Source organism: Lolium perenne, chromosome 7 (assembly GCF_019359855.2).
Source record: "Lolium perenne isolate Kyuss_39 chromosome 7, Kyuss_2.0, whole genome shotgun sequence".
Taxonomy (NCBI): domain Eukaryota; kingdom Viridiplantae; phylum Streptophyta; class Magnoliopsida; order Poales; family Poaceae; genus Lolium; species Lolium perenne.
This window is the reverse complement of record NC_067250.2, coordinates 244433110-244505198: the sequence shown is the minus strand read 5'-3', so window position 1 is coordinate 244505198 and position 72089 is coordinate 244433110. Positions and strand designations below refer to the sequence as shown.

General features: G+C 43.5%; 2 protein-coding genes across 2 annotated transcripts; both read right to left on the bottom strand.

The window, feature by feature from the left end:
• Positions 1–36966: 36966 nt before the first annotated feature.
• On the bottom strand, positions 36967–37386 carry LOC127315330 (uncharacterized). The gene is made up of 2 exons (XM_051345828.1): positions 37223–37386; positions 36967–37165 (listed from the first exon to the last, which is right to left on the bottom strand). Exons 1-2 carry the CDS (start codon positions 37384–37386, stop codon positions 36967–36969), a joined length of 363 nt encoding a protein of 120 aa, XP_051201788.1.
• Positions 37387–58502: 21116 nt separating this feature from the next.
• On the bottom strand, positions 58503–60605 carry LOC139833890 (uncharacterized). The gene is made up of 2 exons (XM_071824259.1): positions 60209–60605; positions 58503–58561 (listed from the first exon to the last, which is right to left on the bottom strand). Exons 1-2 carry the CDS (start codon positions 60603–60605, stop codon positions 58503–58505), a joined length of 456 nt encoding a protein of 151 aa, XP_071680360.1.
• Positions 60606–72089: the final 11484 nt, after the last annotated feature.

Here is a 72089-nt window from a genome sequence, read left to right as displayed (position 1 = left end):
TACTTTTATGTTGAGTCAGTTTACCCATTTCCTTCTATCTTAGAAGCAAACACTTGTGTTAACTGTGCATTGATTCTTACATACTTGCATATTTGCATTCATCATATTACTTTGCATTGACAACTATCCATGAGATATATATGTTACAAGTTGAAAGCAACCGCAGAAATTTAATCTTCCTTTGTGGTGCTTCAATGTCTTTACTATGAATTTATTGCTTTATTGTCTTTACTATGCAAGACTTATTGATGCTTGTCTTGAAAGTACTATTCATGAAAAGTCTTTGCTATATGATTCAGGTGTTTACTCATTGTCTTTACCATTGCTTCGAATTGCTGCATTCATTACATGTGCTTACAATAGTATTGATCAAGATTATGGTAGCATGTCACTTCAGAAATTATCTTTGTTATCGTTTACCTACTCGGGACGAGTAGGAACTAAGCTTGGGGATGCTGATATGTCGCCAACGTATCAATAATTTCTTATGTTCCATGCTTGTTTTATGACAATACCTACATGTTTTATACATACTTTATGTCGTATTTATGCATTTTCCGGCACTAACCTATTAACAAGATGCCGAAGAGCCAGTTGCTGTTTTCTGCTGTTTTTGGTTTCAGAAATCCTAGTAAGGAAATATTCTCGGAATTGGACGAAATCAACGCCCAGGGGCTTATTTTTCCACGAAGCTTCCAGAACACCGAAAGGGAAACGAAGTGGGGCGAGGAGGCGCCGCCACACTAGGGCGGCGCGGCCCAAGGGGGGCCCGCGCGGCCCTAGCGTGTGGCCCCCTCGTCAGCCCTCCGACTCCGCCCTTCCGCCTACTTAAAGTCTTCGTCGCAAATACCCCATTACCGAGAGCCACAATACGGAAAACCTTCCAGAGACGCCGCCGCCGCCAATCCCATCTTGGGGGATTCAGGAGATCGCCTCCGGCACCCTGCCGGAGAGGGGAATCATCTCCCGGAGGAATCTTCACCACCATGGTCGCCTCCGGAGTGATGTGTGAGTAGTTCGCCCCTGGACTATGGGTCCATAGAAGTAGCTAGATGGTCGTCTTCTCCTAATTGTGCTATCATTGTTGGATCTTGTGAGCTGCCTAACATGATCAAGATCATATATTTGTAATGCTACATGTTGCGTTTGTTGGGATCCAAAGAATATTGAATGCTATCTTATGTTGATTATCAATCTATCATCTATGTGTTGTTTATGATCTTGCATGCTCCCCGTTATTAGTAGAGGCTCTGGCCAAGTCGTTACTTGTAACTCCAAGAGGGAGTATTTATGCTCGATAGTGGGTTCATGCCTCCATTAAATCTGGGACAATGACAGAAAGTTCTAAGGTTGTGGATGTGTTGTTGCCACTAGGGATAAAACATCAATGCTATGTCTAAGGATGTATTTGTTGATTACATTACGCACCATACTTAATGCAATTGTCTGTTGTTTGCAACTTAATACTGGAAGGGGTTCGGATGATAACCTGAAGGTGGACTTTTTAGGCATAGATGCATGCTGGATAGCGGTCTATGTACTTTGTCGTAATGCCCAATTGAATTTCACACTACTCATCATAACATGTATGTGCATTGCCATGCCATCTTTATTTGTCAATTGCCCAACTGTAATTTGTTCACCCAACATGCTATTTCTTATGGGAGAGACACCACTAGTGAACTATGGACCCCGGTCCATTCTTTTACATCGAATACAATCTACTGCAATACTCGTTCTACTGTTTTCTGCAAACATCATCATCCACACTATACATCTAATCCTTTGTTACAGCAAGCCGGTGAGATTGACAACCTCACTGTTAAGTTGGGGCAAAGTACTTTGGTTGTGTTGTGTGATTGCCTTGTTACGCGTACAACACGCGTCCGTTGGGAACCCCAAGAGGAAGGTGTGATGCGTACAGCAGCAAGTTTCCCTCAGTAAGAAACCAAGGTTTATCGAACCAGTAGGAGCCAAGAAGCACGTTGAAGGTTGATGGCGGAGGAGTGTAGTGCGGCGCAACACCAGGGATTCCGGCGCCAACGTGGAACCTGCACAACACAACCAAATTACTTTGCCCCAACGTGACACTGAGGTTGTCAATCTCACCGGCTTGCTGTAACAAAGGATTAGATGTATAGTGTGGATAATGATGTTTGCAGAGAACAGTAGAACAAGTATTGCAGTAGATTGTATTCGATGTAAAGAATGGACCGGGGTCCACAGTTCACTAGTGATGTCTCTCCGATAAGAATAAGCATGTTGGGTGAACAAATTACAGTTGGGCAATTGACAAATAAAGAGGGCATGACCATGCACATACATGTTATGATGAGTAGTGTGAGATTTAATTGGGCATTACGACAAAGTACATAGACCGCTATCCAGCATGCATCTATGCCTAAAAAGTCCACCTTCAGGTTATCATCCGAACCCCTCCAAGATTAAGTTGCAAACAACAGACAATTGCATTAAGTATGGTGCGTAATGTAATCAACAAATACATCCTTAGACATAGCATTGATGTTTTATCCCTAGTGGCAACAAAGACATCCACAACCTTAGAACTTTCTCACCGTCCTGCATTTAATGGAGGCATGAACCCACTATCGAGCATAAATACTCCCTCTTGGAGTTACAAGTAAAAACTTGGCCAGAGCCTCTACTAGCAACGGAGAGCATGCAAGATCATAAACAACACATAGATGATAGATTGATAATCAACATAACATAGCATTCATTATTCATCGGATCCCAACAAACGCAACATGTAGCATAACAGATAGATGATCTTGATCATGTTAGGCAGCTCACAAGATCCAACAATGATAGCACAATTAGGAGAAGACGACCATCTAGCTACTGCTATGGACCCATAGTCCAGGGGTGAACTACTCAAACATCACTCCGGAGGCGACCATGGCGGTGAAGAGTCCTCCGGGAGATGATTCCCCTCTCCGGCAGGGTGCCGGAGGCGATCTCCTGAATCCCCCAAGATGGGATTGGCGGCGGCGGCGTCTCTGGAAGGTTTTCCGTATCGTGGCTCTCGGATCGGAACTATTATCGACGAAGGCTTAAGTAGGCGGAAGGGTAGGTCAGGGGGCGCCACGAGGGCCCCACACGCCAGGGCCGCGCGGCCAGCACCTGGGCCGCGCCGCCCTGTTGTGTGGGCGCCTCGTCGCCCCACTTCGTATCTCCTCCGGACTTCTGGAAGCTTCGTGGAAAAATAAGATCCTGGGCGTTGATTTCGTCCAATTCCGAGAATATTTCCTTACTAGAATTTCTGAAACCGAAAACAGCAGAAAACAACAACTGGCTCTTCGGCATCTTGTTAATAGGTTAGTGCCGAAAAATGCATAAATATGACATAAAGTATGTATAAAACATGTAGGTATTGTCATAAAACAAGCATGGAACATAAGAAATTATCGATACGTTGGAGACGTATCAGCATCCCCAAGCTTAGTTCCTACTCGTCCCGAGTAGGTAAACGATAACAAAGATAATTTCTGAAGTGACATGCCATTATAATCTTGATCAATACTATTGTAAGCACATGTAATGAATGCAGCGATCCAAAGCAATGGTAAAGACAATGAGTAAACAACTGAATCATATAGCAAAGACTTTTCATGAATAGTACTTTCAAGACAAGCATCAATAAGTCTTGCATAAGAGTTAACTCATAAAGCAATAAATTCATAGTAAAGGCATTGAAGCAACAAAAAGGAAGATTAAGTTTCAGCGGTTGCTTTCAACTTGTAACATATATATCTCATGGATAGTTGTCAATGCAAAGTAATATGATGAATGCAAATATGCAAGTATGTAAGAATCAATGCACAGTTAACACAAGTGTTTGCTTCTTGAGATGGGAGGAAATAGGTAAACTGACTCAACATAAAAGTAAAAGAAAGGCCCTTCGACGAGGGAAGCATCGATTGCTATATTTGTGCTAGAGCTTTTATTTTGAAAACAAGAAACAATTTTGTCAATGGTAGTAATAAAGCATATGTGTTATGTAATATCCTACAAGTTGCAAGCCTCATGCATAGATTACCAATAGTGCCCGCACCTTGTCCTAATTAGCTCGGATTACCTGGATTATCACCGCAATACATATGTTTTAACCAAGTATCACAAAGGGGTACCTCTATGCCGCCTGTACAAAGGTCTAAGGAGAAAGCTCGCATTGGATTTCTCGCTTTTGATTATTCTCAACTTAGACATCCATACCGGGACAACATAGACAACAGATAATGGACTCCTCTTTAATGCTTAAGCATTCAACAACAAATAATATTCTCATAAGAGATTGAGGATTGTTGTCCAAAACTGAAACTTCCACCATGGATCATGGCTTTAGTTAGCGGCCCAATGTTCTTCTCTAACAATATGCATGCTCAAACCATTCAACTCATGGTAAATTGCCCTTACTTCAGACAAGACGAACATGCATAGCAACTCACATGATATTCAACAAAGGGTAGTTGATGGCGTCCCCAGGAACATGGTTATCGCACAACAAGCAACTTAATAAGAAATAAGATACATAAGTACATATTCAATACCACAATAGTTTTTAGGCTATTTGTCCCATGAGCTATATATTGCAAAGATAAAGGATAGAAATTTAAAGATAGCACTCAAGCAATTTACTTTGGAATGGCGGAGAAATACCATGTAGTAGGTAGGTATAGTGGACATAAATGGCATAGTTATTGGCTCAAGGGTTTGGATGCACGAGAAGTAATCCCTCTCAATACAAGGCTTAGGCTAGCAAGGTTATTTGAAGCAAACACAAGTATGAACCGGTACAGCAAAACTTACATAAAAACATATTGCAAGCATTATAAGACTCTACACTGTCATCCTTGTTCCTCAAACCCTTACTAGAAAATATCTAGACTTTAGAGAGACCAATCATGCAAACCAAATTTCAACAAGCTCTATGTATTTCTTCATTAATAGGTGCAAAGTATATGATGCAAGAGCTTAAACATGATCCTTATGAGCACAACAATTGCCAAGTATCAAATTATTCAAGACATTCTACAAATTACCACATGTAGCATTTCCCGTTTCCAACCATATAACAATTAACGAAGCAGTTTTAACCTTCGCCATGAACATTATGAGTAAAGCCTAAGGACATATTTGTCCATATGCAACAGCGGAGCGTGTCTCTCTCCAACACAGTGAATGCTAGGATCCAACTTTATTCAAACAAAACAAAAACAAAAACAAACAGACGCTCCAAGTAAAGCACATAAGATGTGACGGAATAAAAATATAGTTTCACTAGAGGAACCTGATAATGTTGTCGATGAAGAAGGGGATGCCTTGGGCATCCCCAAGCTTAGATGCTTGAGTCTTCTTGAAATATGCAGGGATGAACCACCGGGGCATCCCCAAGCTTAGAGCTTTCACTCTCCTTGATCATATTGTATCATCCTCCTCTCTTGATCCTTGAAAACTTCCTCCACACCAAACTCAAAACAACTCATTAGAGGGTTAGTGCATAATCAAAATTCACATGTTCAGAGGTGACATAATAATTCTTAACACTTCTGGACATTGCACAAAGCTACTGAAAGTTAATGGAATAAAGAAATCCATCAAACATAGCAAAACAGGCAATGTGAAATAAAAGGCAGAATCTGTCAAAACAGAACAGTCCGTAAAGACGAATTTTTTAGGTGCACCAGACTTGCTCAAATGAAAATGCTCAAATTGAATGAAAGTTGCGTACATATCTGAGGATCACTCACGTAAATTGGCAGAATTTTCTGAGTTACTGATACGTCTCCGACGTATCGATAATTTCTTATGTTCCATGCCACATTATTGATGTTATCTACATGTTTTATGCACACTTTATGTCATATTCGTGCATTTTCTGGAACTAACCTATTAACAAGATGCCGAAGTGCCAGTTGCTGTTTTCTGCTATTTTTGGTTTCAGAAATCCTAGTAAGGAAATATTCTCGGAATTGGACGAAATCAACGCCCAGGGGCCTATTTTTCCACGAAGCTTCCAGAAGTCCGAAGACGAAACGAAGTGGGGCCACAGGGTGCCCAAACCCTAGGGCGGCGCGGCCCCCCCCTGGCCGCGCCGGCCTATGGTGTGGGGCCCCTGTGCCCCCTCCTGACTTGCCCTTCCGCCTACTTAAAGCCTCCGTGACGAAACCCCCAGTACCGACAGCCCCGATACGGAAAACCTTCCAGAGACGCCGCCAACGCCGATCCCATCTCGGGGGATCCAGGAGATCGCCTCCGGCACCCTGCCGGAGAGGGGAATCATCTCCCGGAGGACTCTACGCCGCCATGGTCGCCTCCGGTGTGATGTGTGAGTAGTCAACCCCTGGACTATGGGTCCATAGCAGTAGCTAGATGGTTGTCTTCTCCCCATTGTGCTATCATTGTCGGATCTTGTGAGCTGCCTAACATGATCAAGATCATCTATCTGTAATTCTATATGTTGCGTTTGTTGGGATCCGATGAATAGAGAATACTTGTTATGTTGATTATCAAAGCTATGTCTATGTGTTGTTTATGATCTTGCATGCTCTCCGTTATTAGTAGATGCTCTGGCCAAGTTGATGCTAGTAACTCCAAGAGGGAGTATTTATGCTCGATAATGGGTTCATGTCTCCGTGAATCTGGAGGAGTGACAAGAACCACTAAGATTACGGATGTGCTGTTGCCACTAGGGATAAAACATTGGTGCTATGTTCAAGGATGTAGTCACTAGTTACATTACGCGCAATACTTAATGCAATTGTCTGTTGTTAGCAACTTAATACTGGAGGGGGTTCGGATGATAACCTGAAGGTGGACTTTTTAGGCATAGATGCATGCTGGATGGCGGTCTATGTACTTTGTCGTAATGCCCAATTAAATCTCACTATACTCATCATGATATGTATGTGCATGGTCATGCTCTCTTTATTTGTCAATTGCCCAACTGTAATTTGTTCACCCAACATGCTGTTTATCTTATGGGAGAGACACCTCTAGTGAACTGTGGACCCCGGTCCAATTCTCTATACTGAAATACAATCTACTGCAATACTGTTTTACTGTCTTCTGCAAACAATCATCTTCCACACAATACGGTTAATCCTTTGTTACAGCAAGCCGGTGAGATTGACAACCTCACTGTTTCGTTGGGGCAAAGTACTTTGGTTGTGTTGTGCAGGTTCCACGTTGGCGCCGGAATCCCTGGTGTTGCGCCACACTACATCCCGCCGCCATCAACCTTCAACGTGCTTCTTGGCTCCTCCTGGTTCGATAAACCTTGGTTTCTTTCTGAGGGAAAACTTGCTGCTGTGCGCATCATACCTTCCTCTTGGGGTTCCCAACGAACGTGTGAGTTACACGCCATCAAGCTCTTTTTCTGGTGCCGTTGCCGGGGAGACCAAGACACGCTGCAAGGGGAGTCTCCACTTCTCAATCTCTTTACTTTGTTTTTGTCTTGCTTAGTTTTATTTACTACCTTGTTTGCTGCACTAAATCAAAATACAAAAAAATTAGTTGCTAGTTTTACTTTATTTGCTATCTTGTTTGCTATATCAAAAACACAAAAAAATTAGTTTACTTGCATTTACTTTATCTAGTTTGCTTTATTTACTGTTGCTAAAATGGCCAACCCTGAAAATACTAAGTTGTGTGACTTCACAACCACAAATAATAATGATTTCTTATGCACACCTATTGCTCCACCTGCTACTACAGCAGAATTCTTTGAAATTAAACCTGCTTTACTGAATCTTGTTATGAGAGAGCAATTTTCTGGTGTTAGTTCTGATGATGCTGCTGCCCATCTTAATAATTTTGTTGAACTATGTGAAATGCAAAAATATAAAGATGTAGATGGTGACATTATTAATCTAAAATTGTTCCCTTTCTCATTAAGAGGAAGAGCTAAAGATTGGTTGCTATCTCTGCCTAAGAATAGTATTGATTCATGGACTAAATGCAAGGATGCTTTTATTGGTAGATATTATCCCCCTGCTAAAATTATATCTTTGAGGAGTAGCATAATGAATTTTAAACAATTAGATACTGAACATGTTGCTCAAGCTTGGGAAAGAATGAAATCTCTGGTTAAAAATTGCCCAACCCATGGACTGACTACTTGGATGATCATCCAAACCTTCTATGCAGGACTAAATTTTTCTTCGCAGAATTTATTGGATTCAGCTGCTGGAGGTACCTTTATGTCCATCACTCTTGGTGAAGCAACAAAGCTTCTTGATAATATGATGATCAATTACTCTGAATGGCACACGGAAAGAGCTCCACAAGGTAAGAAGGTAAATTAATGAAGAAACCTCTTCCTTGAGTGATAAGATTGATGCTATTATGTCTATGCTTGTGAATGATAGGACTAATATTGATCCTAATAATGTTCCATTAGCTTCATTGGTTGCACAAGAAGAACATGTTGATGTAAACTTCATTAAAAATAATAATTTCAACAACAATGCTTACCGGAACAATTCTAGTAACAACTATAGGCCATATCCTTATAATAATGGCAACGGCTATGGTAATTCTTATGGGAATTCTTACAACAATAATAGGAGTTCACCCCCTGGACTTGAAGCCATGCTTAAAGAATTTATTAGTACACAAACTGCTTTTAACAAATCTGTTGAAGAAAAGCTTGGGAAAATTGATATGCTTGCTTCTAAAGTCGATAGTCTTGCTGCTGATGTTGATCTTTTGAAATCAAAAGTTATGCCTAATGAAAATCATCATAATAAAATTGTTACTACAGCAAATGCCATTCAAGTTAGAATTAATGAGAATATAAGATTAATGGCTGAACTGCGTGCTAGGTGGGATAGAGAAGAAAAAGAAAAACTAGCTAAAGAGAAGAATGTAGCTAAAGTTTGGACTATTACCACCACTAGTAATGCTAATGCTACACATGTTGCTGCACCCCCTACTAATAATAATAAAAGAATTGGTGTTAGCAATGTTTCCACTTCTAATGCAAAGCGCGAGAAACTCGCTCAAATCGCTAAAGCTGAAACTGCCTGTGATAAAGCTGCTGAAATTTTTTCCAACATTGGGGATGATGATCCCATTGCTTTAGATTATAATGGTTTGAATTTTGATGATTTCCACATCTCTGAAGTTATAAAGTTCTTGCAAAACTTGCTAAAAGTCCTAATGCTAGTGCTATAAATTTGGCTTTCACGCATCATATTACAAATGCTCTCATAAAAGCTAGAGAAGAGAAACTAGAGCGCGAAGGCTCTATTCCTAAAAAGCTAGAGGATGGTTGGGAGCCCATCATTAAGATGAAGGTTAAAGATTTTGATTGTAATGCTTTATGTGATCTTGGTGCAAGTATTTCTGTTATGCCTAAGAAAATTTATAATATGCTTGACTTGCCACCGCTGAAAAATTGTTATTTGGATGTTAATCTTGCTGATCATTCTACAAAGAAACCTTTGGGGAAAGTTGATAATGTTCGCATTACCGTTAACAATAACCTTGTCCCCGTTGATTTTGTTGTCTTGGATATTGAATGCAATGCATCTTGTCCCATTATATTGGGAAGACCTTTTCTTCGAACTATTGGTGCTATTATTGATATGAAGGAAGGTAATATAAAATATCAATTTCCTCTCAAGAAAGGTATGGAACACTTCCCTAGAAAGAGAATAAAGTTACATTTTGATTCTATTATGAGAACAAATTATGATGTTGACACTTCGTCTCTTGATAATACTTGATACACACTTTCTGCGCCTAGCTGAAAGGCGTTAAAGAAAAGCGCTTATGGGAGACAACCCATGTTTTTACCTACAGTACTTTGTTTTTATTTTGTGTCTTGGAAGTTGTTTACTACTGTAGCAACCTCTCCTTATCTTAGTTTAGTGTTTTGTTGTGCCAAGTTAAGCCGTTGATAGAAAAGTAAGTACTAGATTTGGATTACTGCACAGTTCCAGATTTCTTTGCTGTCACGAATCTGGGTCTACCTCCCTGTAGGTAGCTCAGAAAATTAAGCCAATTTACGTGCATGATCCTCAGATATGTACGCAACTTTCATTCAATTTGAGCATTTTCATTTGAGCAAGTCTGCTGCCATTTTAAAATTCGTCAATACGAACTGTTCTGTTTTGACAGATTCTGCCTTTTATTTCGCATTGCCTCTTTTGCTATGTTGGATGAATTTCTTTGATCCACTAATGTCCAGTAGCATTATGCAATGTCCAGAAGTGTTAAGAATGATGGTGTCACCTCTGAATATGTTAATTTTTGTTGTGCACTAACCCTCTAATGAGTTGTTTCGAGTTTGGTGTGGAGGAAGTTTTCAAGGATCAAGAGAGGAGTATGATGCAACATGATCAAGGAGAGTGAAAGCTCTAAGCTTGGGGATGCCCCGGTGGTTCACCCCTGCATATATTAAGAAGACTCAAGTGTCTAAGCTTGGGGATGCCTACATTATCAGGTTCCTCCCCTGAAACTATATTTTTATTCCATCACATCTTATGTGCTTTGCTTGGAGCGTCGGTTTGTTTTTGTTTTTGTTTTGTTTGAATAAAATGGATCCTAGCATTCACTTTATGGGAGAGAGACACGCTCCGCTGTAGCATATGGACAAGTATGTCCTTGGTTTCTACTCATAGTATTCATGGCGAAGTTTCTCCTTCGTTAAATTGTTATATGGTTGGAATTGGAAAATGATACATGTAGTAATTGCTATTAATGTCTTGGGTAATGTGATACTTGGCAATTGTTGTGCTCATGATTAAGCTCTTGCATCATATGCTTTGCACCCATTAATGAAGAAATACATAGAGCATGCTAAAATTTGGTTTCTCTAAGGTCTAGATAATTTCTAGTATTGAGTTTGAACAACAAGGAAGACGGTGTAGAGTCTTATAATGTTTTCAATATGTCTTTTATGTGAGTTTTGCTGCACCGGTTCATCCTTGTGTTTGTTTCAAATAAGCCTTGCTAGCCTAAACCTTGTATCGAGAGCGAATACTTCTCATGCATCCAAAATACTTGAGCCAACCACTATGCCATTTGTGTCCACCATACCTACCTACTACATGGTATTTTCCGCCATTCCAAAGTAAATTGCTTGAGTGCTACCTTTAAAATTCCATCATTCACCTTTGCAATATATAGCTCATGGGACAAATAGTTTAAAAACTATTGTGGTATTGAATATGTAATTATGCAATTTATCTCTTATTAAGTTGCTTGTTGTGCGATAACCATGTTCACTGGGGACGCCATCAACTATTCATTGTTGAATTTCATGTGAGTTGCTATGCATGTCCGTCTTGTCTGAAGTAAGAGAGATCTACCACCTTATGGTTAAGCATGCATATTGTTAGAGAAGAACATTGGGCCGCTAACTAAAGCCATGATCCATGGTGGAAGTTTCAGTTTTGGACAAATATCCTCAATCTCAAATGAGAAAATTATTAATTGTTGTTACATGCTTATGCATAAAAGAGGAGTCCATTATCTGTTGTCTATGTTGTCCCGGTATGGATGTCTAAGTTGAGAATAATCAATAGCGAGAAATCCAAATGCGAGCTTTCTCCTTAGACCTTTGTACAGGCGGCATAGAGGTACCCCTTTGTGACACTTGGTAAAAACATGTGCATTGTGATGATCCGGTAGTCCAAGCTAATTAGGACAAGGTGCGGGCACTATTAGTACACTATGCATGAGGCTTGCAACTTATAAGATATAATTTACATGATACATATGCTTTATTACTACTGTTGACAAAATTGTTTCATGTTTTCAAAATCAAAGCTCTAGCACAAATATAGCAATCGATGCTTTTCCTCTATGGAGGACCATTCTTTTACTTTCAATGTTGAGTCAGTTCACCTATTTCTCTCCACCTCAAGAAGCAAACACTTGTGTGAACTGTGCATTGATTCCTACATACTTGCTTATTGCACTTATTATATTACTCTATGTTGACAATATCCATGAGATATACATGTTACAAGTTGAAAGCAACCGCTGAAACTTAATCTTCTTTTGTGTTGCTTCAATGCCTTTACTTTGAATTATTGCTTTATGAGTTAACTCTTATGCAAGACTTATTGATGCTTGTCTTGAAGTGCTATTCATGAAAAGTCTTTGCTTTATGATTCACTTGTTTACTCATGTCAAATACATTGTTTTGATCGCTGCATTCACTACATATGCTTTACAAATAGTATGATCAAGATTATGATGGCATGTCACTCCAGAAATTATACGTGTTATCGTTTTACCTGCTCGGGACGAGCAGAACTAAGCTTGGGGATGCTGATACGTCTCCGACGTATCGATAATTTCTTATGTTCCATGCCACATTATTGATGTTATCTACATGTTTTATGCACACTTTATGTCATATTCGTGCATTTTCTGGAACTAACCTATTAACAAGATGCCGAAGTGCCAGTTGCTGTTTTCTACTGTTTTTGGTTTCAGAAATCCTAGTAAGGAAATATTCTCGGAATTGGACGAAATCAACGCCCAGGGGCCTATTTTTCCACGAAGCTTCCAGAAGTCCGAAGACGAAACGAAGTGGGGCCAGGGGTGCCCAAACCCTAGGGCGGCGTGGCCCCCCGGCCGCGCCGGCCTATGGTGTGGGGCCCTGTGCCCCCTCTGACTTGCCCTTCCGCCTACTTAAAGCCTCCGTGACGAAACCCCCGGTGCATCGAGAGCCACGATACGGAAAACCTTCCGGAGACGCCGCCAACGCCGATCCCATCTCGGGGATCCAGGAGATCGCCTCTCCGGCACCTGCCGGAGAGGGGAATCATCTCCGGAGGACTCTACGCCGCGATGGTCGCCTCATGTGTGATGTGTGAGTAGTCAACCCCTGGACTATGGGTCCATAGCAGTAGCTAGATGGTTGTCTTCTCCCCATTGTGCTATCATTGTCGGATCTTGTGAGCTGCCTAACATGATCAAGATCATCTATCTGTAATTCTATATGTTGCGTTTGTTGGGATCCGATGAATAGAGAATACTTGTTATGTTGATTATCAAAGCTATGTCTATGTGTTGTTTATGATCTTGCATGCTCTCCGTTATTAGTAGATGCTCTGGCCAAGTTGATGCTAGTAACTCCAAGAGGGAGTATTTATGCTCGATAGTGGGTTCATGTCTCCGTGAATCTGGAGGAGTGACAAGAACCACTAAGATTACGGATGTGCTGTTGCCACTAGGGATAAAACATTGGTGCTATGTTCAAGGATGTAGTCACTAGTTACATTACGCGCAATACTTAATGCAATTGTCTGTTGTTAGCAACTTAATACTGGAGGGGGTTCGGATGATAACCTGAAGGTGGACTTTTTAGGCATAGATGCATGCTGGATGGCGGTCTGTGTACTTTGTCGTAATGCCCAATTAAATCTCACTATACTCATCATGATATGTATGTGCATGGTCATGCTCTCTTTATTTGTCAATTGCCCAACTGTAATTTGTTCACCCAACATGCTGTTTATCTTATGGGAGAGACACCTCTAGTGAACTGTGGACACCGGTCCAATTCTCTATACAGAAATACAATCTCTGCAATCTTTTTTCTTGTCTTCGCAAACAATCATCTTCCACACAATACGGTTAATCCTTTGTTACAGCAAGCCGGTGAGATTGACAACCTCACTGTTTCGTTGGGGCAAAGTACTTTGGTTGTGTTGTGCAGGTTCCACGTTGGCGCCGGAATCCCTGGTGTTGCGCCGCACTACATCCCGCCGCCATCAACCTTCAACGTGCTTCTTGGCTCCTCCTGGTTCGATAAACCTTGGTTTCTTTCTGAGGGAAAACTTGCTGCTGTGCGCATCATACCTTCCTCTTGGGGTTCCCAATGAACGTGTGAGTTACACGCCATCAGTTACCTACAGAGCCTACTGCTCAAATTCGTGACAGCAAGAAATCTGTTTCTGCGCAGAAATCCAAATCTAGTATGAACCTTACTATCAAAGACTTTACTTGGCACAACAATGCAACAAAATTAAGATAAGGAGAGGTTGCTACAGTAGTAACAACTTCCAAGACTCAAATATAAAACAAAAGTGCTGTAGTAAAATCATGGGTTGTCTCCCATAAGCGCTTTTCTTTAACGCCTTTCAGCTAGGCGCAGAAAGTGTGAATCAAGTATTATCAAGAGACGAAGCATCAACATCATAATTTTCACAATTTGTCACATTAGGTATCTTAGATGCTCCCTTATCTATAGTGGTACTAAGAGCTTTATCTATTTTAGGCCTATAATAATTTTTTGGTTTAGGCACCTTAGAGACATACATGAACTTTTGCTCCTTACCCACATAAGCTTTCTCTCTAAACTTAGTAGACGAAAAAGTTGAACCCAAGGTTCCCATAGCTTCTTCAAGTTCACTAATCCTTTGGGTTTGATTATCATGAGTAGCACAAGCTTGTAGGATGGCGATTCTCTCATTAATTCCACCTAGAGATTTGTCAATTTTATCAGTGCTATTAAGTAATTCTCCCAGTTTAGTCTCAATACTTGGAAGGTTTTGCTCTATGGTTTCCAACTTTTTCATGACATCTTCAAGAGAGATTTCAATTTTAACTTCATTAACAGGTGGTATTCCAAATAGACTCTCAATAATGCAACTAGCTTCTAAAGCAGGAGTGCCTAGGAAGTTGCCTCCCGCGAGACAATCAAGAACATACCTATTCCAGCTAGAGATACCAACATAGAAATTCCTGAGTAGGATAGTGGTGGAGTGTTTCTTAGTGCACCTATTATGAGCATCACTAATTCTATACCAAGCATCTTTTAAACATTCTTCCCCTTGTTGCTTAAACGAACGAACTTCAACTTCAGGATTACTCATTTTAGCAATAGTAAATAAAGCAAACTAGATAAAGTAAATGCAAGTAACTAATTTTTTTGTGTTTTTAATATGGAGAACGCAAACAAGACAGTAAATAAAGTAAAGCTAGCAACTAATTTTTTTTTGTGTTTTGATATAATGCAGCAAACAAAGTAGTAAATAAAATAAAGCAAGACAAAAACAAAGTAAAGAGATTGGAAGTGGAGACTTGATACGTCTCCGACGTATCGATAATTTCTTATGTTCCATGCCACATTATTGATGATATCTACATGTTTTATGCATACTTTATGTCATATTTATGCATTTTCTGGAACTAACCTATTGACGAGATGCCGAAGTGCCAGTTGCTGTTTTCTGCTGTTTTTGGTTTCAAAAATCCTAGTAAGGAAATATTCTCGGAATCGGACGAAATCAACGCCCAGCATCTTAGAATCCCCGGAAGCATCCAGAACACCCGAGAGTCGCCAGAGGGGGGCCACAGGCCCACCAGATGGTAGGCCGGCGCGGCCTGGGGGTGGCCCGTGCCCCCCTAGCGTGTCGTCGCCTCGTTCACCTTCTGCCGCCGCCTCTTCGCCTATAAGAAGCCCCTCGACCTAAATCTTCGATACGGAAAAGCCACGGTACGCCGCCGCCATCCAGAGCCGCCGCCATCGCGAAGCCAAGATCTGGGGGACAGGACTCTCTGTTCCGGCATGCCGCCAGGACGGGGAAGTGCCCCCGGAAGGCTTCTCCATCGACACCGCTGCCATCTCCACCGCCATCTTCATCACCCTGCTGTCTCCCATGAGGAGGGAGTAGTTCTCCATCGAGGCTCGGGGCTGTACCGGTAGCTATGTGGTTAATCTCTCTTCTATGTACTTCAATACAATGATCTCATGAGCTGCTTTACATGATTGAGATTCATATGAGTTTTGTATCACTATTCATCTATGTGCTACTCTAGTGATGTTATTAAAGTAGTCTATTCCTCCTGCACGGTGTAATGTGGACAGTGTGTGCATCGTGTAGTACTTGGCGTATGCTATGATCGTGATCTCTTGTAGATTGTGAAGTTAACTATTACTATGATGGTATTGATGCGATCTATTCCTCCTTTCATAGTGTGATGGTAGAAGTGTGCATGCTATGTTAGTACTTGGTTTGGTTGTGTTGATCTATCTTGCACTCTAAGGTTATTTAAATATGAACATTGAATATTGTGGAGCTTGTTAACTCCGGCATTGAGGGTTCGTGTAATCCTACGCAATGGTGTTCATCATCCAACAAGAGAGTGTAGAGTATGCATTTATCTATTCTGTTATGTGATCAAAGTTGAGAGTGTCCACTAGTGAAAGTATAATCCCTAGGCCTTTTTCCTAATTACTGTTATCGCTGCTAGTTTACTGTTCTACTGTTTTACTACTACCTGCAATATTACCACCATCAACCACACGCCAGTCCTGGACAACAAAGCACTTTTCTGGTGCCGTTGCTACTGCTCATATTTATTCATACCACCTGTATTTCACTATCTCTTCGCCGAACTAGTGCACCTATTAGGTGTGTTGGGGACACAAGAGACTTCTTGCTTTGTGGTTGCAGGGTTGCATGAGAGGGATATCTTTGACCTCTTCCTCCCTAAGATCGATAAACCTTGGGTGATCCACTTAAGGGAAACTTGCTGCTGTTCTACAAACCTCTGCTCTTGGAGGCCCAACACTGTCTACAAGAATAGAAGCTCCCGTAGACATCAAGCACTTTTCTGGCGCCGTTGCCGGGGAGGAAAGGTAAAAGGCACTCATACTCCGGTTCCAGGCAACAGTACTTTTCTGGCGCCATTGTGTTTGTGCTCGAAGCTATTTCCTTTAGATCCTGCAATTGCATCTTTTTGTTTCTTGTTTACACTAGTTAGGCATAATGGAAAACAACAAAAATATGAGAGATCTTTATGAACTTTATCTTGAATTAGGACATGATGTGTTTGAAGAGAGAATTAAAAAACCCATGGAACTTTATATGCATGCTAATGGGAATGTTATTAATATGAATACTTTGAACACTATTGTTGCTAATGCTATGGAAAATTCTAAGCTTGGGGAGGTCGGTTTTGATGAAAATGATCTCTTTAGCGCTCCGGGTATTGAGGAGAAAGTTTATGTTGATTATGATATGCCTCCCATATATGATGATTATAATGATAGTGGTCTTTTGGTGCCGCCTGTTATGGAGGATAAAGTTGATTATGATTACAATATGCCTCCTATATTTGATGATGAAAATAATAATGATAGCTACTTTGTTGAATTTGCTCCCACTATTACTAATAAAATTGATTATGCTTATGTTGGGAGTAGTAATAATTTTATGCATGAGACTCATGATAAGAATGTTTCATTTGATAGTTATATTGTTGAGTATGCTCATGATGCTACTGGACATTATTATGAGAGAGGAAAATATGGTTGTAGAAATTTTCATGTTACTAAAACACCTCTCTATGTGCTGAAATTTTTGAAGCTACACTTGTTCTATCTTCTTATGCTTGTTACTTTGTTCTTCATGAACTTGTTTATTTACAAGATTCCTTTCCATAGGAAGCATGTTAGACTTAAATGTGTTTTGAATTTGCTTCTTGATGCTCCCTTTTGCTATTTCTTGCAAGTGCATCATTAAAACTGCTGAGCCCATCTTAATGGCTATAAAGAAAGAACTTCTTGGGAGATAACCCATGTGTTTATTTTACTACAGTACTTTGTTTTATATTTGAGTCTTGGAAGTTGTTACTACTGTAGCAACATCTCCTTATCTTAGTTTTGTGTTTTGTTGTGCCAAGTAAAGTCTTTGATAGCAAGGTTGATACTAGATTTGGATTACTGCGCAGAAACAGATTTCTTTGCTGTCACGAATCTGGGCAAAATTCTCTGTAGGTAACTCAGAAAATTATGCCAATTTACGTGAGTGATCCTCAGATATGTACGCAACTTTCATTCAATTTGAGCATTTTCATTTGAGCAAGTCTGGTGCCTCAATAAAATTCGTCTTTACGGACTGTTCAGTTTTGACAGATTCTGCCTTTTATTTCGCATTGCCTCTTTTGCTATGTGGGATGGATTTCTTTGTTCCATTAACTTCCAGTAGCTTTAAGCAATGTCCAGAAGTGTTAAGAATGATTGTGTCACTTCTGAACATGTGAGTTTTTGATTATGCACTAACCCTCTAATGAGTTTGTTTCGAGTTTGGTGTGAAGGAAGTTTTCAAGGGTCAAGAGAGGAGGATGATACAATGTGATCAAGAAGAGTGAAAGCTCTAAGCTTGGGGATGCCCTGGTGGTTCACCCCTGCATATTTCAAGAAGACTCAAGCATCTAAGCTTGGGGATGCCCAAGGCATCCCCTTCTTCATCGACAAATTATCAGGTTCCTTCTCTTGAAACTATATTTTTATTCGGTCACATCTTATGTACTTTACTTGGAGCGTCTGTTTGTTTTTGTTTTTGTTTTTGTTTTTGTTTGAATAAATGCTTGTGTGGGAGAGAGACACGCTCCGCTGGTTCATATGAACACATGTGTTCTTAGCTTTTAATTTTCATGGCGAAGGTTGAAACTGCTTCGTTAAATTGTTATATGGTTGGAAACGGAAAATGATACATGTAGTAATTGGTAAAATGTCTTGGTTAATGTGATACTTGGCAATTGTTGTGCTCATGTTTAAGCTCTTGCATCATATACTTTGCACCTATTAATGAAGAAATACACAGAGCTTGCTAAAATTTGGTTTGCATAATTGGTCTCTCTAAGGTCTAGATAATTTCTAGTATTGAGTTTGAACAACAAGGACGACGGTGTAGAGTCTTATAATGTTTACAATATGTATTTTATGTAAGTTTTGCTGCACCGCTTCATACTTGTGTTTGTTTCAAATAACCTTGCTAGCCTAAGCCTTGTATCGAGAGGGAATACTTCTCATGCATCCAAATCCTTGAGCCAACCACTATGCCATTTGTGTCCACCATACCTACCTACTACATGGTATTTCTCCGCCATTCCAAAGTAAATTGCTTGAGTGCTACCTTTAAATTTCTATCCTTCACCTTTGCAATATATAGCTCATGGGACAAATAGCCTAAAAACTATTGTGGTATTGAATATGTACTTATGCACTTTATCTCTTATTAAGTTGCTTGTTGTGCGATAACCATGTTCCTGGGGACGCCATCAACTACTCTTTGTTGAATATCATGTGAGTTGCTATGCATGTTCGTCTTGTCTGAAGTAAGGGAGATTTACCGCTAGAATGGTTAGAGCATGCATAATGTTAGAGAAGAACATTGGGCCGCTAACTAAAGCCATGATCCATGGTGGAAGTTTCAGTTTTGGACAAATATCCTCAATCTCATATGAGAAAATTAATTGTTGCTACATGCTTATGCATAAAAGAGGAGTCCATTATCTGTTGTCTATGTTGTCCCGGTATGGATGTCTAAGTTGAGAATAATCAATAGCGAGAAATCCGATGCGAGCTTTCTCCTTAGACCTTTGTACAGGCGGCATAGAGGTACCCCTTTGTGACACTTGGTTAAAACATGTGCATTGCGATGATAATCCAGGTAATCCGAGCTAATTAGGATAAGGTGCGGGCACTATTAGTATACTATGCATGAGGCTTGTAACTTGTAAGATATAATTTACATAACACATATGCTTTATTACTACCGTTGACAAAATTGTTTCTTGTTTTCAAAATCAAAGCTCTAGCACAAATATAGCAATCAATGCTTTCCTCTTTGAAGGACCTTTCTTTTACTTTTGTTGTTGAGTCAGTTCACCTATTTCTCTCCATCTCAAGAAGCAAACACTTGTGTGAACTGTGTATTGATTCCTACATACTTGCATATTGCACTTGTTATACTACTTTGCATTGACAACTATCCATGAGATATACATGTTACAAGTTGAAAGCAACCGCTGAAACTTCATCTTCCTTTGTGTTGCTTCAATACCTTTACTTTGAATTATTGCTTTATGAGTTAACTCTTATGCAAGACGTATTGATGCTTGTCTTGAAGTACTATTCATGAAAAGTCTTTGCTATATGATTCATTTGTTTACTCATGTCATTTACCATTGTTTGGATCGCTGCATTCATTACATATGCTTACAATAGTATGATCAAGGTTATGATGGCATGTCACTCCAGAAATTATCTTTGTTATCGTTTACCTGCTCGGGACGAGCAGAAACTAAGCTTGGGGATGCTGATACGTCTCCGACGTATCGATAATTTCTTATGTTCCATGCCACATTATTGATGATATCTACATGTTTTATGCATACTTTATGTCATATTTATGCATTTTCCGGAACTAACCTATTGACGAGATGCCGAAGTGCCAGTTGCTGTTTTCTGCTATTTTTGGTTTCAGAAATCCTAGTAAGGAAATATTCTCGGAATCGGACGAAATCAACGCCCAGCATCTTAGAATCCCCGGAAGCATCCAGAACACCCGAGAGTCGCCAGAGGGGGGCCACAGGCCCACCAGATGGTAGGCCAGCGCGGCCTAGGGGTGGCCCGCGCCCCCCTAGCGTGTCGTCGCCTCGTTGACCTTCTGACGCCGCCTCTTCGCCTATAAGAAGCCCCTCGACCTAAATCTTCGATACGGAAAAGCCACGGTACGAGAAACCATCCAGAGCCGCCGCCATCGCGAAGCCAAGATCTGGGGGACAGGACTCTCTGTTCCGGCACGCCGCTGGGACGGGGAAGTGCCCCCGGAAGGCTTCTCCATCGACACCGCTGCCATCTCCACCGCCATCTTCATCACCGCTGCTGTCTCCCATGAGGAGGGAGTAGTTCTCCATCGAGGCTCGGGGCTGTACCGGTAGCTATGTGGTTAATCTCTCTTCTATGTACTTCAATACAATGATCTCATGAGCTGCTTTACATGATTGAGATTCATATGAGTTTTGTATCACTATTCATCTATGTGCTACTCTAGTGATGTTATTAAAGTAGTCTATTCCTCATGCACGGTGTAATGTGGACAGTGTGTGCATCGTGTAGTACTTGGCGTATGCTATGATCGTGATCTCTTGTAGATTGTGAAGTTAACTATTACTATGATGGTATTGATGCGATCTATTCCTCCTTTCATAGTGTGATGGTAGAAGTGTGCATGCTATGTTAGTACTTGGTTTGGTTGTGTTGATCTATCTTGCACTCTAAGGTTATTTAAATATGAACATTGAATATTGTGGAGCTTGTTAACTCCGGCATTGAGGGTTCGTGTAATCCTATGCAATGGTGTTCATCATCCAACAAGAGAGTGTAGAGTATGCATTTATCTATTCTGTTATGTGATCAAAGTTGAGAGTGTCCACTAGTGAAAGTATAATCCCTAGGCCTTGTTCCTAATTACTGTTATCGCTGCTAGTTTACTGTTCTACTGTTTTACTACTACCTGCAATATTACCACCATCAACCACACGCCAGTCCTGGACAGCAAAGCACTTTTCTGGTGCCGTTGCTACTGCTCATATTTATTCATACCACCTGTATTTCACTATCTCTTCGCCGAACTAGTGCACCTATTAGGTGTGTTGGGGACACAAGAGACTTCTTGCTTTGTGGTTGCAGGGTTGCATGAGAGGGATATCTTTGACCTCTTCCTCCCTGAGATCGATAAACCTTGGGTGATCCACTTAAGGGAAACTTGCTGTTGTTCTACAAACCTCTGCTCTTGGAGGCCCAACACTGTCTACAAGAATAGAAGCTCCCGTAGACATCAAGACTCCCCTTGCAGCGTGTCTTGATCTCCCCGGCAACGACGCCAGAAATCTTGATTGCCTTGTTACGCGTACAGCACGCGTCCGTTGGGAACCCCAAGAGGAAGGTGTGATGCGTACAGCAGCAAGTTTCCCTCAGTAAGAAACCAAGGTTTATCGAACCAGTAGGAGCCAAGAAGCACGTTGAATGTTGATGGCGGAGGAGTGTAGTGCGGCGCAACACTAGGGATTCCGGCGCCAATGTGGAACTTGCACAACACAACCAAATTACTTTGCCCCAACGTGACAGTGAGGTTGTCAATCTCACCGGCTTGCTGTAACAAAGGATTAGATGTATAGTATGGATGATGATGTTTGCAGAGAACAGTAGAACAAGTATTGCAGTAGATTGTATTCGATGTAAAGAATGGACCGGGGTCCACAGTTCACTAGTGGTGTCTCTCCGATAAGAATAAGCATGTTGGGTGAACAAATTACAGTTGGGCAATTGACAAATAAAGAGGGCATGACCATGCACATACATGTTATGATGAGTAGTGTGAGATTTAATTGGGCATTACGACAAAGTACATAGACCGCTATCCAGCATGCATCTATGCCTAAAAAGTCCACCTTCAGGTTATCATCCGAACCCCCTCCAGTATTAAGTTGCAAACAACAGACAATTGCATTAAGTATGGTGCGTAATGTAATCAACAAATACATCCTTAGACATAGAATTGATGTTTTATCCCTAGTGGCAACATCACATCCACAACCTTAGAACTTTCTGTCATCGTCCTGCATTTAATGGAGGCATGAACCCACTATCGAGCATAAATACTCCCTCTTGGAGTTACAAGTAAAAACTTGGCCAGAGCCTCTACTAGCAACGGAGAGCATGCAAGATCATAAACAACACATAGATGATAGATTGATAATCAACATAACATAGCATTCATTATTCATCGGATCCCAACAAACGCAACATGTAGCATTACAGATAGATGATCTTGATCATGTTAGGCAGCTCACAAGATCCAACAATGATAGCACAATTAGGAAAAGACGACCATCTAGCTACTGCTATGGACCCATAGTTCAGGGGTGAACTACTCACACATCACTCCGGAGGCGACCATGGCGGTGAAGAGTCCTCTGGGAGATGATTCCCCTCTTCGGCATGGTGCCGGAGGCGATCTCCTGAATCCCCCGAGATGGGATTGGCGGCGGCGGCGTCTCTGGAAGGTTTTCCGTATCGTGGCTCTCGGTACTGGAACTATTATCGACGAAGGCTTAAGTAGGCGGAAGGGTAGGCCAGGGGGCGCCACGAGGGCCCCACACGCCAGGGCCGCGCGGCCAGCACCTGGGCCGCGCCGCCCTGTTGTGTGGGCGCCTCGTCGCCCCACTTCGTATCTCCTCCGGACTTCTGGAAGCTTCGTGGAAAAATAAGATCCTGGGCATTGATTTCGTCCAATTCCGAGAATATTTCCTTACTAGGATTTCTGAAACCAAAAACAGCAGAAAACAAAGAATGGCTCTTCGGCATCTTGTTAATAGGTTAGTGCCGGAAAATGCATAAATATGACATAAAGTATGTATAAAACATGTAGGTATTGTCATAAAACAAGCATGGAACATAAGAAATTATCGATACGTTGGAGACGTATCATTGTGCAGGTTCCACGTTGGCGCCGGAATCCTTGGTGTTGCGCCGCACTACACTCCACCGCCATCAACCTTCAACGTGCTTCTTAGCTCCTACCGGTTCGATAACCTTGGTTTCTTACTGAGGGAAAACTTGCCGTTGTACGCATCACACCTTCCTCTTGGGGTTCCCAACGGACGAGTGCTTTACCGTCACAAGCAGCAACCTACAGCGGGGGAATTACTCACACATGGATGGGGGAAACATGGCTGGTCGATGGAGAGGCGTCGGTGGTGATGATGGCGATGATCTCCTCCAATTCCCCGTCCCGGCGGAGTGCCAGAACGGAGTTTCTGGTCCCGAGACGGAGTTTCGCGACGGTGGCGGCGTACTGGATGGTTTCTGGCGACTTCGACTTCCCGTCTCGCGTTTTTAGATCGAAACCCTTAAGTAGTCCAGAGGGGGGCGTCAGAGGCTGGCCGAGGGGGCCACACGCTAGGGGGGCGCGCCCCCCCTCCAGGCCGCGCCGGCCTACTGTCTGGGGGGCCTGGGCCTCCCCCAGGCCTGCCCTTCTGGCTCCGTGATTCTTCTGGAAAAAATAGGCCCTTCGACATAAATTTTGGGGATTTTCCTGAAAGTTGAATTTCTGCACAAAAACGAGACACCAGGGCAATTCTGCTGAAAACAGCGTTAGTCCGTGTTAGTTGTATCCAAAATACACAAATTAGAGGCAAAGCAATAGCAAAAGTGTTCGGGAAAGTAGATACGTTTTGGACGTATCAACTCCCCCAAGCTTAGCTTATTGCTTGTCCTCAAGCAATTCAGTTAACAACTGAATGCGATAAAAGAACTTTCACGAACAAATTTGTTCATATGATGTAAATATTTTCATGATATGGACAAGTACTTAGGCAATTCATAATAAGATACATGCAAATAAGATCATCTAATAGCTATGTCAATCATGAAAAAGGTACCAACAAATTAATAATAAGCATCATGAATCATGTCTATCAGTAGGATTGCAATGTTCATAAAAGGATATAATAAAGTGATATCTCGCTTGCCCGTATTTGTACAGCAAAACATAAATGCGCGGGCACCTCTGAAGTTCATGGAAAGACTAGAAATAGAGATTGTCAAAGATAAAAGCATCAAAGTTATACCACAGTCAATCACATTTTGGGACAAGCATATTATACTAAGAATGACAGTTGTGCTCTCAAGAAAGTGCTCAAAGAAAGGATGGTGACACAACATGAAAGTAAAAGATTGACCCTTCGCAGAGGGAAGCAGGGATTAACATGCGCTAGAGCTTTTCATTTTTTTAAAAAACAGGAGTAAAATTATTTTGAGAGGTGTTTGTTGTTGTCAACGAATGGTAATGGGTACACCAACTACCTCGCCAACCAGACTTTCAAGAGCGGCTCCCATGAAGGACGTTATTTCTACCAGCAAGGTAGATCATCCCTCTTCTCTTTTGTTTACACACGTACTTTAGTTTTATTATGGGTGACACTCCCCCCAACCTTTGCTTACACAAGCCATGGCTAACCGAATCCTCGGGTGCCTTCCATCAATCTCATACCATGGAGGAGTGTCTATTTGCAAAATTAAGTTGCTTACTGATGAATTAGGGCAAAACATGTGAAGAGAATTATTAATGAAGTTATTAATTGGGGTTGGGCACCCCGTTGCCAGCTCTTATTATGAAAGTCTGTCAAAAGTAAATGACAAGGTCGAAAGATAAACACCACATACTTCCTCATGAGCTATAAAACATTAAAACAAATAGAGAAGCATTTTGAAGGTTTAAAGGTAGCGCATGAGAATTTACTTGGAATGGTTTGAAATGCCATGCATAGGTATTTATGGTGGACACTTTGGAATAACTTGGTTTTCAGGGGTTTGGAAGCACGAGCAGTGTTCCCGCTCAGTACAAGTGAAGGCTAGCAATAGACTGGGGAGCGACAATCAAGAGAGCAGTCACTGTCATAATCATGCTTGCGGCAAAATAAATTAACGGAGGCATAAAAGTGATACAAGAACTCTGAGGCAAAGTAAATCATCAAGGCTTAATTGACTTTTGTTCAGTCATATGCATGCGTGAGCATGTGCCAAGTCGATTTGAATGAATTATTCAGAGGAGGATACCACAATGTCATACCTATTTATGAATAAAACAATGCAAACAAACATCCATGACATGCTACTCATATTAATAAACTGGAGCTAAACATGAGAGATTATGAACTACTAGACTTTCTTAAATGACATATACCTCACATGAACCAACTAAGCATGCTCACATGGATGAGTATATGTACAAAAATGAAAACAGATAGAGTTCATACCAGCCTCTCACCACAGTCGAATTGTCGTAGATCATCATTATTGCCTTTCACTTGTGTAGCTTGAATAATATGGAATGAAAACCACGCTCCATCCACCGAAGACCATTGAACTCCAAAATGAACTTTACAAAACCAAAGAAGAACAGCAAATTATTTTTGGTGTTTTCGAATTGGAGACAAGAACAAAAGGAAACAAGCAAACAAAGCAAAATCTTTTTGGATTTCTTATAGCAAACCAACGATAGCAAATAAAGCAAAATAAAAGCAAGAAACCAAAATAAGCAAATGGTGAAGAGAAACAACAGAAATATTTTTGGTCTTTTTGTGTTTTAGGAAAGAAACAAAGCAAAAACAAGAAAATGAAAACTAGAAGAGTCACACAAACACAAAGCAGCAGGAATTCGTCAAACTTGACAGCAGTGCAGTAATCGATTTTTAAGAAATTCTTCCACTGCCCAGCTCGAAAAGTGTTCAACTAATGAAAGTTAGATAACAACCTGGGGAACATGCACAAAAATTGGCTTCGCAAAATAACGTTCTGGCTGTTTTTGAGAATTTTTTTGGTATCAGTCCAGAATCTGTTTTCAGGCAGCACTTCCCCAAATATCATCTCCCTCTTATTAGAAAACCACTTAAAGAAGCTAAACAATTATATACAAGTATCCAACAATCATAATATGTAAAGAATGAGTGATGCAGGTATACCTCCCCCCAAGCTTAGGCTTTTGGCCTAAGTGGAGTTCAATCCCATGGTGCCCATGAAGTAGCACCTCCGTAGTACGACGAAGATGGATCCTGCTCCGGGTATGTGCTGGAAGAAGCACCAGGATACGTGACGGTGTAGTCGTAGGAGGGCTCGGCGTCCTCGGAGTCATGCTGCTGGTGGAAGCCATGTATCTTCAGTTGCTCATCCACCTCCTCCTTAGAGCGCGACCACGGTTTCCTGTGAATAGTGAACAAATATGGCTGCTGACGAGGCGGTTCCTCGACAATGCCCACCATGAGGGGCTTGGGTTTTTAGAGAAAGGTGACGACGGAAGTTCCGGGAGCGAGGCGGTACACTACGTACCCAGGTTCACGTCCCCGCGGTGGAGGATCGCTACGTCCTGCTAGCAATCCAGTATATGAATATATGGGTACAGGGGGCCGCCATAGGCGGAGTAGTTGGATCTAGTCTAGTTCTAATCCGCGGGTTGTGGTTTCTAGGCGTGTCGCCTCTATAATTATGTTTCTGATTGTGCGTGTCCCTAAGGGGTGCCCTTGCCTGGCTTTATATATCAGCCAAGCTAGGGTTTACAAGAGTCCTAGTAGGATTCATATTGGAGCCTTCTTTCCTTGTAGTCCAAGTTGTTAACGCTTGCGGGTCCAGCTTGTCGAGTCCTTGTGCTTGTCCATCTTGATAATCTGCACCGGGTATGGCAATGTCGAGTACCCGAAGGGTTATGCCCACGTCAGTAGCCCCCGAGTGTCTGGCCGAAGTGAAGCTTCGGGCAGGGACTAAAGTTGTCTTCGCCGAATGTCTTGATCATCTGTTGAATCTTGTGCTTGATGTAAAGTCGAAGTTGCTTTCTGTCGGGTGCGAGGAGCGCTCCCGATGGGAGTAGCCCCCGAGTCTATGGGCAGGTGCTTGCAGCCACGCATAGACTCAAGTTGTACTACTCGAAGATCTTGATTGTTGATGCCGACGTCTTCAACTTTATTCTTCTTTGTTGGCGAGGTTGCCATATTTTTTATCGGGTGCGCGACTAGCGCTCCCGATGGGAGTAGCGCTCGAGCCTGTAGATAAATATGAAATAGTTATGTATAGGGTGTAAAAAATGCTAAGTCAAACACCGTAGACTTTTTCAAGTTCTGAGAACTTGATGCCGATGACTCTGATGATGCCATAGATAGAGGAGCCGATGATTCAGATGATATCCCAGAGGAGCCGGTGATTGAGATGATGGCCCTAAGGAGCCGATGATTGAGATGATGGCCCTGAGGAGCCGATGATTGAGATGATGGCCCTGAGGAGCCGATGATTGAGATGATGGCCCTGAGGAGCCGATGATTGAGATGATGGCCCTGAGGAGCCGATGATTGAGATGATGGCCCTAAGGAGCCGATGATTGAGATGATGGCCCTAAGGAGCCGATGATTGAGATGATGGCCCTGAGGAGCCGATGATTGAGATGATGGCCCTGAGGAGCCGATGATTGAGATGATGGCCCTGAGGAGCCGATGATTGAGATGATGGCCCTGAGGAGCCGATGATTGAGATGATGGCCCTGAGGAGCCGATGATTGAGATGATGGCCCTAAGGAGCCGATGATTGAGATGATGGCCCTAAGGAGCCGATGATTTTATCGGGTGCGCGTCCAGCGCTCCCGATGGAAGTAGCCCCCGAGTCTGGGCACTGATGCTTGCAACCGTGAGTAGACTCAAGTCAAGTAACTCGATGTTTATAGTTTTCTTCAGGTGCCGTTGACACATTGTTGTATATTTCAAGGGGCAATCCTTAATGCACCTTTGAGCATCGTTGATGCCATTGTTTGTAAGTTTTTCGGTAGGTACATATATATGCACTTTTACCGCATCAATGCCGTTGGCAAATTTTGAAGGAGCAAATCTTAATTGCCCGTTAGATGTATGTATACTAGTTGGTCAGCAAATCATTATGAGTGATCAGCTCGTGTTGCAGGTTTTGCTAAACCTGTTGTATGCGCAACTTTGCTTTCAACCGATTGTAAGTTTCGACAGTCACTCCCGAATATTTTGGGTGCAATGATTCTGCTGATGAGCCCGTTGTTCTTTGATATTTCCGTAAGTAAAATATCGAACGTGGGTTGTTTTATTTCCAGACTCTTGCTATTTACGGCGCTCGTAGAGGCATCTGTAGCAGAGGAAAAGAGCAAGGTCCCCGTTGTTTCACGATCCTTGCTATCTACGGCACTCTTTGAGGCATCTATAGCAAAGGAAAAGAGCAAGGTCCCCGTTGCTTCATGATCCTTGCTATTTGCGGCACTCTTTGAGGCATCTATAGCAAAGGAAAAGAGCAAGGTCTTCGAAATAATCTTCAAGGGACCGTGAGCCCAATCGAATCATCAAGGGACTGTGAGCACAGTCAAATCTTCAAGGGACCGTGAGCCCAGTCGAATCTTCAAGGGACTGCGAGCACAGTCAAATCTTCAAGGGACTGCGAGCACAGTCAAATCTTCAAGGGACCGTGAGCCCAGTCGAATCTTCAAGGGACTGTGAGCACAGTCGAATCTTCAGGGGACTGTGAGGACAGTCGAATCTTCAGGGGACTATGAGCACAGTCGAATCTTCAGGGGACTGCGAGCACAGTCAAATCTTCAGGGGACTGCGAGCACAGTCGAATCTTCAGGGGACTGTGAGCCCTTGAGTTCATTGTAATATACGGACAAGGTTCCTGACGATGCAGTTCGGGTGTCCCGAATTACTGCAATTCTTCAAAACTTGAGTCTTCATGTCTTCTTGAGTTCCAGCGAACCGACGCTCCCGATGGGAGTAATAGTCTTCATATCTTCTTGAGTTCCAGCGAACCGGCGCTCCCGATGGGAGTAATAGTCTTCATGTCTTCTCGGGTTCCAGCGAATCGGCGCTCCCGATGGGAGTAATAGTCTTCATATCTTCTTGGGTTCCAGCGAACCGGCGCTCCCGATGAGCCAAAGATAGTCCATGCGACGGGCGCAGCTGAAGTAATTGCGCCATCCAAAATAGTCGATGCGGCGGACGCAGCTGAAGTAATTGCGCCACCCAAAATAGTCGGTGCGGCGGGCGCAGCTGAAGTAATTGCGCCATCCAAAATAGTCGGTGCGGCGGGCGCAGCTGAAGTAATTGCGCCATCCAAAATAGTCGGTACGGCGGGCGCAGCTGAAGTAATTGCGCCATCCAAAATAGCCCATGCGGCGGCTTGACTGACGTGGCCGATGAAGAGGACGCAGTTGATGTAGCCAATCCGCGACGGGTGACCATTCGAATATATCGGGTCCGTAATGTCGGATCCGCGGCAGGCGAGCCCCAGTATAACGAGTGCGTGACGGTGGGCGCGGTCAGCCGAGCAGAGCAGTTGACGGGGCGAGCACCCGAATATATCGGGTCCGCGATGTTGGGTCCATGGCCGACGAACTCCCGAGCGTGGCGACTGTGCGCGGTGAAGCAGTCGAAGCTTGTTCCGATCTGATAGTTTTGTATCGGATGAAGATGGCGTGTTGTCGAAGTCAAACGTCATTAGGCCCAAAGCAGTCAAGACGAACGGACGCGCCGGACCGAGTCATACGGCGGTGTCGCATATTGTGATGGAGACGAAGGTGAATACGCAAGGATTGTTGATGTTGATCTCAGCTCCTCTATAGCGGACGAAGATGACTTCTCTTTTTTTTTCTTTCTTGAACGCACAAGGTAGCCCTTAACTTGCCAGCTTGATTTTTCCTTTCTCTCCCTGGATGCATGCCATATTTTTCTTGCGTGTAACTCTGATCCTCGTGTGAAGCTTTCGGACAGTACTCCAGTCAGCCGTAAAAATTTCTGCACGCCTTCTCTTGGGACTTGATACTAATCAATCCTTGTTGCTTTCGGTTTGGCTGGTTGAGCGTACCATCACGTGATACTTTGTGCTATTCTTGTGTCTTAAGTACGTATTTTCTTTGGCCTCGCGCACTGTCTCGCCGAGACGTACTCCATCTAGTTGCTGATGATCTAAAGTCAATCGGCCACAGATACATCGTGGGAGGACATCGCTCAACCTTCTTGATCCAATCTTACGAAAAGTTATCGGATCTGGTGATGATTCCGTGAGACGATTCGACCCGGTGTTGAAGTTGAACGCGCTGAAGTGATTTTGAAGATTTTGATGAATCCCGCCCGGATGACAAAAGCCGGTCGTCACGCTTCCCACAGACGGCGCCAATTGACGAGGCGGTTCCTCGGCAATGCCCACCATGAGGGGCTTGGGTTTTTAGAGAAAGGCGACGGCGGAAGTTCCGGGAGCGAGGCGGTACACGACGTACTCAGGTTCACGTCCCCGCGGTGGAGGATCGCTACGTCCTGCTAGCAATCCAGTATATGAATATATGGGTACAGGGGGCCGCCATAGGCGGAGTAGTTGGATCTAGTCTAGTTCTAATCCGCGGGTTGCGGTTTCTAGGCGTGTCGCCTCTATAATTATGTTTCTGATTGTGCGTGTCCCTAAGGGGTGCCCCTGCCTGGCTTTATATATCAGCCAAGCTAGGGTTTACAAGAGTCCTAGTAGGATTCATATTGGAGCCTTCTTTCCTTGTAGTCCAAGTTGTTAACGCTTGTGGGTCCAGCTTGTCGAGTCCTTGTGCTGGTCCATCTTGATAATCTGCACCGGGTATGGCAATGTCGAGTACCCGAAGGGTTATGCCCACGTCAGCTGCGGCAAAGGGATTTCCCTCTCATCCCCGTCAGTAAACAACATTCTATAGACCATATTATCTACACTAGAGTCAGTTGTAACAAATTGATGACTCTTCATAGAAGCAATATCAAGCCTTATAGGAGTTAATTTCACATCAGTAGGGTTAAGAGGAAGATATAGATATGCTAAAATGCGTGATGCAATAATTCCTCCAAAAATAGGCCCCTTGTTAGACGAACGGCGAGCAACAAGAGCACCAAGATGATAAGGTGTCTCTCTAGTGAGTGCAGCAATCAAGAAAGCAAGATGATAGCTAGAAATATTGCTAGTGTTCTCCCTACCAAGAATGCTAGTAGCAAGGTAATAAGCAAAATATCTTATGGCGGGGAGTTGAATGTTTCTTATCTTGCCACGCTGAATGGTGCGGCAGTCATCATTGGTGATATCTCGATAGAGCTCCAGCAAAGCCTTGGGATTGTCCTCGATCTTCTTCGCTATACCTACAGGGGCAATAGCCAATGCAGTACAAAAATCCTTCAACTTCATAGTAATAGGATTACCATAAATCCTGAATGCAACTGTTGGGTGATAGTGCTTGTTGTTGAACTGAAAGCTCTCAACAAAGATTTTAGTTAGCATGTGGTATTGCTCCTTCTCATCTTCCATATAGGCTGTTAAGCCCGCATTACCGACGAGGACTAAGAAATCATCCAGCAACCCTGCATTACTCAAAAAGTTAAAACATGGAAAAGATGAAGCGTTAGGGACTCCATTGTCCTCTTCGGCTTCGAAGCTCGGCGCGATGACGTCCTCATTATAGGATCGCCGGAATCGGGTGGCGGTCCTAGAGGGCCTTCCCGTGCTTGTTGTCTCTCTTTCAAACACTTCTCCAAAGTTATAATTATCCATCTTCCTTTTCTAAAAAATTTCAACAATCATTATAAAATTTGATTTGGTGATATATAATTGAGGGGAACTACTATAGGAACTTGATAGGGTACTAATCATGCATCAAAACTAGTTTTTACAACTTAGAACAAGCATGCAAGCTCACTAAACATGTTACCTACAGCAGCAAAATATTCAAGATATACTCAACCAAACAAAATTCTACTTGGATAATCGGAGGAGTCACATACCGGAGAGCAAATGTGCCAAATTTCAGACAGAAATCTGGGCTGAGCAAAGAGATCGAGAAATCTTGAGCTCTTGAGCAGAAACACGAGTGAGAGAAAGCTGGTGCGAGTTTTTTCGGGAGACAGAAGAGAATGGGAGAAAGGGATGAAGTGGTGGGGCAAGGAGGGGCCCACACACTAGGGTGGCGCGCCCCCCTTGCTGGCCGCGTCGGCCTGCGGGGTGCCACCCTGGGGTGCCCCACTGGTCATCCCCAGGTGCCCCCAGGTGCCTCTTCGAAAAATAAGACCAACGGTATAATTTTTGTGAATTTTTGAAAACTTTGAAAAATGCACATTTCTGGGTATTAAATTTATTATTACTGGGCAGAAAAAGATTTTGAAATCTCTAATTAACTAAAGAACTTTGCAAAACAAAAGTGCTACATCAAGTAGAACAAGTGGAGGAAGAAAGAAATGTTGTTTAGCTCCTCTATGCATATAAAAAGTATTTGTTAACAAGGTTGATCAAGTCTTGCCACCAAATAAATTTTACATAGCATATGAAGAAATAAACCTCAAATCAATCATGTTACCTTGAATTGTATTGATATGGATCCAATCATAATATTTTGATATCCTTCTTTAGGCTCATATATAGGACAATCAATAGCTCCAACTTTGATAGTTCTCACATTAGAAATGGTATTAACTCCACATACTTTACCAATCTTCTCGGGGAAATAAACGGTATGCTCCTTGTCATCGACATTGAAAGTAACTTTTCCTTTATTGCAATCAATAACAGCCCCTGCGGTGTTAAGAAAAGGTCTCCCAAGAATAATAGACATATTATCATATTCAGGCATTTCCAACACAACAAAATCAGTTAATATCAAACATTTATTAGTAACTTGAACAGGAACATCCTCACATATTCCAACAAGAATAGCAGTAGATTTATCAGCCATTTGCAAAGATATATCAGTCGGTATCAACTTATCTAAATAAAGTCTCTTGTAAAGAGAAAAAGGCATAACACTAACACCTGCTCCCAAATCACATAGAGCAGTTCTAACATAATTATTCTTAATTGAACAAGGAATAGTCGGTATACCTAGGTCGCCCAACTTCTTTGGAACCTTGCCATTGATAGAGTAATTAGCAAGCATAGTGGAAATCTCCTCATTAGGAATTTTCCTTTTGTTAGAGACAATATCTTTCATATACTTTTAATAAGGAGGCAATTTAATAGCATCAGTCAAAGGGATTTGTAAGAATAAAGGTTTCATCCAATCACAAAATTTATTATAGTGTTCTTCTTCCTTTGATTTTAGTTTCTTAGCAGGAAAAGGCATTTGCTTTTGAACCCAAGGTTCTCTTTCATTACCATGTTTCTTAGCAGTAAAATCTTATTTAGTATACTTTTTATTTTTAGCATGCTTTTCAGGTTCATCTTCAACCTCTTCTTTATTGGAAGCATCATTCTTATCATTATCATGTTCATTACCACTTTCAGTTTCAGCATCAGAAATAGAAATACTATTAGGATCATTAACAGGTTCAGAGGATTCTACAACATTTTTATGTTTCTTCTTCTTTTTCTTAGAAGGAGCACTAGGTTCAGTTCGTTGAGAATCTTGTTCAACTCTTTTGGGATGCCCCTCAGGATATAGAGGATCCTGGGTAGAAACACCGCCTCTAGTTGTTACATCATATGCATGTTTCTCTTTAGAACTATTTTTTAACAAGTCATTTTGCACTTTAGTGAGTTGATCAATTTGAGTTTGAACCATATGAAAATGTTTAACAAGCATCTTAACATCATTGGAGGTTCTCTCCACAATATCATGCAAATTGCTAATAGCTTGAGAATTTTCCATTAAATGATTCTCTACTCTCATATTAAAATTTTGTTGCTTAACAATATAATTATCAAACTCATCTAAGCATTGAGCAGGAGGTTTTGAATACGGAATATCTTCCCTAGTAAAGCGTTGAAGAGAGTTTACCTCAATCATGGATGAAGGGGGAATTATCTTACATAAATCTTCTATGGGAGGTAAGTTCTTCACATCTTCAGATTCAATACCTTTCTCCTTAAGAGATTTCTTGGCTTCCCTCATATCTTCATCATTTAATTTAATCAAATTCCTCTTCTTCAATATCGGCGTCGGGGCTGGTTCAGGTGTAGTCCAATCATCATGATTCCGGCCTATTTTAGCCAATAATTCTTCAGCTTCGTCTGGAGTTCTTTTCCTGAAAAACACAACCATCACAACTATCCAGGTATGCCCTAGACTCAATGGTTAGTCCACTATAAAATATATCAAGTAAATCATGCTTTTCTAAATCATGTCCAGGTCGAGCTCTGATAAGAGAACAAAATCTTGCCCAAGCTTCAGGCAATTTCTCTCCATCTTCCTGGTCAAAACTATAAATTTTCTGCAAAGCAATATGTTGAGCCCTAGCAGGAAAATATTTCCGAAAGAAAACATCAAGCAAGCCACTTGGACTATCAATAGAACCAGGAGGCAAACTATTATACCAAGTTTTAGCATCATCCTTTAATGAGAAAGGAAAAATTTTAGCAACAAAATAAGTACGCATCTTGACATCATCAGAAAACAAGCTACTCAAAGTAGAAAGTTCATTCATGTGTTCTACAACACTTTCTTTTTCAGTACCATAAAAGAGTGTTTTCTCAACAATAGCTATATGAGATAGATCAAGAGAAAAATCATAATCCTTATCCTTAATATTTATAGGAGATGTGGCAAATTTAGGATCATAAGATAGCTTATATCTAACAGTATGTTGTGCAAGCAAATTTTTAATTTTTCTTGCATCAGTAGTAGCATTGCATTTATCAATAAAATCGTCATCAAGTTCCACATAATCTTCATGAGGATCATCACTAGAGTATTCAACAGACTCAGGTGAATTAACAGGTGTAGCAGTATTTTCATTAGGAGTTTCAGTATTTTCAATTTGTCTAGACCTAGCAATTGTAGCATCTAGAAAAGATCCCAATAAACCACTATCATCAAGCACAGCAGAAACATCATCAATATTATAAGAATTTACAGATTCAGCAGAGGTACCAGCAAGTGAAGCTTGTGGTGGTGAAACAAGTTGACTTATCACAGATGGTGAATCAAGAGCAGCAGAGGTACTCATAGTTGTACCTTTTCTTGTAGTGGATGGTAATATGGAGACTTTAGGATCGCGAGATTTACCCATGATGGAGAATTTGCAGCGAACAATATCAATCAGAGTGAACTTCCAAATAAAGCTATGCTCCCCGGCAACGGTGCCAGAAAATAGTCTTGATGACCCACAATTATAGGGGATCGCAACAGTCTTCGAGGGAAGTAAAACCCAATTTATTGATTCGACACAAGGGGAGACAAAGAATACTTGAAAGCCTTAACAGCGGAGTTGTCAATTCAGCTGCACCTGGAAACAGACTTGCTCGCAAGAGTTTATCAGTAGTAACAGTTTTATAGTAGTAGCAGTAGTGAAATAACAGCAGCAGTGTAACAAAGACAGCAGTAGTGATTATACTAAACAACAGGATTAAAATACTGTAGGCACAGGGATGGATGAACGGGCGTTGCATGGATGAGAGAAACTCATGTAACAATCAAGAAGGGCATTTACAGATAATAATAAAACGGTGTCCAAGTACTAAGAAATCCATAGGCATGTGGTCCGTATATAGTCGTACGTGCTCGCAATGAGAAACTTGCACAACATCTTTTGTCCTACCAGCCGGTGGCAGCCGGGCCTCTAGGGAATCTACTGGAAATTAAGGTACTCCTTTTAATAGAGTACCGGAGCAAAGCATTAACACTCCGTGAACACATGTGATCCTCACATCACCGCCTTCCCCTCCGGTTGTCCCAATTTCTGTCACTTTGGGGCCTCGGGTTCCGGACAGCGACATGTGTATACAACTTGCAAGTAAGATCATAAAACAATGCATATTATCATGAAACAATAACATGTTCAGATCTGAGATCATGGCACTCGGGCCCTAGTGACAAGCATTAAGCATAACAAGTTGCAACAATATCATCAAAGTACCAATTACGGACACTAGGCACTATGCCCTAACAATCTTATGCTATTACATGACCAATCTCATCCAATCCCTACCATCCCCTTCAGCCTACAGCGGGAGAATTACTCACACATGGATGGGGGAAACATGGATGGTCAATGGAGAGGTGTCGGTGGTGATGATGGCGATAATCTCCTCCAATTCCCCGTCCCGGCGGAGTGCCAGAACGGAGTTTCTGGTCCCGAGACGGAGTTTCGCGACGGTGGCGGCGTACTGGATGGTTTCTGGCGACTTCGACTTCCCGTCTCGCGTTTTTAGATCGGAACCCTTAAGTAGTCCAGAGGGGGGCGTCAGAGGCTGGCCGAGGGGGCCACACGCTAGGGCGGCGCGCCCCCCTCCAGGCCGCGCCGGCCTACTGTCTGGGGGGGGGGGGGCCTGGGCCTCCCCTAGGCCTGCCCTTCTGGCTCCGTGATTCTTCTGGAAAAATAGGCCTTTCGACATAAATTCCGGGGATTTTCCTGAAAGTTAAATTTCTGCACAAAAACGAGACACCAGGGCAATTCTGCTGAAAACAGCGTTTGTCCGTGTTAGTTGTATCCAAAATACAAAAATTAGAGGCAAAACAATAGCAAAAGTGTTCGGAAAAGTAGATACGTTTTGGACGTATCAATGGCAAGCATATCCGTAGTGAGCAGCTTTCCGTGTAGGGCAAGCCAGCCAAAAAACTTTCACTTCGGCTGGGCGTGGGCAGCCCAGATTTTCGTGGCGAGGAATCTAGCATGACAGCCAAAGAACTGAGCCTTTTAAGCAAAGCTGGCACTGTAAGTTGCGTCGGAAGTGAGGGTCCAAGATATGGAGTCTGGTTGCTCAAGGACGAGGGTGACAGATTGGATGATGTCCCAAAGCTCCAAATATTGTGCCAGCTGGGTGGGCATGCTAATCGTGATGACGGAGCGGATCCAGTTGTTGTCGCTCAACTCTTTGGCATCTGTGCGATTTTTCCTGGAGGCAATCTTGAAGAGGTCAGCCGCCTAAAGAGAAAGGGGCCCCCGTCCGCACCAGTTGTCGTGCCAGAAGGAGGCCAGCTTCCCGTTGCCAATAGTGATCTTGGTGGAAGCCCTGAAAAGCGCCATGTCGGCATCGTCACAGGGAAGCTTCGACCCAGCCCACGTGCGCTCAGGGTCGGTCAATTGCAGCCAAGGCCATGCAGCCTTAAGGCTCATCTCGATCTCTCAATATCCGGCATTACCAGCCCCCCCCCCCCCCCCCCAGAGTCTTCGGTCAGCACACCGTTTTCCAGTTTACGAGGGCTTTCCCTTGGGCCCGTGTTCGCCCTCCTCCCCCGCCCAAACGAAGGTCTTGCCAATGTTGTTGATCCTATCCCTAGCCCATTTAGGCAGCGGGATGACCGTAACGTGGTATATACCGGTAGCCATGAGCACCGTAGCGTGGTATATTAGTTTGTTTCACCCATTTATTTTTTATTTTTCCCTATTTTTCTAGGCTTTCCCCCACATGGATCAACCTGTTCTGACTAGAATAATGAAACACAACTATATGGTTTTAATGTTTAGAAACTAGAATTGAACACTGATTATATACCTTTAGCTCAAGAGGAAAAAAAATCGTTTTCTTGTTTTTATTCATATAGTTTGGTGGAATTGTTCATGGGCTTCGAATACGATGCATGTTGACGTATTTTCTAAATTAATAACCATAAAGTTATAGTTTCTATATATTTATTTCTACATTGATACTAATATATATATAATAGTAGTGTTCATACAACAATTAATATGTCCATATTGGTAAAAATTGTTCATATGTCTAGAAAAATTAAAAATCAAAAAATCAAAACTACAAAAAAGTTTACATATTTATTCATATATTTCCAAAATAATATTATTGAATTCAGGAAAAAATTAAAACTGAAAAGGTAAACAAATAGTATACCTTTTTAAGGGAAAGCTACAATGGAGGATTTTATTAATTCGAAATCACATATACCTCGTCCGCTAATATACCAACAAAATAATCAGGTGGTTCCTCTATCCAAACAATTGATTGGGAACCCTCTGAATGACTAGCTAGCACATGTTCAACCCTATTAGCCTCCCTCGGATAGTAACAAAGTAATTCTGAAAAATTCCGACTAAGAAAACTACACTCCTCATATATAGCTAGCGCCAGGACAAGAGAATTCCCGCCACATTTCATCACATCAATCAGTTACATGCAATCGGAATTGATCTCTAATTTGTTCCATCCAATCTGGTTAGCCAACAGTAAGCCATCACGTAAAGCTCGCGCCTCCGCAGTTGAAGCATCAAGAACAAAAGGGGTACCATTGCGGCCAGCTGCAAGAAAGAAGCCTCGATGGTCGTGGAGAACGGCAGATGCGCTTCATAATCCTGTGCATGTATTGAAGCCAACATTGACGTTAAGCTTCACGAAATCTTCTCGGGGTTTAGTCATACATACCTAGCAACTCCCACCTCCTTCTTCCCTGAGATTGAATAGTTCAGTGCCAAAATCAAGATTGTATGAGCGGTTTGAGTCGGAGATTGTACGGTCTCACCATGAGTATGCTGACGGCGATCCCACCATATGTACTAGATTGCCGTCGCCACAAGATCATTCATGCCGACATCAGCGATCTAGAGCTTTGGCCGACTGGTCACGTAACAATGTTTCCGGGACCGAATTAGGTACCATACCTCTCCAAGCTACACACCTTGAGAGATGATTTCATGCAACCCGAGCAACTTCCAAATATCACCAACTTTGGGAATATGCGAAAGGATGAAAAAAGAGCTGAAATGCGAAAGGAAGAAAAAAGCCTTTTTTAAAAAGATTAGAAGGCGTTTAAGTGATGATGTGAGCCTCAAATAGCGGGATCAGCACGTCACACACCCCTCTGAACCAACGGGCTGTTAGTTGGGCCATGGCCCATCAGGTAAACCCCCTTTTTTCCTTTTCTGTTTATAGTTCTATTTAAAAAAACAAACATATTTTCAAAAAACATTATGTTTTCATTTTTTATTTTAACTTTTATAATTTAATTTTGACTTTATTAAATGTGAAATTGGTCATATTTTAAAATGTTAAATTTTAGATTTGTTTGAATTTCAAAAATCGTTCAAAATTCAAAATTTGTTTACATTAACAATTTTCAATTTGAATATTTTCAATCTGAACATTTTCCAAACTTAAAGATTTTGTAAATTTGAACATTTTCAAATTTGTTTTTTTAGTTTTGAACATTTTTTAATTTTACCATTTTTAAAAACTACAGTTTTTTTAAAAAATATTCATTTTATAAACCATAATATTTTTCGAGTGTTACATAAAAAAAATCCGCAAACAAAAAAGAAAAAAAAAAGAAACAGAGTTGAAAAAAACGTCAGCGCGCCTAACTAGGCCGGTCCGTACCATGCCACCGACATGGTCGGGATATATCATTTGCGTCAAATACGGAAAATCCTATTTCCCGCCCAGCTGCGGGGGTTAATAGCGTACGCTAGCGTGGGTTCGCTTTTCGGCCGGCCCATTAACGCGCAGGAGATTGGATTTTTTCGGTTTTCTTGGTTTTGCAAACTTTCGGGTCTTTTCTCGGCTCCAGCAGTTTCTCTGGTTTTTCTATTTCTAGATTGTTCTTTTTTCTGTTTCTTTCTTTCTTTCGGTTTTAATGCAAATTTGAAATTCGAGCAAACTTCAAATTTATGCAAATTTTGCTTAGATTTGAAAAATTGTTTGAATTCAGATTTTGCTTAGATTTGAAAAACTGTCCGAATTCAAATTTTGCTTAGATTCAAAATTACTTTGAATTTAAATTTTGCTCAGATTCGAAATTTGTTCGAATTCAAATTTTGCTCAGATTCTAAAGTTGTTCAAAATTCAAATTTTGTTTAAATTTGAATTTTTTATTGCGAATCCTGCATGTGGCTGCGTTCGAAGTCGGGTCGCCTCGGACAAGGGTTGAAACCATTAGGCCACAGTCACGTTCATGTATGAATGTTAAAAATAAGCCAATGGGCCGGCCCACCCGGGATCGCCTCCTGGCGATGACTCCCCCTCGCGCTGCTGGGCGGGGTAAACCCTATACACCGACCAGGTCGGCGCGTACTGCACACCCCGCGCGCGGTACGGGCCGGCCCAGTTAGGTGCGGGCTTCCTCTTTTACGTTTTTTCTTTTCTTTTTTGTTTCTCCTTTTTCTGTTTCATTTTCCTGTTTTTGTTTTTGTTTTATTTTTATTTTGTTCTTTTTTCTATTTTGAAAATTATTAAATTTGAATGAATTTTATAATTTGAACAAATTTATAATTTGAACGAATTTTGAAATTTTACAAACTTATATTTGAACGAATTTTGCAATTTTGAACAAATTTTTAATCTTGAATGAATTTTGAAATTAGAACAAAATTTTAAAATTTGAACAATTTTTAAAATTTGAACAAATTTTTAATCTTGAACGAATTTTGAATTTTGATCAAATTTTAAATTTCGAAGAATTTTTAAAATTAATTTAAAAATCGTTTTTAAAAATTGTTCAAATTTAAGAAAACGTTCAGTTTCAAAAATTGTTCCAAGTAAAAAATGTTCAGAATTTGGTTTTTATTTTTCAAAAGTATTCACATTCTACAAAAAAAAACAGAAAAGGAAAAAAAACAAAAAGGAAAATCAGTTACCTGATGCTGTTGGGCCGCGGCCCAGCAAACCACCTCACGCCTGTAGGGGTGTGCGGTGCTGTGCGAGCACCGCACTGGTCGTTATACAACATCACCCTGCTGGGCGGGGTATATAGGGAAACCCGTCAAATACCACATGACGGGATTCCCGTGAACAAGGCCAACATGCGCCCAAGACGGCCAACCACCTATGCAAAGATTGCTCCTTCACTATAGCCATTTGGAACCGGATGAAGACCTGGGACAACGATGACAGCCCTGATAATCGCCACGTCCACCAATCCATCACTGAGTGGTGGGATGACTTGATCTCTGGAAAGGCTACAAAGAAACAAAAACGCATCAGCGGCCGGTTCCTATATGTTCTTTGGAATGCTTGGAAGGAACGAAACAGACGCATTTTCATTGGGCAACGCCTTACCTATCTTGAGGTTGCTGATATCGCAAAGGAAGACTGTTATCACCAGATTTTAACCAAATCAGAGGTGGGCCGTGATTGAGATGGGCTTAGCGAATATACGTAGAAAATATTCATGAATCGGCCTTGTATAAAGAGTTTGGGCCAAATTGCCCGTGTATCTGTAAATTATAGTTGGATACGTGTCGGTTAAGATTGAAAGATAGAGTTTAGCTCGTACACGGTTGGGATTATTCCCACGTTAGGAAGTCTACGGACTATAAATATGTATCTAGGGTTATTGAGAAAGAGGACGATCACGTTCACAATAAATCAATCTAGGCGCATCGCCACCCCTTGTTTCGAGGGTTTCTTCCGGGTAAGCGCTATGCTGCCTAGATCGCATCTTGCGATCTAGGCAGAATCTTGTTTATTCGTTGTTCATGTGTTGCTCGTACTGAAGCCTTTTTGATGGCGAGCAACACCGTTATCATGGATATGTTAGGGTTAGCATCGGTACTTTCTTGATGTATTTGATTAGTCATGCTACCCCTGGATATCTAGCCACCCTTGTACCGATCTTAGGTGCAATGGTGGCACCTTGCTTAGTCATTGTTTAGTAGATTCGATCCGTTACGATTGCTCCTTGTTCTTCAAGGATTAGTTTGATATCTACATAGTTAGGCCTTGCAAACGGGTTGAATGATCCAGTAGCACGTAAGGTATAGTTTGCTAGTCCTAGAGAAGACGTTCCGGGAATCAACTCCACGTTAGTTTTTAGGCCTTGTCTAGGGCTGGTTTATTATCATCTCTCGTGTCTGCCAGGCTCAATTACGTGTAGGACGTTCCGGTTATGTGGTGAAAACCCTAGATCGTCGTAGATCGATTTAACCTAATATTGATCAAGCAGGACCACCATGTTATCGTAGATCTCATACGAATCATGGGTGGATCGGCTCCTTGAGCCGATTCACAGGACAACCTGAGAGCCGTTCGAGGCTCGTATTTAATGTTTACGTGTATGCCATGCAGGAAACTAGTCGAAGCGATCCATCACCTTCCTGACCAGGTATAGGTCAGGTGGCACGCCCTTGCACCAGCATCGGACGTGCGTGCCGGAGCTTTGCGGGCCGTCGCCCGAGGGACCAGGGCCCACCAGCAGTCTTGGGAGCCTCCCGGCTCTTCGTGTTGCCCGTCGCTACTCGTCGGTGGGTTTTGGTGGTCAACACATTCTGGCACGCCCGGTGGGACGTTCTTCTACATCAACTGCATCAACATCCGCATCAGAGATGGCGGAAGATCCAGTCACGTACGAAGATCTATCTGAGGAGTACAAGAAGAAGTATGACGAGATCAAAGCTCTCTTCGAAGCCGACCTCATCGGCTCTTTCCAGAGGACCTGCTCACACGGCATCAGGTGGAAAGGGTTCTCAGCTGAAGGCGCTCTCGATGCAGTGGATCTGTCTACTCCTTCAGAAGAACGCACCAGGTCTCTACGTCAGGAGGTTAATCACATGGTAGCTCATTCGCTACACCGCCATTCTGAGAGCCTGGTGAACACTTTGGAGCGTGTCGCGCTTCGCGTGGTCCAGGAAATCATGAAGCATCAGTACTCTCCGTCAGGACCTGCTCTAGGGACTCACCAAGGAGAGATACCATTCCAGACCAGACCACAGCTGCCATTCGCGCTAGCAGCACCAGAACTGCCGAGTTCACCGGCATACGTTGTCTACAAGATCGGTGGCGATCCTAGCGATTACCAGTTCTTGTATGAACCGCCTAAGGAGATCCTGCACGGATACATGTGCACATATGTGCCAGACTGCAATAACTGGGCACGCACGAACCAGATTGCGGTAGGAGGGATTTCTGGAATAGCAGGAGGGGTTTCTGGATCGGATCCCGAGAAGCAGGCGTGGCTAGCTAAATATGCCACTCCAACGAATCATCAAAGCTCAACTCCTGCAGCTAGCACCGTGGATCAGATCAGTGCAATCTTGAGGGACCAGTTCGGCATGGTGCCGAAGAGGAGGGCAATCAGCTATTCCAAGCCATACCCCAACGAGTATGATTTGATCCCACTACCACCCAAATATCGGCTCCCTGAATTCTCCAAGTTTAGTGGATCAGAAGGCTCTAGTTCAGTTGAGCATGTGAGCCGATATTTGGCGCAGTTGGGCATGATCTCAGCATGAGACCCATTACGCAGTTGGGCGCAATCTCTCACAGGATCGGCTTTCGGGTGGTACACCTCGCTGCCACCAATCCGGACTTGGAAGCAGATGGAAGAACAGTTCCACATGCAATATCACTCAGAAGATTCCAAGGCTGGCATTGCCGATCTAGCACAAGTACGACAGAAGCGCGGAGAAACGGTATCAGAATACATTCAGCGCTTCAGGACCGTTAGGAACCGATGCTATTCGGCTCGTATGAATGAAAAAGAAGCAGTCGATCTGGCAGTGGTGGGTCTCGCATCGCCGATCAAGGATATGGCTTCCCAAGCAGAGTACACTTCACTGGCGCATATGGTTCAGAAACTATCATTATATGAACAGCGTGACCCAGAGTTGTACCAGGACAAGTTCAAGCGCTCGGTAGTCCTGGTTGAGACAGAAGAAGATGAAGACTCTGCAGGAGATCAGGAGGTAGCCGTGGCTGAATGGACTCGGGGGGCAAACCCCGTGTCCTGCAAATGGGTTAAACCACAAGGTCCTGCAAAAGGGTTTGACTTCGACGTAAGCAAAGCTGAGCAGATTTTCGACCTCTTACTCAAGGAGAAGCAGCTGAAGTTACCCGAAGGCCATAAAATCCCTACGGTGCAAGAGATGAATGGAAGGCCATACTGCAAGTGGCATAACTCGTTCACCCATACCACCAGCGACTGCAGGGTGTGGCGTCAGCAAATCCAAATGGCGATAGAACAAGGCCGTCTAATTTTCAGCCAGTACGCCATGAAAGTTGACACGCACCCCTTCCCTGCCGTTAACATGGTGGAGTGCACTTATCCCGGGAGGTGCCAGCCAGGTTTCTCGTTCATCATCAACATGGTAGGACCTGTGTACCACCCTGGTAAGGACAAAGACGAGAGCAGCCGCTCTCGTGGAAAGGAAAAAGAAGAGGCCGTTCCACGCGACCGGCCCCAACGTAATGACAAGCGCTACATCACAGAGGAGCAAGTGAGGAATGTGCGATACCAGCGACCTCTCTCCGAGCACCTCCTCAACAAATATGAGCGTCAATACGATCAGCACCGACGATACGACGACGACGATGAAAGAGATCGTCGGTCTAGTGTGGATAGCAGGAAATATCGTCGGTATGATCGAGACGACGAAAGATATGAGCGCCGCGTCAAGGAAAAGGCAAGAGAGCAAGACGACGTGGACAGACACTGGGATTGTCCTTTCTTCAAGCATTGCTGGGATTCATGGATGAGCCGATTGCCTACAATCGGCAACTGCCCAGAGTGTAGACAGAAAAAGAGGGACACAGGAGACGTGTCAGTGTTCAAGCGTCTAGGGCCTCTCCCTTCTCGGAACAAGCAAGCTGAGTCCTCTCGGGTGGAAGATCTCGAGGAGTTAGAAGATGAAGATGAAAAAGAAGAAGATAGATATCACCGGCCAAGGTGGTGCCCTGATGGACTCAGCCATTCTCAAAAGCGTAGGGTTCAGCGACTACGTAGCGTAGAGGAAGCCGAGAGACGATACCTACACGCATTAAGGAAAGCGCGGCCTAATTTGGCCGCGAAAATTCAGCAAACTCTGGACGAGGAGGGTCGTCCACAGAAGAAAGAGTGGCGCCCCAAACAAAAGAAAGCCGATGATAAGACATCGGCTGGCACGAACATGGTGTTCATTCTTCCATCGGAGTTTTGTGCTCCAGGAACAGAAGAGGCACCTATAGCACAGCTCGACTGCGGCCCACGGCCAGTTATCTTTGAGAAGCCACGAGAAAGGAGCTACAGGCATCTGAAGGCCCTGTACTTGAGAGGCTATATCAACGGGCAGCCTGTCAACAAGATGCTGGTTGACACGGGAGCAGCAGTCAATATAATGCCATACTCCATGCTACGTCGTTTGGGACGTTCTAGCGCAGACCTGATCAAGACCAACGTCACATTGAACGACTTCAACGGCCAAGCATCAGAGGCGCAAGGCGTTCTGAACGTGGATTTAACTGTAGGCCGAAAGACCATCCCTACGTCATTCTTTATCGTCGATAGCAAAAGCACCTACGCTGTCCTGCTAGGGAGAGATTGGATTCACGCTAACTGCTGCATTCCATCCACGATGCACCAATGCTTGATACAGTGGGATGGAGATGAAGTGGAGGTCGTCCATGCAGATGATTCAACCGAAATCTCAACGGCTGGCATGAACATTTGGGAAGCGGAAGATCAAGAGCCACTCTCCGGAGTCAATTTGGACGGCTGTGAGCGCATCGAAGTGACAAAAAACGGGGTGAGGCTGGTCTTATCCACCGGCCTGACAGTATAGCAAGAGTAAAGGCAACAGACATACGTGGCAAGGCCGATCCCTGCGATCGGCCCCAAAAAATAAAAAGTGATGATCTCGTCTCAAGCATGCCACGTAGTCGTAATAAAGCACGAGCAAGATGTAAACCTTCACTGAGCAATTCAATCAAAATGGGGGCCGATTCCGGCAATCGGCCCACACATTCCTCGCCATACGTTTTGCCTATGTTTAACATAGATCTAGCAGGCGACGGAAAGCTAGGGTATGGGTTTACATCGGCTGATGAGCTAGAAGAGGTTTACATTGGTCCTGGGGATAAGCCACGACCAACTTTTATCAGCAAAAAGCTAGATCCACATCTCAGGAGCCAGATGATAGCTCTGCTAAAAGAATACCCAGATTGCTTTGCATGGGATTACACAGAGATGCCTGGGTTAGACAGGAGCATCATTGAGTATCGGCTCCCTCTCAAGAAAGGATTTCGGCCGTTCCAGCAACGTGCACGTCAGATGAAGGCCGATATCCTAGAAGAAGTCAAGAAGAGGTCGAGAAAATGTTGACCGCTGGGTTCATCAGGCCGTGCAGGTACGCTGAACGGATTTCCAATATAGTGCCTGTGCAGAAGAAGGATGGCCGATGGCGCGTTGCCATAGATTTTCGAGATCTCAATAGAGCCACTCCAAAGGATGAATATCCCATGCCGGTAGCAGAGACATTGGTCAATGCAGCTGCCGGTCATAAGGTCTTAAGTTTTATGGATGGCAACGCCGGCTACAATCAGATTTTCATGGCTCCAGAAGATATACACAAGACTGCATTCAGAGTACCAGGTTCAGTGGGCTTGTTTGAATATGTAGTCATGACTTTTGGACTGAAGAACGCTGGTGCAACGTACCAAAGAGCCATGAATTACATCTTTCATGATCTGATCGGCAAATTGGTGGAAATCTACATTGATGACGTGGTGGTCAAGTCTGTCTCCGTAGAAGGACACTTGGAGGATTTGCGACGCATCCTGGACCGAACCAGAAAATTCGGGCTAAGAATGAATCCAAAGAAGTGTGCCTTTGGGGTGACGGCCGGTCAGTTCTTGGGTTTCTTGGTTCATGAACGTGGAATCGAGATCGGCTTGAAAAGCCAGGAGGCAGTGCGCACCATGCAACCACCTACCACGAAGAAGGAACTCCAATGCCTCATCGGCAAAATCAACTTCGTCCAAAGATTCATCTCCAATCTGTTGGGACGAATTGAGCCGTTTATGGGATTGGTGAAAATTAAATCTGATGACGAGTTTCACTGGGGGGCAGAGCAGCAGCAAGCGTTTGACGAGATTAAGGAGTATCTATCGACACCGCCTGTGCTGGTTCCGCCTCAGCAAGACAGACCATTCTACATTTACTTATCGGTAGCTGACACTTCCATCGCGTCAGTGGTGGTGCAACTTTATGATGGTCTGGAAAAGGTGGCTTTCTACCTCAGCAGAAGGATGTTGGATGCAGAGACGAGGTATCCTTAGATCGAGAAGTTGTGCCTCTGCTTGTTTTTCACCTGCACCAAGCTTCGTCACATCTTTCTGACGGCAGAAATTATCATCATATGCAAATCAGACGTCGTCAAACATATGTTGTCGGCCCCTGTTTTAAAAGACCGACTTGGTAAATGGATGTTTGCATTATCGGAGTTTGATCTCCGGTATCAGCCTGCGAAAGCAGTCAAGGGACAAGCGTTGGCCGATCTCATTGCTGAACGAATCAATACTAATATAGCAGCACTATTTGTACGTGCATGGGCTATGTTCTTCGATGGATCGGCTTGTGACGATGGTTGTGGCATCGGCATTCTGCTCGTGTCGCCTCGGGGGGCAACATATTCCTTCTCCATCAGGCTATCTACCCCTTGCACCAACAATGTCGCTGAGTATGAGGCAATACGCAAGGGAATGGAGCTGCTTTTGGAAGTCGGGGCAGAAGCGGTGGAACTTTTCGGAGACTCTAAGTTGGTGACTTCCCAGCTCACGGAGGAATACAAGTGCGAGAGTGAGTCACTCTTCCCGTTATGGATGGAATACCGTGAGCTGATGGCACAATTTCGGTACATCAACTTCAATTGGGTCCCAAGATCTCAAAATACCGAGGCCAACGATCTCGCACAGATGGCGTCAGGCTACAAAGACATACCAGACGGGTCAGAAGTTCAGGTGCAGTTCCTGGAACAGGATGACTGGAGAGCCGATATCTTCAATTACTTGAAGGATCCGGCTCGGGGGGCACCTAAACGGATAAGGTACAAGGCCATGAAATATGTCCTTATAGGAGATGATATGTTCTACAGGACGTTAGAAGGGTTACTGCTCAAATGCCTGGGACCAACCGAGTCTAATCGGCTCTTACACGAGGTGCATGAAGGCGCCTGTGGAACTCACCAATCGGCTCATAAGATGAAGTGGCTGATTAGGCGATCAGGATTTTACTGGCCCACCATGCTGGAGGACTGCTTTAGGTACTATAAAGGGTGTCAAGCGTGTCAGATGTTTGGGAAAATTCAGATGGTGCCCGCATCAGCAATGAACCCCATCATCAAGCCTTGGCCATTTCGAGGTTGGGGCATGGACATGATCCGTAAAATCCATCCTGCATCGAGCAAAGGCCACGAGTGGATTTTGGCCATTACAGATTACTTCACTAAATGGGTGGAGGCCGTCCCTATGAAGAAGGTAAAATCGGAAGATGTTATCAATTTTGTGAAAGAACATGTCATTCATAGATTCGGGATTCCCCAGACTATCACGACCGATGGAGGATCGGTCTTTGTTTCTAAGGAATTCAGAAAGTTTTGCGATGACATGGGGATTAAGCTGATCCGATCGTCTCCATACTATGCTCAAGCCAACGGGCAAGCTGAAGCGTCCAACCAGAGCCTTATCAAGCTGATTAAGAGGAAAGTTGACGAGAACCCTAGGCGTTGGCATGAGGTATTGTCAGAAGCTTTGTGGGCCTATCGCATGTCATGCCATGGAGCTACAAAAACTTCGCCATACCAGCTGGTCTATGGGCAGGAAGCCGTATTGCCTTGGGAAATTACGGCTGGATCGAGACGTGTTACGTTTCAGAATGATCTAACAGCTGAAGAATATGCAGCCCTGATGAGTGATATGATTGAGGATTCAACGGAACTCAGACTTTGGTCGTTGGAGAAGATTAAAGAGAACAAAGCCAAGGTAGCCCACGCATACAATAAGAAGGTGAGACCAAAGGAGTTTCAGGTTGGTGATCTAGTATGGGAAGCTGTGTTGCCATTAGGGACTAAGGATAAAGAATATGGTAAATGGTCTCCTAATTGGCACGGTCCGTACAGAGTCGACCAGGTTTTGAAGGGTAATGCATACATGCTCGAGCAGCTGGACGGTGTTAAATTCCCAGTAGCTGTCAATGGTCAACATCTCAAGAAATATTTCCCAAGCATGTGGGATGACGGACAGTGAAATATGGGGGCCGATGCATAAAATCGGCCGGTAAATTTTTTATTTTTTTATACAAATCACAGCCGATGCACAGACATCGACTTTAGAAATATGGATACCAGTACAGCCGATGCACGGACATCGACTTCAGAATAAAAAAAACCGATGCATAGCCATCGACTCTAGAGGAACAAGCTCAATTGAGCAGTTAGTAGATTATTTTCAGGCCAGAGACCGTGGCATTGGGATGATTCTCCCATTGGATTCGCTGAGGAGTTGAATCTGTGCGTTTGAGATTTAAGGTTGGCGTGGACACGGATTGGACCTGTTTGGATGGCAATTTGGGGGATCTGATTTTATTCTCTCAAACGAAGGTTGCAGATTACCGTATAAATAGACAACTGATTTGGCCTTAATCGCGTTTTATGGAAAAGGCCGATGCGCTGCTATCGGCTCTTTGCGCGTTGACTTACTTTGGCAATCGGCAAAATTGGTGTGAAAGCAAAATCGACAGAGGAACATTTTTCTTCATTAATAGAAGGGATTTCTTACAAAGAAAGAGCCGATTGCTCGAGGGAGGAAGAACAAAAGAAAGGTCTGTTGACCAATCTGCTACTACTACTAGTCCTACTCTATGGGCCATCGCTGCCCTCGTCGTCGCCATTGGAGCTGCCGTCGGCACTGCTGCCGGCGGGCTCCTCGTCGCTGCTCCCGTAGCCCTCAATGGGAGCCTCCTCCTCCTCCTCGTCGTCGTCGTCGTCATCATCCGATCCGGCGCGGAAGCGCTTCGCCGGCGGATAGTCCTCGAGGGAGTCGTCGTCCTCTTCTTCTTCCTCCTCGTCGGAGGAAGTGTAGTCGTCCCAGGAGAACGAGTCGTCCTCGCTCTCCGCCTCCAGCTCACCATCGGCGAGGAACTGGAGGTCATCGTCTCCGCTGGTCAAGGACTTGTCATCCTCAGACCAGACGGAGGAGTTGTGGTCCTCTTGGTCCCATTCCTCTGGGGCGTGGTGGTTGTGCGCCGCCGTCAAATCCCACTCCGGCGTGGGCTCGCGGGAGGAGGAAGATGAGGAAGAGGAGGACTGGGAAGAAAGACCCGACGAGGCGGAGGAGGAGGAAGAGGAAGACATTGCTACAGGAGAAAGGGGTTTTTTTGGTGCCGATGGCTAGTACAGAGCAAGGGGATGAAGAGGCGAACTGTTCGGCACGGTTAAATAAAGAGGATATAGTGGAGATTTAATGCCACAGCAGTTTCCGAGGAAGTGGTGCCAAAAAACTGTCAAATCTTGCAGAGAAGTTGAGAAGGCAAGACATCATGATGAAGGATACTGCGACGGTTCTGCTCTGCCACGACATGACCCGACGAAGAAAAAGCAGAGTGGTTTTGGAATTATCATTACCAAAACCAGGGGGCATGTGTTATCACCAGATTTTAACCAAATCAGAGGTGGGCCGTGATTGAGATGGGCTTAGCGAATATACGTAGAAAATATTCATGAATCGGCCTTGTATAAAGAGTTTGGGCCAAATTGCCCGTGTATCTGTAAATTATAGTAGGATACGTGTCGGTTAAGATTGAAAGATAGAGTTTAGCTCGTACACGGTTGGGATTATTCCCACGTTAGGAAGTCTACGGACTATAAATATGTATCTAGGGTTATTGAGAAAGAGGACGATCACGTTCACAACAAACCAATCTAGGCGCATCGCCACCCCTTGTTTCGAGGGTTTCTTCCGGTAGCAAGAGGTCGCCTAGATCGCATCTTGCGATCTAGGCAGAATCTTATTTATTCGTTGTTCATGTGTTGCTCGTACTGAAGCCTTTTTGATGGCGAGCAACACCGTTATCATGGATATGTTAGGGTTAGCATCGGTACTTTCTTGATGTATTTGATTAGTCATGCTACCCCTGGATATCTAGCCACCCTTGTACCGATCTTAGGTGCAAGGGTGGTACCTTGCTTAGTCATTTTTTAGTAGATTCGATCCGTTACGATTGCTCCTTGTTCTTCAAGGATTAGTTTGATATCTACATAGTTAGGCCTTGCAAACGGGTTGAATGATCCAGTAGCACGTAAGGTATAGTTTGCTAGTCCTAGAGAAGACGTTCCGGGAATCAACTCCACGTTGGTTTTTAGGCCTTGTCTAGGGCTGGTTTATTATCATCTCTCGTGTCTGCCAGGCTCAATTACGTGTAGGACGTTCCGGTTATGTGGTGAAAACCCTAGATCGTCGTAGATCGTTTTAACCTAATATTGATCAAGCAGGACCACCATGTTATTGTAGATCTCATACGAATCATGGGTGGATCGGCTCCTTGAGCCGATTCACAGGACAACCTGAGAGCCGATCGAGGCTCGTATTTAATGTTTACGTGTATGCCATGCAGGAAACTAGTCGAAGCGATCCATCACCTTCCTGACCAGGTATAGATCAGGTGGCACGCCCTTGCACCAGCATCGGACGTGCGTGCCGGAGCTTTGCGGGCCGTCGCCCGAGGGACCAGGGCCCACCAGCAGTCCTGGGAGCCTCCCGGCTCTTCGTGTTGCCCGTCGCTACTCGTCGGTGGGTTTTGGTGGTCAACAAAGACGTCCTCCAGAGGGATCGTGCCATCAACGGCTTCGGGCCGGCAATACCGGCCGAACCTGACTGACCTTTTTCCCCTCTTCTTTTTTCTTTGCGTGGTTTTCTGGGGCATATTACCACCTTAATCTAAATATGCCCTCTCCTGTATAGTTTGATCGATTTTTCCCCATTGCTTAATGAAAAGGTAGTGCTCCTGCCGGTTGCTCCAAAAAAAAAAGGCCAATATGTTACCCTTTCGTGATCATCCCAAATATGCAATTTGGGTAGGACTACCTAGACAGACAGACCTCATTCGGACCAGACAGACCTTCAATTGGCCCTTCAAATCAGATGGGCCTCGAACTGGCCCATTTGGAACACCCACATTATTTGCGGAATAAATTCAGAGCACCCCCGTCAAAAACATCAGTTCAGAGCTTCAGATATTCTGGCTTGCAAAGACATCATGCTATATACCAGAACCAATTCTTCACAAGTTATTCCAAGGATTTATTTTATTATAGGGAAAAATTAAGGAAAAAATATTCCCAAATAAAATATGGCTGGAGAGCAGGAGTTGCCAGTGAGTTATTCGATGGCATAAACTGATTAAACAGTAACCAATGATTGAAAAAAAAAGATTTGGAATACACAATTTTCACAGGAGATATTTCAGTTCTAAGCACCATTTGCATCTATTGCTCAGTTCTAAGCACCATTTGCATCCACTTAAACATAATACTGCATTAAGTACTGCCTTCACAATAGACCACACAAGTTAATAACGTGCTTATCGATCTGTCTGCTCTTTCTTCACACTGGCGAGGAAACTTCTGGTAGCGTAAACAACTGCAACTTGCTAAGCTAACACCGCAGCGGCGTGTACAGAATCATGAAAATACCTTGTAAACTTTGCGCAAAGCAACGACAGGGACACCAGTTGCAAAGAGGATGCACTCGCCAACCTATCTACCCGGCCAATTAGGCCATGATAGAGCAAGCATGCTCTCAAAATATTAATTATTCAAAGCCAAGATCCACCATGATTAAGTAAACATACATACTCTGAATGCAACACCTGTCTGCTTGTCTGAAAACCAGCTGAAACTAAGGTAGTGTCTCGATCTGGTAAGCGTATCCTATCCTACAACGACCTCGTAAAAGCGGCGGGGAATGATCAACTTAGTTAAACCTATCTCCGACTCACGGGTCACGGGGAAGTGCCCTCAGTGTGCTGTTCGTCGGAGCTCGGTGCTGGGATTATTTAGTGTTTTCTCGCGCTTTCGACTTTGCGGTTTACGTGTAAATTACGCTGCAGGGACTGAGAAATAGGGGTTTAGTCCGTGATAATATATTCTAGATAGTGGGGAGAGCAATTTGTGAGATGATTATGAGGCTTTCAAGGGTTTAGACTTGACTTGAGACGTTGTACCTAATGTGTGCGAGCTTTTGGGAACCGACTGATCGTTATGATACATGGTCTCTATTAGCTGCTAACTAGCTGGTGAAACTGAAACCACTATAGGTAACTAATGGGAAAAAAAGAGCTTTAGAAACCGATCTGCTCGTCGTGATTTATCAGTGCTTTAGCTTGGTTTTAGTAACTCAAATGATGTGACAGTTCAAAGTGGGGAAGATACTTAATTCAGTGGCTGAACAGGCTTTAGAAGAAGCTGTAGTTGGACGTTCTCGCTGTCGGCTGGTTAAGATATGGGTCTACACACTACTTCGTAGGGTTATGCTATTGCTTGATTAAGGCAATACAATCATGACGCTGGATCAAATTAACGGCCAAGGTTACAGATTAGGGGGAAATGCTTCAGGGAAGCAAACAGAAAACGGATGAAAATTTCCTGTTCGTGCCATTTGAAATGAAAAAATAGAAAATTTAGAGCCTCTTTTACTCGCAGGATTCGGAAGCTGTAACCTGTAAGATTGCGTCATGGCTCTAGCTTATAAAGTTTATTTTCTTCGAACTCTGACCAAAGATTGTTGATTACACTATAGTAAAGTGTAATATTCTTTCCTATGTAGCATGCGTTTTTTCGTATGTGGATTATTTGATTAGGACAAGATTTCTTGTGCTCCGATCCATTGGATAATTTGCTTCCATTAACAAAAATCTTTGAAATTGCATTTTTTTTTTTTGCAGAAGTGTAATCAAATAACATTTTGTGAAATCTGGTTTCATAGTATTTAAGTGGGACTGTAATCCCACATATTTTTCTTCATGTAGTTTTTCGAATACTGCAAAGAAACAGGGGCGATTGTACAATTTCCACATTTAGGATTGGGTTCAAAGGAATTTCCGAGGGGTTTGTCAGAAATATTTCTACAAATGTTGCTTAATTTGCAGGATTATAAATGGTAACTTCTTAAGCCGGGGAATCGTACTCAATGACAAAGAAAAACATCTATTCGGTCCAAACTCTTGAAATTTTGTTTTTATAACTATGGAATTTGGTAAACACATGGTTCTTCATGACACTTCCTGCATGTGTACATGTGATGAAACCTACTTAGTACTTACGTAGATGTTTTCAGCTCCCATAATACAACATACCATGACATCTAAATTCCACAATGTTTGACTTGTGTCCTTCTGTGAGGCAAGTCTACGGGAAAGGCATTTCTAAACTCAAGCTCATATGCTCCTGGTTGAATAAAAAAATAGCAAAAAAATTCAAAAAAAAAAAATACTACCACTGTCCATAAATAGATGTCTTAATTTTGTTAGAATTATAATATCAGCTCCTTTGAACCAATCGACGCCCCCTGCTCTCGCGACCCTCCCCCAAACCCTAGCCGCCGCCGCCTCCCTCCCCCGGTGCCCCCAGCTACCTCCCTCAGCGCCCCCAGGCCCGAGCGCCTCCTCCCTCCTCGCCGCCGCCGGGAGGCTCCGCTGGGAAAAGCCCAGTTAGGGACAGCGGCGGCGGGGCGTCTCCCCCCCGGACGGTGACCCCTGGTTGACGATGGCGGCGCTCCTCCTCGTCCGGATCCGGCAGCGCGGAGCAGCGGGATCCCGGCGGCCGGCGGCTCGACGGCGACGGAGATGAGGGGCTAGACCCCCGCTCTGGGGTGATGACCCTGCTGCTGGGGACTGCGGCGCCAGGCTCGCTCGGTCCTGTTCGGCTGAGTCCTCGGCGGCAGCGTGGCGGCGTCTGGCTGCGTCCTGGCACCATGGTGGTGCTGGTGGCCGGCCAGGCGACGGCGGCAGGCTGGACCTCCGCCATCCAGTCCGTCTGGTGGTCGTGGTGGCACGGTGGTCTCACGTGGCCGTGGTGATGCCGGTGGTAGCCGACACCCCTCTCCTTCTTCGGTGTTCCTCGCTTCTCGGTGGTGGTGGCTCAAGACGACGACTTTCATCCTCGTTCTCCTTCTCTAGTCTAGCTCTGGCTATCGAGGTCACGGTGTTTGGCCGGGGTGAAAACCCTGCTCGGCGGTGACCGATGCTGGCCACGGCGACGCTTGCGGGCGCCGTTCCCTTCTTGGAGGCGTGGTCATGGCCCTCACCGTGCCTCCCCTCCCCTCGGATGCCGGGGGAAACCCTACGTCCGGTTCACCGGACTAGGCGGCAGCGGCGCCACGGCGTCGTTATCTTCTTGAAGATGTCTTCTTGGCCATCTTGAGGGAGGCCGATGCAACTTTTGGAGTCTGGGGCCGATGTGTTGTAATACCGGCGTTGGCCACCGGCCGAGGCTTGGGCTCCTGGGGCGCTATGTACGACATGGTGGACGCAGCTTGGTCGGCGTCTTTCTCTAGTCTGCCGGGACCCTGCCTTCTTCTCGCCGTCTCTTCTAAGCGCATGGGAGGAGGTACGTTGGTCCTGGCAGCCTCGGAGTGGAGGTCGGGCTTCGGCGGTGTCTTGCTTGGTTCGTGACGCGGCCCGGAGGCTTTTTGCTCCTTCTCCTCGGCACTTGTGGCTGGATGTTGGGCAGAGCGGGTCGTTTATCATCGAGTCTGTAGTCAGAACTGGTTTTTCACAAGTCTACAGCCTAGAAACGAGCAAGGAGTAACTACTATATGCCCGAGAATGATTGTGGTGTCATAGTCTGTATCAGATGATGTCCTGAAAAGTTTCCAAGCGTGAGTGATCACAAAATTCGCTGAAAAGGCTGTGTTGGATTGGGATGCCAATCTAGAATCTGGATTCTGGAGAGCAGCGATGAATAACTACTGCCAGCTCGGGAGGGTTTGCGGTGTAACATTAGTGATTTTCAATACACAACAATATAAAAAAAACCTAAACCAGCATGAAGCCTTCTTCAGATTTTCCTTCGCTCAGCTCCTTCAAGCTAAATGGAAGAATAGTACGTGCCGCCAAAGTAGAACCTTGTATCCAATGTTTTCTCTTTACTTTACCATGCATGATCAAAGGGGACCGAGGGTATACTTGATTCAAAGGGAGTTTCAAGGTTTTGTTCTTCATGATAGTAGTTCAGTAGGCGTTGTGTATGCTTGTATTCATGGGTGACCTTGTGGATGCTTATACTCGGTTTTTCTGAAAACCTTCACGGTTAAAACATGTGTGTTTCTGTTCTGCAATTTGAGAACCCTGCAAATCAAAGTGTTTCTGCTTTTCATCACTGGAATTGCTCATGGAACCAACGCGCTTGCTGAATCACCAGACTACACGTGGAAGCAGAGAAAGCAGCAACTTGTACGCCTCACAGCTCACTCTGCCGCCTGCTGATGCTGCGATAGTCGTTACCACTCGTTCCAGTATCACCGATCCTCTTTTTCTAGACCCTTCCATCAGCAGTGCTCGACCCAACGGATAACAATCATAAAGCAGCCGCAACAAACTCACTCGTAACGACAGAGTAAAAGGGCCCCTGTCGGTCGGCTAAGCTCCTTTTCTCCGTCTTCCTTTATTTCACTGCAGATCGACGGGTTTCTGCACTCCACGGGTGCTGCAACAAAGCAAGAGCAGGATTGCCACATATCGCTTCAGGAAATGGATTAAAGAGATTTTTGTCCTTAGTGATCGATAATTGTGTCGATGAGTATAATTGAGTTATGTGGAGCCGCAAGCTATAGCCGGCCTTTTTTTTAGTTAAAATAAACGAAAGAAATGCAGCAATAATTCAGTGACTATCGGACAACAATATCTTCAGAGAGGCAGAGAGACAAGACAACATGTGTATTACATTTGTGCAGTGATATTCTGTATTTATGTTTGGTAGAGATAATTAGGAGTTCTCTTTTTTTTCTCACACGTGCGCGATCACCAGAATCTGCACTAAAGTTGTGCACGGTTGTACTGATCACATTGTGAAACTGTAGTATAATGAAGAGGTATCGTTCCTGCAAAATTGTAGCTATCTAGCTAGCAGCTCTACAGATGTGTAGATAAGATCATATATTAATATTGGAGGATACCAATTACATCCAGCCTCTGTAACAACGTATTGCCCTAGCGACGTTACGGATGCACACAACCAAAAAAGAAAGAAGAATTACAGAAAAAAGAAAAAAGAAAAATCCTGCTACGGTAGTTTAATCCTTGAAACTGCAACACTAACACCACCAAGATAACATCATAAGCCCAACTTCTTTAAAAGCGGTGCCTCCAAGAAGGAAACAGTGCACAAGCGCTATCGTCGCCCGATCAAAGATCTGGATTTTCACCCTGAAGAAGGTCCTCACTCTCAAAACAATGCCTTCAACAAGGCCATTGCCAGATACAACCAATTAAGGTCAGACCTTGGATTTTCACCCTGAAAGGTAAGACTTTGATCTTCTCCTGTGCAGTCGCCCCCACTTGCATGCCGCTGCTCCAAGTTATGAAACACCAAGCCAACACCTCCTCGCTCCAAAGAATGGAACCTCCATTACTAGTTCTCAGATCTCGACCTTCATGACATTCTCTGCCAGCACCATGGAACGAGAACATGTCCCATGATATTAACAGCCAGCAGAGCTTCGAAGCGCTCCCTCTGAAACCAAACGGCCAGAGTAAAACACGGGTGCACACGACCGAGTCTCATCTGATGCAGCAGTCTCCAGGCGTGAATCGCCCATGGAAGATCGCCTGCGGCACCTCCCGGAACCCGTCACTCTAGCCAGATCAAAGGGTACATAGCTCTGGCAGATCATCATCTTGACGACAATTGGAATCCTAGGACCGCTGCCTTTATTCAGGTCACGCCCCCACGCCGGCGACCATCCTAGGCCAGCCAAGGCTGCCGCCGGAAACACCAAGCGCATATCACGTAGTCCGGAGACACCGCACACGCCTAGGCCCCGCCGCACCCGAGAGCCAGACCTCCACCGCCGGCCGCCAAGAGGTGAGGAGAAGAGGATCTAGGGTTTCCCCCTGCAGCCCGCCACCACCCCTCCCTCCGACGCTGGCAGGGCACACCACCCAGATCAGCCCACCACCCACGACCGCGCAGCACCTCGGAGCCCGGCGCACCAGCCACTGCCAAAGCGCGCCACCAGAGCAAGGGAGGAGAACCGCCACCACCATGCTGCCGCAGCACCAGGCAGCCGTCCAGGCCGAAGCCACCAGACCGTCGGAGCAGCACGACCTTGGCTTGGGCTTCTCCGTGCCGCGCAGCCAAGGGAGTCCCGAGCCTCACCCGCCACCACCGACCAGGGCCGCCGCCCCGGGATCCAGACTCTGCCACCGCGAGGGACAGCCGGAGGCCCCAGCCCCTTTTGGGAACGAGGTCTGCCACCACCACGGACCCAGCCAGCGGCGGTGGGAGAGACGAGGTCATCCGCCCGGTGGCGGCTAGGGTTTGGGGTCTCACGGGCCGCCAGAGGAGGCAACACGGTAGATATCTAGTACTTCTAATAAAACCAGGCCTAAAAGATGTGTAGTACTTCTAATAATCAAACCAGGCCTAAAAGATTTGACCTCTGGACAACACTACGTACGGTACCAAGAATTTGTGTGATGTTGGGATGTGGCATTAAACGCGCCAATCAAACTCCAACAACAACAACAACAACAACAACAACAACAACAACAACAACAACAACAACCAAGCCTTTCAGTCCCAAACAAGTTGGGGTAGGCTAGAGTTGAAACCCATAAGATCTCGAAGCCAAGTCATGGTTCCGGAACGTGGATAGCTAACTTCCACGCACCCCTATCCATGGCTAAATCTTTGTCGATATTCCACACCTTCAGGTCTCTCTTAACGGACTCCTCCCATGTCAAGTTTGGTCTACCACGACCCCTCTTAACATTCTCATCACGCTTTATCCGCCCGCTATGCACTGGCGCTTCCGGAGGCCTCCGTTGGATATGTCCAAACCATCTGAGACGGTGTTGGACCAGCTTCTCTTCAATCGGTGCTACCCCAACTCTCTCCCGTATATCGTCGTTCCGTACCCGATCCTTTCTTGTGTGGCCACATATCCATCTCAACATGCGCATCTCTGCTACACTTAACTGTTGGATATGTCGTCTCTTCGTTGGCCAACACTCAGCGCCATACAACATCGCAGGTCGGATAGCTGTCCTATAAAACCTGCCTTTTAGCTTTTGTGGCACTCTCTTGTCACAGAGTACGCCAGAAGCTTGGCGCCACTTCATCCAACCAGCCTTGATTCGGTGGCCCACATCTTCATCGATATCGCCATCCTTCTGCAACATGGACCCCAAATATCGAAAAGTGTCTCTTTCCGGTACCACCTTCCCATCAAGGCTAACCTCTCCCTCCTCGTGCCTAGTAGAACTGAAACTGCACCTCATGTATTCAGTTTTAGCTCTACTAAGCCTAAAACCTTTCGATTCGAGAGTTCGCCTCCACAACTCTAACTTTTTATTAACCCCCGTTCGGCTATCATCGACTAGCACCACATCATCCGCAAAGAGCATACACCATGGGATGTCTCCTTGTATATCCCTTGTGACCTCATCCATCACCAAATCAAAAAGATAAGGGCTCAAAGCTGACCCTTGGTGTAGCCCTATTCTAATTGGAAAGTCATCAGTGTCGCCATCGCTTGTTCGAACACTTGTCACAACATTATCATACATATCCTTGATGAGGGTAATGTACTTTATTGGGACTTTGTGTTTCTCCAAGGCCCACCACATGACATTCCGATGTATCTTATCATAGGCCTTCTCCAAATCAATGAACACCATATGAAGGTCCTTCTTTTGCTCCCTGTATCTCTCCATCAGCTGTCGTACCAAGAAGATGGCTTCCATGGTAGACCTCCCCGGCATGAAACCAAATTGGTTTTTGGTCACGCTTGTCAACCTTCTTAAGCGGTGCTCAATGACTCTCTCCCATAGCTTCATAGTATGGCTCATCAGCTTGATTCCACGGTAATTAGTACAACTTTGAACATCCCCCTTGTTCTTGAAGATTGGTACTAAAATACTCCGCCTCCATTCTTCGGGCATCTTGTTTGACCGAAAAATGAGGTTGAAAAGCTTAGTTAGCCATACTATCGCTACGTCTCCAAGGCCTCTCCACGCCTCGATGGGGATACCATCAGGACCCATCGCCTTGCCGCCTCTCATCCTCCTTAACGCCTCATTAACCTCAGACTTCTGGATACGTCGCACAAAGTACATGCTGGTATCATCAAAGGAGTCGTCTAGCTCAATGGTAGAGCTCTCAGCCTCTCCATTGTAAAGGTTGTCAAAGTACTCCCGCCATCTACGCTTGATTGCCTCCTCCTTCACAAGAAGCTGATCATCTCCGTCCTTGATGCATTTGACTTCGTTGACATCCCTCGTCTTCCTCTCCCTAAACTTGGCCATCTTATAGATGTCCCTTTCGCCTTCCTTCGTGTTTAAACGTTGGTAGAGGTTTTCATACGCCCGACCCCTTGCTTCACTCACCGCCCGCTTTGCAGCCTTCTTCGCCACCTTGTACTTCTCCATGTTAGCTGCACTCCTGTCCAGATATAGGCATCTGAAACAGTCCTTTTTCTCCCTAATAACCTTCTGGACCTCATCGTTCCACCACCAGGTATCCTTAGCTTCCCTTCTACTTCCCTTAGTCACCCCAAACTCCTCTACAGCGACCTTCCGCAAGCAGGTCGCCATACTCGTCCACATCATGTTTGCATCGCCTCCTTCCTCCCAAGGGCCCTCCTTAATAACCCTCTCCCTGAAAGCCTGGGATGCCTCACCCTTGAGCTTCCACCACTTTGTTCTAGCGACTTTGGCGCGCTTACCCCGCTGGACACGGATCCTAAAGCGAAAGTCAGCAACCACCAGCTTATGTTGAGGGACAACACTCTCTCCAGGTATCACCTTACAATCAATGCAGGCGCGTCTGTCTTCTCTTCTAGAGAGGACAAAATCAATCTGGCTAGAGTGTAGACCACTACTGAACGTCACTAGATGGGATTCTCTCTTCCTAAAGAGGGTGTTAGCTACGACCATGTCATAGGCTAGAGCGAAGCTCAGGACATCTTCTCCTTCTTGGTTCCTGATGCCATAGCCAAAGCCCCCATGCACCCTTTCAAAACCTGTGTTAGATGTACCCACATGGCCATTGAGGTCTCCTCCTATGAAGAGCTTCTCACCAATAGGTACCCTCCTAACCAAGTCCTCCAGGCCTTCCCAGAACTCCCTCTTGGTGCTCTCATTGTGGCCTACTTGTGGGGCATACGCGCTGATAACATTGAGGACTAAGTCCCCAACAACCAGCTTGACAAGGATCATCCGGTCCCCTTGCCTCTTGACGTCCACAACTCCATCCCTGAGGCTCTTATTGACCAAGATGCCTACTCCATTTTTGTTTGAAGTTGTCCCCGTGTACCACAACTTGAAACCGGTATCCTCCACCTCCTTCGCCTTCTGTCCCTTCCATTTGGTCTCTTGGACACATAGGACATCAACACGCCTCCTCACCGCTGTATCAACTAACTCCCGTAACTTACCCGTCAGGGACCCTACGTTCCAGCTACCTAAGCGTATCCTCCTAGGCTCGGCTAACTTCCTTACCCTCCGCACTCGTCGAGTCAAATGCGGAGACCCTTGCTCATTTTTCACTACACCGGGGCGTCGGTGCAGCGCGCCACTAAGGATGCGGCGACCCGACCCTTGCTCACTTATCACCGTATCCAGATCAAGATACGGCGCGCCACCAAGGGGGTGACGGCCCGGCCCTTGCCCATTTGACACCACACCCGGGTTCCGATGTGGCGCGTCGCTAAGAGGGTTACGCCCCAACGAGGTTCCTTTGGGTTTCATCTCCATAAGAGTGGCTGGGTTTTTACGTTGGCTTGCCTCGCCTATCACAACCCTCCTCCTTTACCCGGGCTTGGGACCGGCTATGTTGAGACAACATAGGCGGAGTTGCCAATCAAACTCCAATCGTGTTAAATACTGAAGAACTTCACCATCAAATCAAACGCATCGGCTAATTTGCTGCCAGATGGCAAGATCGCAGCAGCTCTCACACATCCCACTCGTACATTTTCTTGCCCGATTTTTCTCCATCGTTTTGGTGTCACAAATATCTTTCGACCAGAAGTGATTGGCTATGTACCACATCGACAACCGGGCCAGTAAGGAATGATGGCTAGCTTTTGCTCAGTTTTCTTCTTCGCTGCACAAAAGCGATTTGTTGTGCCAATCATACAGTTTGCAGCCTCCTTGAGGGTGGACTAGCTTGCTGATGTCACTTTCTGATGAACATTGCGGTGGTTTACGATTGGAGCCAATGGCCAACGGCCAAACCTTTTTCTCATGTTTATGGATCCATCCTTATTAAGCCCAAATAAACTTCCATCTTGCATGGCTTATTGCAGCACCGTCTTCCTCAAGGTCCGTACACTTTGCTGTGGAAAAGGCACCCCTTTGATGTTCTCCAAACTTCCATTTTAACAATATATTGGTGTATATAAATGGATGGTGTGCAGTTGGTTTAAAAAGGCTTCTAGGCTGTTTAAAAACCTCACCATTCTGGACTTTTTTGTGGACATGCATCATTCTTGACTTTTATTCATCTAAAAAAATGGACATACATGTTTTGTTGAAAGTTTGTTCTTACACACTCCATACAACAATCTGCAACTCTAAAATTTTCGAGATTTTTCAGAGTCTGGAAAACAACCCGTTGCGTAGATGCGCGATATTATGTTTCGTAACTTCATGAGAGGAGGAGTCGAGATATATAATTTTGGAGTACCTCACACAAGTTATGCAATAGAAACCATTGCCAAAATAAGTCATATCATAACTCATAATCCCCAAGAGCAGGATCACTATAGCACCTCTCAATGTTGAAGTATGGGTATGAAACCGCATGAGCAAGAAGGAAAAGCTACTTACTCTCTCCAACAAGAGTATCATAATTCTAGTTGTCTATGCACTAAACAAAATAAAGGATCAAAGGAGTTCAACTTGATGCTTGAAAGTAAGAAAAACAAAATATAAAATATAAAAGTGTTCCAATCCTCTAATACGCAAGAGGACAAGACAAATATTTGAGCCTTATGAGAATAATGGACCTGAGGATTCATGGTTTCACTTGACCTCTATCTGAAACAATGGTGATTATCATGTTAGAAGATGATAAAAGTAAACATAATTTTCATACTTTAATGGTTAACGTTTATAGCGGCAACGTGTGCTAAAACACATAGTTGAAAAGAAGTATACATATGTGTGTTATGTCCCGCAACATGAGATTATTGTTACTTCTCCACGTTATACTTCTCCACTTTTTACCCCTAGACAAAGGATATTGGTGGTACCATTTCTATCACTCGGTTGTTCCATTGTTGTCACTTGGATCCACCCCTCATCTACATACATCATACTCCTTTATAAAAACACACTACAAAGGTTTTGTTTGTTGTGCGCATACCACGTCTTTGTCATCTACCTACACTCGATGTTGCGAAATACCTCGTGATGTGGGTAGACAAGGAATTACCACTAGCATTACCCTGATACTTCCATGACGTATAATGATAAACCAATGCATAGATATCATAAACATGCTTCCAAAGTATGACAATCTATAAAGCCTCAATACAACGAAAAATGTATAAAAAGTATCATCTCATACCACAATATTCACCATAGGAATTACAGAGATAGCACCACAATCATGTAGGGAAGCTCATACGGGCTAGAACAATGATCATACAAATAGATATTGGATCAAATTACTACCAAAACCCCAATTCCAAGGGGTGGAATACTCCCCTCTCATGGTATGATATGAGGCGCTGGTGAAGGAGGAGAGGCGGACGAAAGCGATTTTTTTGCAGCGGTTCACCCCTCCAATCTTCCATTGACGGTGGATTGCAAACTCTCTATTTCGTGATTTTTGATCTCTCCTCCGTGCGTCGCGAGGAATACCTCTAGGGGGGTATATATAGGGGTGTTTTAGGTCAAAACACACCTGCATGCAAAAGATTGAGGCCAATCCGATGGCCGAGGGGGGAGATCCCTCTGGTGACGCGGCTAGGGTATCAAGCCACACCACAAGGACATATTTTCAGCATGTTGCTCCCCCTATGGCTAACTTCAGCTTGTTGGATGCATCTTAAAAATTTCGAAGCATGCTCTTTGACCTTGCCTTTTTTGGAGTTCCGAAGCTCCAAAATAGAGTTAGAACCAAAACAAAGGGGATCTTGTGAATAATCCCCAAAATGAATTTAAACCAATGTAATAACTCATAATATGATGCGAATATTATGAAATATAACACAAATACTACAAAGAACATAGAAGCATTTTACATGCATCAAGAATCCACAAGAATATATACACATGGTACTTCGGTGTAGTTCACCATGAACACAAACAAGTAAACGCTAAATGAAAAATTCATTTTGTATGAATAATTATGCATACCTCTATTAACAAACAGGGTATTTAACATTTAACCTTCTCCAAATTGTTGGAATAAATACATGTAGTGGGTGTAAATATTACATTCACTAAGAGAGGCCATGGTATATATGTACTACATCTGTTTGAAAATATAAGGTGTATTTTCATTTGTTAAGGAAACATTTTTGAACAACATTTATTTTATTATTGTGTTTAATGAGACTTAGATTGATAACAATAGACCATATTGAAAAATTACATGTGATTATTCTTTTGTATCAAGTTTTGAGGTTGACATTTTAACTTTTCCAAGATTTTTTTAAATAACTTATCCATTCACTAGTACAGCATCCCTCTATGGAAACATTATGAGGAAAGCCCACGATTAAAAATAAATACACATGGCCGACGAGGCCCATTAGTAACAAGCCTTAGATAGGCTATCCACATTAGCGATGGTAAGATTCCAATTTAGAGAAATGCGAGGATTCCGATCAGGTCGAATACCTCCTCTCCTGTGATGCCTTCAACCACGAGGCTGCTCGGCGTTGGGCAATTCCATCCTCATCCCCTCCATCGAGCACCAAATTGTGTTGATTGGAGCTCTGGACTACCATAGAGCAGTCAGTCAGGGCCCAATGCAAGAGGCGCTGAAGGTCCATGTTTTGCTATGTTTATTTTGCATTTTATTTTTGTTCCATAGTTTGCTTACTAATGATATTTTGGTTTTGCTATTGATTTTGCTTTGTTTACCGTTAAATGGGCTTTATGTTCATTGCTTAGTGCATTGCCATGGTCTGTTTAGATGCTAAATTGGGATGTTTAGACTTTTTTTTTGTTACCTTTTACTTTATTGACACTCTATTTGGGTTCTAATTAAGCCTTTGTGATGCCTATTTCTTCACTTCGACTCATTTAGAGAAAAAATAGTGTAGAGTACTTGCACTGTGTCTGTTTTATCACATAGTTCTTAATTTTCCACTATTTTAGTTTTTGTTTGCACTATCTCTTAACTTATATCCCCTCTATTTGCATCACATAGTTCTTAATTTCACCCTATTTTATGTCCTTCAGGGTGAGGTGTAAACCCGAGGATGACGCGGTGGTCACAAAGACGTAGGAGAGTGGCTTTGTCCATGGTGCGCTTAGGGTGGCGTTGCCGGGAGAAAGACTTTGTGTAGTAGGGAAAACAGACTAAGACCATCCAACGGTCGGGAAAATTAGAAGCGGGACTCCGTCCATGGTGATGCACTGAATTCGACCTTCTAGAACCTTCCGTAAAATCACCGGATCATTTTCAAACATATAAAATGACTTCCTATATATGAATCTTATTCTCCGGACCATTCCGGAACTCCTCGTGATGTCCGGGATCCCATGAAAGACTTCGAACAATACTTCGAACTCCATTCCATATTCAAGTTCTACCAATTCAACATCAAACCTTAAGTGTGTCACCCTACGGTTCGCGAACTATGTGGACATGGGTGAGAACTCTCTCCGACCAATAACCAATAGTGGGATCTGGAGATCCATAATGGCTCCCACATATTCAACGATGACTTTAGTGATCGAATGAACCATTCACATACGATACCAATTCCCTTTGTCACGCGATATTTTACTTGTCCGAGGTTTGATCATCGGTATCACTCTATACCTTGTTCAACCTCGTCTCCTGACAAGTACTCTTTACTCGTACCGTGGTATGTGGTCTCTTATGAACTTATTCATATGCTTGCAAGACATTAGACGACATTCCACCGAGAGGGCCCAGAGTATATCTATCTGTCATCGGGATGGACAAATCCCACTGTTGATCCATATGCCTCAACTCATACTTTCCGGATACTTAATCCCATCTTTATAACCACCCATTTACGCAGTGGTGTTTGATGTAATCAAAATACCTTTCCGGTATAAGTGATTTACATGATCACATGGTCATAAGGACTAGGTAACTATGTATCGAAAGCTTATAGAAAATAACTTAATGACGTGATCTTATGCTACGCTTAATTGGGTGTGTCCATTACATCATTCATATAATGATATAACCTTGTTATTAATAACATCCAATGTTCATGATTATGAAACTAATCATCCATTAATCAACAAGCTAGTTAAGAGGCATACTAGGGACTCTTTGTTGTTTACATATCACACATGTATCAATGTTTCGGTTAATACAATTATAGCATGGTATATAAACATTTATCATAAACATAAAGATATATAATAACCACTTTTATTATTGCCACTTGGGCATATCTCCAACAGTCTCCCACTTGCACTAGAGTCAATAATCTAGATTACATTGTAATGTACCTAACACCCATGGCATTCTGGTGTTGGTCATGCTTTGCCCTAGGGAGAGCTTTAGTCAACGGATCTGCTACATTCAGATCAGTGTGTACTTTGCAAATCTTTACTTCTCCATCTTCGATGTACTCACGAATCGAGTGATAACGCAGCTTGATATGCTTCAGCCTCTTGTGTGACCTTGGTTCTTGTGCATTGGCGATGGCACCCATGTTGTCACAGTAGATGACTAGTGGGTCCAATGCACTAGGAACCACACCGAGCTCTACAATGAACCTTGATACGTCCAATTTGCATCACTATTTTATATCATAATTTGCTGTTATTCATTGATATATTTCATATTTGGACATAATACTTATGTTATTTCATCTATTTTGCATGTTTCATGATTATTGGAGGATCGAGCACCGGAGCCAGGATTCTGCTGGAAAAAGCACCGTCAGAATGCAATATTTCGGAAGATCAACAGTTGATGGAAATTATACCAAAAATCCTATTTTTCCAGATGACGAAGGAAGCCAGAAGGGGGAGCCGAGGGGACCCAAGGTGGGCCCAGACCATAGGCCGGCGCGGCCCATGGCCTAGCCGCGCCGCCCAGTGAGGAGGGGGGCCCACAGCCCCTCTCGCCTCCTTTTCTTCGCGAAATCCTTCGTCCCGAAGACCTAAGCCACGGAGGGTACCTCACGAAGAGTTACAGCCTCCTCTGCGGGGCGGAGAACACCAGAGAGAAAAGAGCTCTCCGGCAGGCTGAGATCCGCCGGGGAAATTCCCTCCGGGAGGGGGAAATCGACGCCATCGTCACCGTCATCGAGCTGGACATCATCTCCATCACCATCATCATCATCTCCACCATCATCACCGCCGTCTCCACCGCTGGACATCGTCACCGCCGTAGCAATTTGGGTTTGATCTTGATTGTTTGATAGGGGAAACTCGCCCGGTATTGATTTCTATTTGTTATTGATGCTATTGAGTGAAACCGTTGAACCAAGGTTTATGTTCATATTGTTATTTGTCATCATATCACCTCTGATCATGTTCCGTATGATGTCTCATGAGTAGTTCGTTTAGTTCTTGAGGACATGGGTGAAGTCTAAATGTTAGTAGTGAAGTATGGTTGAGTAATATTCAATGTTATGATATTTAAGTTGTGGTGTTATTCTTCTAGTGGTGTCATGTGAACGTCGACTACATGACACTTCACCTTTATGGGCCTAGGGGAATGCATCTTGTACTCGTTTGCCAATTGCGGGGTTGCTGGAGTGACAGAAACCTAAGCCCCTGTTGGTATATCGATGCAGGAGGGATAGCAGGATCTCAGAGTTTAAGGCTGTGGTTAGATTTATTCTTAATTACTTTCTTGTAGTTGCGGATGCTTGCAAGGGGTATAATCACAAGTATGTATTGGTCCTAGGAAGGGCGGTACATTAGCACAGGTTCACCCACACAACACTTATCAAAACAATGAAGATTAATTAGCCGTATGTAGCGAAAGCACTAGACTAAAATCCCGTGTGTCCTCGAGAACGTTTGGTCATTATAAGTAAACAAACCGGATTGTCCTTTGTGCTAAAAAGGATTGGGCCACTCGCTGCAATTGTTACTCTCGCACTTTACTTACTCGTACTTTATTCAACTGCTACATCAAAACCCCCTGAATACTTGTCTGTGAGCATTTACAGTGAATCCTTCATCGAAACTGCTTGTCAATACCTTCTGCTCCTCGTTGGGTTCGACACTCTTATTTATCGAAGATACTACGATACACCCCCTATACTTGTGGGTCATCAAGACTATTTTCTGGCGCCGTTGCCGGGGAGTGAAGCGCTATTGGTAAGTGAAATTGGTAAGGGAAACTTCTACTGTTTGTGCTGATTTTATTTCTGCCTGTTGCCATAATTCATTATGGAGAGATCTCCTTTTGAATGTTTATTTGGGAAACCTGCTACTACTGCAAAGGTAGTGGATGAGGCGCCAGGTAAGGAAGAGATACCATACAAAATACCTATGAAAATTATTGAACGCGTAGTGGGTAACCGTTATACAGGGGATGGGACTGTCCACCCTGGAGATCATTTACTATTCTTGCATGAATTATGCGGTTTATTCAAGTGTGCAGGTATTGCTATGGATGAAGTGAGGAAGAAACTATTCTCTATATCGCTGTCTGGTAAAGCGGCGCATTGGTATAAATTACTGGATAATGGGGATTCTCTTGAATGGAATGATATTGTGCCCCGGTTTTATTCTAAGTTCTATCCTCCAAGTGAAATTCACAAGGATCGGAATCGCATATATAATTTTTGGCCTCATGATGGAGAGAGTATTGCCCAAGCTTGGGGGAGATTGAAGTCTTTAATGCTCAAATGCCCCATTCATGAGCTTCCTGGTAATGTTATTATTGATAATTTCTATGCAAGACTTTCTTTTGAAGACAAGACCTTGCTGGATACTTCTTGTTCTGGATCATTCACGCGCAACAAGGAAGAGTTTAAAAGGGACCTTCTTAATCGGATCCAGGAAAATACTGAAGGATGGGAGATCGACAAAGATAGAGAATCAGGTATAAATTATGATTATAAATGCATTGAAGCTTTTATGGATACTGATAAATTTCGTAATATGAGTGCTACTTATGGTCTTGATTCTCAAGTTGCTGCAAATCTTTATAAAGCTTTTGCCTCTCATTATGAATTGCCTAAGAAGAATTTTGATAAGTATCATGAACCGTATAAAGAGAAAATTGATTCATCTATTAATAAATGCGTTGTAGTTGAAACTGTTGATCATGTTATTCCTGAAGCGTATATTGAAAAAACTCCTTTCCCTGCTAAAATGAAGGAGTACTCTGTTATAAATAGTGCGGTTCATAAAAGTGAAAAGAAACCTATAGAACCTGAAGAACAAATAAAAGTTGAACCTGCTGTTGCAATAGTTAAAGATCTAGTGACTGAAAATTTGGAGGATGGGCATATTATTTTCTGTGAAGATGCTTCTAATATTGTTTCACATCCTAATAAACCCAAGCAAGCTAGTGTTCCTATGCTATCTGTTAGAATTGGTGATCATTGCTATTATGGTTTATGTGATATTGGTGCAAGTATTAGTGCTATTCCTTATGAGCTTTACACGGAGATTATGCACGAAATTGGTTCTTGTGAACTTGAAGATATTGATGTGGTTATTCAGCTGGCTAATAGAGAAACTATTTCTCCCATTGGCATTGTTCGAGATGTGGAAGTTCTATGCGGTAAGATTAAATATCCTGCTGACTTTTTGGTACTTGGTTCTGCTCCTAGTGAATATTGTCCAATCATTTTTGGTAGACCTTTTCTAAATACTTGTGGAGCTATTATAGATTGCAAGAAAGAGAAAATTTTGACTAAATTTGCTGGTGAATCTTATGAGTTTAACTTCACTAAATTTACCAAAACTCCTTATAAAGCTGATTTGCCTAATAATGATTTTAAAATGGAACAGTGTGCATCTATTGTTCTTGTTCCTAATAATCCTTTGCAGCAACATTTGGAGTATAGCGAGAGTGAAGTTTTTAGGAAAGAAAGAGATGAGCTTGATGAAATTTTTCTTCGCCAACCTATTCTTAAGCATGATTTACCGGTGGAAGATCTGGGAACAACACCGCCACCAAAGGAAGATCCTGTCTTTGATTTAAAACCTTTACCTGATAATCTAAAATATGCTCATATTGATGATAAGAAAATATATCCTGTTATTATTAGTTCTAAGCTTACAGAGTTTAAAGAAGAAAGGTTATTGGAAATATTGAAGAAGCACCGAGGAGCTATTGGCTACACTCTTGATGACTTGAAGGGGATTTCTCCTACTATTTGCCAACACGCCATTAATATGGAAGATGATGCGAAGCCTGTTGTTGAACCTCAGCGTCGTCTAATTCCTAAGATGAAGGACGTGGTAAGAAATGAGGTATTAAGACTTCTTGAAGCTGGTATTATATATCCTATTGCTGATAGTAGATGGGTTAGTCCCGTGCATTGTGTTCCTAAGAAAGGAGGAATGACTGTTGTGCCTAATGATAATGATGAGCTCATACCTCAAAGAGTAGTTGTAGGGTATAGAATGTGCATTGATTATCGGAAAGTTAATAAGGTAACTAAAAAAGATCATTACCCTTTGCCTTTTATTGATCAAATGTTAGAAAGGTTATCTAAAAATACTCATTTTTGTTTTCTTGATGGTTATTCTGGGTTTTCACAAATTGCTGTTAAAACTAAGGATCAAGAGAAAACCACTTTCACTTGTCCCTATGGAACTTATGCTTATAGACGTATGCCTTTTGGTTTATGTAATGCTCCTGCTACTTTTCAAAGATGCATGTCTGCTATTTTTCATGGCTTTTGCGAGAGTATTGTAGAGGTATTCATGGATGATTTTTCTGTCTATGGGAATTCTTTTGATAATTGCTTGCGGAACCTTGATAAAGTTTTGCAGAGATGTGAAGAAACTAACCTTGTTCTTAATTGGGAGAAATGCCACTTTATGGTTAATGCAAGAATTGTATTGGGACATAAAATTTCCGAGAGAGGTATTGAAGTTGATAGAGCTAAAGTTGAAGCAATTGAGAAGATGCCCTATCCTAGGGATGTTAAAGGTATTCGTAGTGTTCTTGGTCATGCTGGGTTTTATAGGAGGTTTATTAAAGACTTCTCCAAGATTTCAAAGCCTCTTACTAATCTTCTTCAAAAAGATGTACCTTTTGTTTTTGATGATGATTGTAAGGAAGCTTTTGAAACTCTAAAGAAAGCCTTAACAACTTCTCCTATAGTTGAACCCCCTGATTGGAATTTACCATTTGAAATTATGTGTGATGCTAGTGATTTTGCTGTAGGCGCTGTTCTTGGACAGCGAATAAACAAAAAATTGAACGTTATTCATTATGCTAGTAAAACACTTGATGTTGCTCAAAGAAATTATGTTACTACTGAAAAAGAATTGCTAGCTGTAGTTTTTGCTTGTGATAAGTTTAGATCTTATATTGTTGATTCAAAAGTTACTATTCATACTGATCATGCTGCAATTAGATACCTCATGCAAAAGAAAGATGCTAAGCCAAGGCTTATTAGATGGGTACTTCTGTTGCAAGAATTTGATTTACATATTGTAGATAGGAAAGGTGCTGATAATCCTGTTGCTGATAATTTGTCTAGATTGGAAAATATTGCTTATGATCCTGTTCCTGTTAATGATAGTTTTCCAAATGAA

Bases quoted from the DNA above. Each gene is read 5' to 3' on its own strand.
- LOC139833890 (XM_071824259.1), bottom strand. From the start codon at position 60,605: ATGGAGAAGTACAAGGTGGCGAAGAAGGCTGCAAAGCGGGCGGTGAGT. The intron at 58,562-60,208 runs GTATCCCCATCG...CACATCTTTTAG, and splicing joins CAAGGCGATGGGTCCTGATG to GCCTGGTTTTATTAGAAGTA.
- LOC127315330 (XM_051345828.1), bottom strand. From the start codon at position 37,386: ATGAGCCTTAAGGCTGCATGGCCTTGGCTGCAATTGACCGACCCTGAG. The intron at 37,166-37,222 runs GTGCGGACGGGG...GATTGCCTCCAG, and splicing joins TCCTTCTGGCACGACAACTG to GAAAAATCGCACAGATGCCA.